Source organism: Dreissena polymorpha, chromosome 3, assembly GCF_020536995.1.
Source record: "Dreissena polymorpha isolate Duluth1 chromosome 3, UMN_Dpol_1.0, whole genome shotgun sequence".
Lineage (NCBI taxonomy): Eukaryota > Metazoa > Mollusca > Bivalvia > Myida > Dreissenidae > Dreissena > Dreissena polymorpha.
Window position 1 is genome coordinate 118,595,271 of NC_068357.1, and position 58,547 is coordinate 118,653,817.

At 35.3% G+C, this 58,547-nt stretch overlaps 2 long non-coding RNA genes across 2 annotated transcripts; one reads left to right on the forward strand and one right to left on the reverse strand.

The window, feature by feature from the left end:
• The first annotated feature begins 1,557 nt into the window (after positions 1-1,557).
• On the forward strand, positions 1,558-5,891 carry LOC127871197 (uncharacterized). The gene is made up of 2 exons (XR_008045202.1): positions 1,558-1,725; positions 3,048-5,891. It is a non-coding gene; the product is annotated as an uncharacterized LOC127871197 (long non-coding RNA).
• A 19,341-nt stretch (positions 5,892-25,232) lies between these two features.
• Positions 25,233-26,248, reverse strand: LOC127874264 (uncharacterized). The gene is made up of 2 exons (XR_008046753.1): positions 25,872-26,248; positions 25,233-25,403 (listed from the first exon to the last, which is right to left on the reverse strand). It is a non-coding gene; the product is annotated as an uncharacterized LOC127874264 (long non-coding RNA).
• Positions 26,249-58,547: the final 32,299 nt, after the last annotated feature.

The window sequence follows — 58,547 nt, forward strand, 5'->3', positions numbered from 1 at the left end:
ATTGCGTATCGTGGTAATGTGACACATTTCGTTAAAACTGTACCCAGTAATCGAAATGTCAATTAATCAAACAATGCCTGTTTTGCAAGCACGGCTAGTAACCGTTTGCGACCGCAAATGTCAATTAAACAATGGACCGTCACTCAAATACAACGAAACCAGTTATCACATTTCGTACATACCCTGGTCCAGCTAGTCCCAGATAGACGATGACCCTACTTTCGACAAAAATGTTGAATGTGATGCATTTGAAATAAAACGCGCGCGTGATATAACCACGTGATGATAACACACTTTTACATGATATTAATACTTCTACCTGTTATACATACACAGGTAAAATTTGCAATGAAAACAAAGTAAACATATAAAACTATGCCATCATTTTGCAATAAATTTAATATGTTATATATATATATATATATATATATATATATATATATATATATATATATAAACAAAAACGCTGTATTTATTTTATGCCGAAGCTTTCGACCTCACAGTCTTCATCCGGTCGAAAGCTTTATATATATATATATATATATATATATATATATATATATATATATATATATATTATTTAGTATTACATAGTAGTACATAGTATTTAATATATTAACATAATAGATTCACATACGATCATAAATGCAAGTTGTATAATGTTCATGTCCCAAAACAGTTCAACTATTTAAACTGGTTTCGGGATATGATGAAGCACATTGGTTTTGTAGCCTGGCAGGCGTTGTGAACATCATAAAAACTGTCATAACTGTCATAAAACATCATAAAAATATATGATATATGATATATTTGAAATGAAATAACCACTTTATTACCACGTTTATTTTAAGTCGATGAGCTTCATTAATCATTACTTAACGAACGGCTTTCGTTTAAATACATCGCCTTAAACTCAACCGCCTACATGAAATGACATAAGTAGGTTAAATGCCTGGTTTTAGTGAATATACCCCCATATTATATTGGAAACATTATTTTCCAAATGGCATGCACATTTTAACTAACATATATATTATATTTATTCTAAAGTATTTTTTTTCAAATAATCAATTAGTGTTAAAAAGAATATTGAATAGAAAAAAAAGTTTACCTCACCTGAAATCGAAGTGGGAACTTTTTTCGTATTATAACAGGCCATTGTAGCTTTTAAAACCGTATATGGCAATAAGTCCGTTTAATATAGCATTTCTCTGGTGAGGCAATTTTCGTTATAAATGAATACTGTGACCAGTCGCACGTTAATGACGTCGGTTTTGAAAAACGCATATGTGCTTACCTTCAACGCTTCATAAATACGGACGATTTCTGAGTAAAGTGCTATAACTTATACCCAATGAATGCATATAAAATATGCTCTCATTTGATTGATTATTAAACACTACACGATGTGTATAGTTTTTGCGAAAAACCCGATAATCGTTTTCAAACATCACTTTGTTGCATGTCCCGTGTAACATTTGACTTCGATTTGGAACAAGATATCGTCTTTATTTTTATGGCGCTAAAACACAAACGCTTATTGTTTGTCATATCAGATCGTGACGTCATTTCCGGTTTAAAATGTTAAATCACAATGGTGATCTGCGACATTAAAAAGCGATATAATTTGCGAAAAGCAAACACTGTTAAATTGTCGCGGTCGACTTAGCGTTTTGGGGTGATATCCCGTGCAATTGAAAATAAAACTGAAGATGATGTTAAAAGGTAAGTACGTTTGATTATAATCTTGTACATTTATGATTAAACAAACATGTTCAATTTGCAATAGTTCCTGTTAATACTGTATATACTGTATAAAATTTGCTCCGTTTGAATATATTTATGAACAATTTCCGTAACATCATTTATTTGTAAATTTTGAGAAAACTTCTCCGATAAAATGGAAATAGGTAAACAAATGTTTCCTTTATTCTCTAAATCAGGCAAATGGTTTGGAACAGTACACATCAGGGAAGAAAATGATGATATATAACCAGAATCGTTAAAGTATATACATTCAAACATGTCATTTTTACTGAAAACAATGGCGATGTCCGCTCGATTTATCAAACTATTTTTATATTCCATGTCAGCGTGTAATGTGTACATATAGCATATACATGTTTCGAAAATTAAAAAGAATATATACATTCTGTAAGTAAATTTTGTTGGAAAAACAATAATAAAGATAATATAATTAGAAGTGTATATTATGTTTGTTTTCTAAGCAATTATAAATGTCACCTAACCTTGAAAAGTATGCGTTTTTTCATATTGGGCATTCTTTCTTGCGTAATGACCGCAGGCCATAATCAGATGTATGTCTTTAATGCGTTTCTGCAAGCTTGATATCAAAAAAGTAAAATATGTAACAAATGACATGTTAAAGTTCGCCGCATTACGAGTTAAAATTCTAAACGTATTCCGCCGTTATAATTGTCGCCTATACAAAACATTAACGCGTGTTTTCATAGACGTCATTTTACGACATTACGCATGTTACGCGATCTTGTTGTTTGAATCAAACGGCACGCCTCTATTCTTTATTCTATATTATGTTACAGTTGTTGTATTTCATTTTGTGTATGAGCATTCGTATTACATGGAGATTTACCTTGGAATAAAAAACTTCTTGAAACGGAAAATAACAAAAAGTTGACAGCGCTGGTCTAGAAATAACTAACGAATTGAGCAGGCTGGGCCGAATATGTGTCGTGTTCTGAAAAAAACGGGCATAATGCTTGTGCGTAAAGTGTCGTCCCATATTAGCCTGTGCAGTCCGCACAGGCTAATCAGGGACGACACTTTCCGCCTAAACTGGATTTTCGCTACGAAGAGACATCATTTAAAAGAAAAATTCCATAAAAGCGGAAATTTTCGTCCCTGATTAGCCTGTGCGAACTGCACAGGCAAATCTGGGATGACAATTTATGCACAAGCATTATGCTCAGTTTTCTCAGAACACGACACATATACTCTTTGCAGTACGAGTATACTTTAACAGCCATGTAAAAAATATTTATGAAAAATTCCATTTTGTTTTTCAGATAAGAGCCGCATCATGAGTAATTCAGAAAAAAACAAAGTGGTATGCAGACGTTAAAAAACGAAAACGGGCAAAACAACAATATGAAAGCAAAGTCCGTCAAAAATATTCAAATACAAGTCAACCATCCAGGGAAAAGGCAACATATGCATCACAAAAACGAAACGAAAGGAGAGAACGGGTGAAGGCGAACAAGCAATATGAACCTGAACGGAAGCCAATGTGGCGTTCCCAGAAGCAATCTATAGCGGTCGGTGTTTTGTCGGAAACGGAAAGTCAGTCACCGAAAATGGTATTTAAGTATAGAACGGAGAAGAAGAGAGCACTAGATAAATTTAAACAGGCATTACCAGTAAAACCGATAAAACGACGATCAGTTTTAAAAAGCTACCTTACTGAATCCAAATCCCCAACTGCCAAACATATCATCAGACAGATGGCTACCCCAACGGACGATGTTGCCGCGTCAGTTTTAAAGAACGTGAAGGAAATGTTAACAGAGATTAAGTTTAAACGTTCAAAAGAAAGGAGAATGGAGACAAATGCAATACTATCCTCTGTTAGTGGTGAGCACTTATCAGTCAAAACATCGAAAACAAAAGTGGCTGAACGGCTTGGACTTTCGGTAAAAGCATTATCTCGGGGACAACGACTAAGGACGAAACTACTTACATTGCCGAAGTCATGTTGGGAGCACACACAACGCAAAGGACGCTCTGATGGAGTAACGAATGAACAGAAATCAACAATATATAGCTTCTGGACTTCTCCCGAAATATTGCGGCCGACAGGAAACAAGAAGGACGTGAAACGTCACAGAATTGGTCCTAAAACGTACCTTAGTAATTGTATTCAAATTCTTGAAATGACACAAACAGAGGCTTACATTTGTTTCAAAACACAACATCCAAACATGAGCATATCCCAAAGAATATTTGAAAAAGCCGTTCTTCGTAAAGCCTGTTAGAGTTAGAGATAAATGTACATGCTGTTGTAGATACCACGTTGAATTCGGTTACGCGTTTAGGCGTTGTATGCAATTACGCACTGCGCTACGAAAGAAATATACCCTGAACGACGACGAATTTCCGGTCTTTGAGCACTCGTCTGACCTGATAGAAAAAAACCTTGTGTGCCCGTGTCGATAGCCGGTTTCGTATGCCCTGCTTAAATCGTGAATGCACAATGTGTGGAGTATCACCAGATTTGTTCATGCCGGAAGAAAGAGAATTGTCCGAAAGTGCCCCAAAAGTTGAGAGCGATATGAATATAGAAATTTCACATACAATGGGACTCAAATGAAACGAAAGCTTGTTCTTGTTAAGAAAACAGCAGCGATTGGTGAACTTAATCAGCATTTAATTTCGTATTTGAGAACGTTCCCAAGCCATATCTTCAGGGCTGATTGGCAACATACACAAGCTAAACGTCTGATGGAATCATTACCAGTTGGCGACGTTTTGATTGTTCACGACTATTCTGAAATTACCGATGCACAAAGAAAAACGAAATACAAAGCAGTTATTTTTAGAAAACAGAGGTGTCGATTCGTGTTTCTATAATTTATAGGCATTCAGTTCTGGAATATGACGGAGTTTATAGTGTACCCCATGATCCACAAATAATACGGGAACAGTTCTTTGTAATTACTCCAGACAAAAAAAAACACGATCACCATTTCACGTTTCACGTGCAGACGCTCTTATATGAATACCTTAAGAGTAGTTCTTATTCATTAGAAACTATTCATGAATACACCGACGGATGTGCTGGTCAATATAAAAGTCGACATTGCATTGGGTCCTTTACGCAGGCTGCTACAAAATTCCACAGCACTATAGTCAGAAACTATTATGAAACCTCACATGCCAAGGGTCCACAAGATGCAACCGGCGGTTATTTAAAACAACAAGCAGATAAGGCAGTTTTAAGAGGAAAGACAATTATCCAATCGCCAAAATATCTTTTTTTAGTTCGTATCACAGGAGCTATCAACCCCGAAAGAACGAGCAGTATGCAAGGCCCGCATATTCCGATATGTACATGAAATTCCTCGAAATGAAGCTGGTTATTTCAAACAAATCACTTCAATTAGAAAGATCCATCAAGTTCGGACCACCTCTTCAAATACGATTACCAGTCGCTTGTTATCATATTACTCTTGCGATGCATGCTTTCACGGTGATTTCAAGAACCGTAGGCATCGGACTTACACTGGGATGCCATAAAATACTAGAGTTGTGAGTGCACCAAGTGGTGAATAAAAAGGGGTTATTGAAACTGAAATATCGGATGTATTACAAACTTAGTAGAAATAGGCCAAGTTATTGCAGTTCGTGCTGAAAATGACGAGTTCTTTTTGCTGGAAGCAAAGTCCACACCATTCATTCTAACGCTGGATACAACAGATGACTTACAAACAACTTATATGGCAGGCACACGTGCTATTGGTGGACTTTAATATGAGCGTATGAAGAAATCAATCTTTGAGTACTGGCTTTTACCAAAACATAGAGCATTCGTACCTGCATTGTCAGTTTTGCGAATTTGTAGTGAGGTTCAGGGCAAACGAATAAATTTATCTGAAGCAGTTCATCAAACTATTGTTGATACATTTTATGAACTTCTGTGTAAATATTAAATCAAAGCAAAATGTCCGTCTAATATGAACCCGAGCGAATTTCACCGACTGATCCGATACGGCTTTTCATTTGTAAATGTATTGAATGTTAAGAACGGCTTTATTCATTTAAGCATTACACCTTATCTGAGCAAACCCGTCTTAATGATCAGTTTTATTTTTATTCAAATAAATCTTCGGAAAAAAAATCAAATTTCAAGTTAATTAACCGTGTTGTGTTATTATTTGTATTCATTTCTATAGGTAATTTCAATATTCGAGGTGTGACTGTGCTTGATATTGTAAATATACGCATTCGTTTTATGAGATTTTTGCCCGTCAAACGAGTGAGCGTATTCAAAACAGTCACGCTTGAAAACTTTAAGTTTATCTTTACTTGTGTAATCAGACGCTCCACGCAGAACGTCATTTCAACCTTACGCCATGTTACGCTAACGGGAACCAATAACGTGCGACTGGTCTGATTATAATAATCTATTATCAGATTGCTGTCTTAAAGGGGCCTTTTCACAGATTTTGGCGTGTTTAAAAGTTTGTCATTAAATGCTTTATATTGATAAATATAAACATTGGATCTAAAAAGCTCCAGTAAAAAATCAATAATTACATTAATAAAGGAAAAAAAGTAGCCCGAAGCAGGGCTTGAACCAGTGACCCCCGGAGTCCTGGAGTAAAAACCAATTAGACCGCTCGGCCATCCTGCCAAGTACATATGAGCGATGTATTTTATACTTTATATAAGCAATCTTCGTAGTTTCACAAAATTTAACGGCAAAAACAGAACTCTCCAAATTATTCAATCGTTTCGCGTTGCAACGTTTTATAATTTTCAGGCTTTTAAATCGTCAAAAGATGCATATAATGGCTATATTAGACCATAGTAAATGTTCAGTATTTCTGTTTCCTCACAAATATCATAACTAAAACGAAAATTTGCGAACCTGAAACAACTTTTTTCAATTTTTGTCAATTTACCAAAACGTGAAAAGATCCCTTTAACAAGAAACTCAAACAGATGTGGCATTTTGTTTAAATTTACGTCGTTTCCACAATTTTGTAATTCAAACTGTTATATTTTGATTTATTGTTTGTGTTTCTGTAACATCTTAGTTATAACGTTGGTATGGTAACCCGTTATGCTATGACACATCACGGCTTGTGACGTACGTACATGGTTATTCAAATGTATTGACACAGATATTTTTAAGTTATTGCCAATGCGCAATTTGACACAGTCATGAGTTAATTCTGACATACAAGTGAAAGATTTTTCACGTAATATAATTGAAAATCAGGTTTAATGACGTCGCGTAGGACGAAACTTTCCGCCTAGACTTTATTATTTGCTATTTAGTGACTTTCTTTTAAAGAAAATTACGATAAAAGCGGAAATTGTCGTCCTTGGTTCGCCTGTGTGGAAAACACAGGCTAAGTTGAGAATACACTTAACGCACATGCATTAAACCCGGTTTTCCCAGAGCGGGACTCAATTTGGAAAAAAATATGCGCGCGATTGATTTGGCGTATAAGGTACATATAAGAAAAACATTTGCTGGTTAATACCTTATTACCAATTTGAAATCATTGTGTACATAGTTATAACTCAACACGACTAATTAAGTCGTTACCACGAATTAGTTATACCGTTAACATTTCTAAATAAGTCGATACAGCGATTCGCTTATCTCGTCATCACGACATAATAAATTGTTTGCACGAGTAAGTTATATATAACCACGACTTGATAAAAGTATAGTGATTTTTTTTGTATTTATCTGTCACTTGAGATCCAGCCTGTTTATTATAGTTTAAACCTTGTCAGTTGAAGGCCAGGCCCCGATTTCTCGAAAATTAAGAAGTCAAATTATTAAAGTTAAGCTGGTAAAAACGAACTTAAGTTGATCGCTTAAATTAATCCGATTTCACGAACAAATTTACGGGATTAACTTAATAGCTTAAGTACGTTATTTTAAACCAAGTACTTAGCAGGCTTAAGTCTGTTATTGCGGCTTAAATATGGCGGAGATACGGCGTCGTATTCGTCAGTTGCGAAGAGTTGTCAGGGTAGAGAGAGTTTTTCAAGATAGGTTGAATCCGCTTGAAGTCCTGTCGGTCGAAGAGATTTTTCGGCGATATCGTTTCCGTAGTAGAACAATAAAGGACATTGTTGAAGTGCTGTTCCCCTTCTTAGAGAAGCCGACGAAGCGCTCGTCACCTCTCCCACCACTTTTGAGCGTTTTGGTAACGCTGTATTTTTTGGCCTCGGGAGCCCACTACGTGGTGATAGGGGACGTGCATGGAGTTTCAGCGCCCTCTATATGCAGATCCGTCAATTGCGTTGTTAAACTGCTGGTGCGAATGGGCGTGCATCGGATAAAATTTCCAAGAGTACTTGGCGACACGAAGGCAAAATTTTATTCCATTGCAGGTATATTATGATAGCTATCGTTCTTTTCCTACTTAAAATTTTCTGCAAAAAATATTGGTGATTTTTAACCTTCATTTTGCTTGTTATTTTCGAGCATTTTGTCACACCGGTCTTACTGACCAGTGTGAATGCGCGCTAAGCATTGTGGGAAACGGACTTTTTTCCATCATGGCGTTGGTAAACATAATAAACACGGAAGTGAAAAATGGTAATTAATTATTATCAAAAACAGGCCCCATCAAACCGGGCCAGCTGTAATATATATTTGGATGCAGTTTGTGCTTCAAAAAGAGCCACTTTTCATGTCAGTCTATTGTTTGTAAGAATCACTAAACACGAAATTAGACTAACTAAACACGTAGCAATACTGTATCTTCGAAATAGTAAATAAATCTAAATCATAAATAAATATTTATAATTAAATACCTGCTGAAATTTGAGAACGTAAACGATTTAAAATAAACGCTGTGAACATTACAAGGAATCGTACATGTAGGCCTACTGTGTGAGAGGATTAATCAGGGATAAAATAAAATGGAGTTTGAAGGATCTAACATTTTGAGGAGGACGTCATGGTATGGGTGGGTGCTGGAGGTTTCGGTAAATGACAAGTTCGGTAAATTGATTTATATAGTAAAAGCCGTGGAGGTTTCGGTAAATTGATTTTAATGAGGAGGTATACCTACAACGAGGTGTTAATGACACCTATTATCGGCTTACAATAACATTAGGGGCATTTATTTGCAAACTGTGGATTAATTTTGAGTTGAGTAATTAATGCTATGCTATGGTATAGAATTAAGGAAATGAATGAGCTACCTCTGAAAAACGAATTCTGTTAGGAAATGTTTGGTTAATTTTACGATTTAAATATCGAAATACTGTTGTTTGTTTTTTAAATTGGTGCTTTTATTTAAATAACATAATAGTAACATAATAGTAAAAAGAAATAATGATTTATGGCGGAATCAATGTAAGCTCTTCAATTAAGTTTAATGCTATTTTAAAAAGTTTCTTGTAAGATATGATTTAATAAAAATGAGTTCATGTTGAATTTTATATTTATTTATATGTTTTATTATTTCTTTCTGGTTGAGAAAAACACAAGAAAAAACGATATATAAAATTTAATACGTGTACGTAATTAATAAAAAGTAATATAATGATACGCGTTATGTTTTATAATTATGTTTAGTGCGCGTGCCATTGAACGTTGAGTTAAGCACACACACACACACAATATCTTTATTTCTGTCACGTTACATGATAATAACAGACATGGCATAAGCATAAACATCGCTATCGCTAAGCGAAGAGATACACATAATTGAAAACTGATAAAAATGACATCTAACACAACGCCAGCCGAATGAATACACTGTGTAACAGCAAGCTGCTGTGATGATCATTATCTTAACAAATTAATACACAGCACCTGGCTACTGTACTGGAACAATGGGTTTTACGGCCAAAATAACTGATATCATTTTTTGCCTAAACAAATCGGTTCAATAAAAAAATAATAACTGATTTACTTTGTAATCCGTTTTATTTACCATATATTATAAATAAGCAACAACTAAACCTTGGATACAATATATATTTGAATATTTCATGTCATTTAAAAAAAAATGAGGGAGTAATCACATATTAATTAGATACATTTTTGACACACTACAATATTAATACGACACATTATTATCATTCAGAATTTCCGCATGCTGATTTAATTTTATTACATTTCTAATACAAATGAGATACATGTACGACACTATTCAATTTAATGTTACATTTCAACCATAAACTCGGCCACCAGTGTTAAAGCATGTTCACGATCTAAACATATATGTCTAGATTATTTTAAGAATAATACCGTATGTGCTGAACTGATTGTAGGAAAAAGAAGCGAGAAATTTATTTATATACGAAACAAACATTATTGATCTTAGTATTTTAAACCACCGAAACTTAATCATTATATAAACCTGAGGTAGTTTGCCAACATAATGAATATGTTGCCCAGCTCTTGCCACGTGGAGGCCACCTCTCGTAAGAGCCACATTATTATATTTTTTTAACTAATACGCTTTAATTAAGGTTTTTATCAACTAATTGTTTAAAAACATATATAAAATACAAAACGATCATGACCTTAATATATAATTTACCTCCATCGATTAGAATATTAATAGGTTGCAAGCCTGGATAATTAATAATAACACTTTGCAAACATCTCTAATTTGATAAAATCAAGTCCGTACATTTAAACAGATAATTTAATTAGTGCCAAACAACTCAATTAATGTACATCAAAATTAATCCACAGTTTGCAAATAAATGCCCCTAATGTTATTGTAAGCCAATAATAGGTGTCATTAACACCTCGTTGTAGGTATACCTCCTCTATAAAATAAATTAACCGAAACCTCCACGGCTTTTACTATATAAATCAATTTACCGAACTTGTCATTTACCGAAACCTCCATAACCCCCCTTTTCAAATCCTAGCTGGAGCACTGAAATTATCCGATAGTTTTACACAATATTAAAAAAGTACAAATACAAACCTGGCAATACATGTAAATGATCGTATGCAATAAAGTTATTGATCCCAATCTGATCTATTTCCGAATTATCTGCGAATCCATCGAGAAGAAACAATAACCATGCAATTCGCTCCGCCATCTTGAAACGTTATACTTACTGAACTGTGTGTGTGATTGTGTTTTATTTGTTACAAAGTTTCTGATTGGTTATTTCGAAGTATCGGATCCAATCAAATTTTTCGGGTAACTAGGGATTGTAACACCTAACAACCCGAGATTTGTACAGTAATTCAATGATTAATTTTCGCGGACGATATTTGAGTTCCGCTCTTTTTGGATCTGGTATTTACTGGATTTTCTATCTTGAACAGACTTCTTAAAATAGCATTCTACAATCTCCGCGCGATTTTAAACACTACTATTTGTACAGAGTAGATAAATAAGTTCCGCGCGATTAATTGAGCCCGCTTTTTCTACAAGGTTGAACAATAATTGCTCCGACGGAAAATATATGAAAGTTCCGCGTTTTGTAGATTTCGATTTGTATGTAGTGTTTTATGGCCATGCTGGCATTGGTTTTTCGCGGAAAGTGAAAGTTCCGCGAAAAATGACAATCCCGATATTTACTATATAAGTATATGTATTTTAGCGGGGGTCCCCTTTGGCTTTCCATAGGAAATGGTTAGAAAGTGTAACTGGCTAGAAATCCTCGCAAATCTTGCGACATGCCTCGCCATAAATGTATTTGCTCAGGTTAATAGCGAATCAGATACATGCATTTTATACAGCTTTTTTTTCTACATCAGTCGACAAGTGACGGTGTTAGTCACCAAAATCATACATAGGGTTCCTTAATATTCAGCGAATAGTGAAAAAATAAATATTTATACGAGTGTAATAATCAATATTAAAACGTGTGTTTGACATTATGCTAAAACGACGACAAATCGCATTTATCCACAGTGCCACCCATATAGGTGTAAATAATTTTGTAAATTAATATGATAAGTAAATAATTTTCCCCATATGCACACTTTTAAAACATTTTGGATGGAGCGTTTCGGCAGGGCTAGTAGTGCGCGCCTGGCGAAATACCATCTCGACCGCGAACTCTGGCTCTGCTGAAACGACCCACCCATCATGACCAAAAACAGAATGGCGACGGTTTTTGTTGTTGTTTTCCCTAATGTAGTGTATATGATGCTTCCCGTAGTGTAGTGTACACAGTGTATGGTGCCCGTTATATGACAGGAGTGTTAAATGAATAAGTTAGGAAATTCTAATTTACCCATTGAATGTAAATCAAACCAAACGCAAACATAAAACGAACGGTGGCGGTTTTTTCTCTTGTCTATCGCATGCTGTCTTATATTCTTTATATTATGTAGTTTATAGTGTATGATGTTTGATATATATGCGACGAGTAAACAGTCTAATTTAGGAAAGAAGCCGTATACCTACTCTGCAATTTGCTAGATCCTCACTCACTGCTCATATATATGGTTATTAGTGTGTGTGTTTAAATTGATTTAACTAATACTGTTAATACTAACCTAACTGACTAACATGTCTTCCGCGAGGGACGTTAAACAGGGCTAAAGTGTATCGGTGCTGTACACCAGGCACTTAAAAGAACCTCTAGAAGCGGGGCATTTCCTGTATCACCCTCGAACACCCACTAACACCTCTCCTGGGGCGGAGAGCTCAATAAAATCACACTTAATTCAGTAAACAAACCATCAACAAAAATTCATAAATGGTTATAATTATAATAATGATAATAATGATGGTGGTGATAATAATGGTTATGATGAGAATGGTGGTTATGATAATGTTGGGGATGATTATGATGCTGGAGTTAATCATGCTGATGATAACAATACTAATTATTGTTATAATAGGTCACACATTTTACACTTAACGAAATATATACCTAATCATTTATCTTTTTATATTATAACGGATCTAATATGATTAACATTGTTATTATTGAAATATAATTCTCCTCATTATTTATTTATTTTTATTTTATTTTTTTCTACCAGTGAACGATAAGGTCTCTTTGGCCACCGTGCACTTGTGTATTTGTATTAAACAAATAATAATAATAATAAAAATAATAATAATAATAATAATAATTCGGTGAAAACCTGAGCAGTTGGGGTAAAGTTGACCTACTTAGGTTCAAAATAAAAATATTTTCCCCTGAAAAGTCACAGGGGCAGGTCAGCACATAAGGTAGTCGTGAAGACGCCGCGATGACCAGTAAATAAGCTCTGACATTCACACACAGAAGCTGGTCAGTTCTCCTATGGATGCGAGCAGAACAAGATCTGAAGAAGAAGGCATAGTAAATCTATCTTTATATACTGCTACTCGTCAACAATTAGCATTACGAGCAGGCGCGTGTCACTGCTAGGAAATTAAGAAAGAAGTGTATAGGAGATAGAAAGTAATACATAATGTATTTGTGAGACATAGAAACAAAGGTGAAATTGTTAGTTAAAAGAAGAAATATACAGATAAAAGGTTGAAAACAGCCAACCTGCTTAGAAAATGTGGCCTAGTTTGGTCGCCCCCTGCCTAAACTGGTCAAGGGTATGTGCCTGTACAATAAAATTGGCTGGTAGGGAGTTCCATAGGATGAAAGTAGCTGGATAGAAGGACAATATATAATAGTTGCTGGGAGTGGGAATTTGTCTGAATGAAAGAGGGTGCAGATGTCTAGTGAGCCGGGTCGGAGGAATGACGTAGGTAGGCATTGGTACAGCAACCAGTCCGTGGACAATTTTGTAGAACATCAGTAGCCGAAAGTCATACCTTCTGTTCTCAAGGAAACGCCATCCCACTTTTTCTAGCATGTGTGTGACGCTGTTGTGATATGAGTAGGCATGTGTGACCCATCGAGCGGCACTGCGTTGGACCATTAGATCTTGTTCATGTTGTATTGTGTGTGTGGGCTGCACACTGAGCTACTATACTCAAGTTGTGTGCGGACCAGGGTTTTGAACGCAAATTCTCTAATGCGTAAGTGTTTTATGGGAATGGTGCGTTTGATGAAGTTAAGTGTTTGACTGGCTGTTGCGGTAACCTGGTTTATGTGTTTATTCCAACTGAGATCAGAAGTATTTAGCATCACTAAAGTGTGGAAGTGGATTTGTAGGGGTGTTTTGACCTGGTGATGTTCATAACCGTACATTTGGAAGGATTAAATTCCATATCCCAAGAGTGTTCCCATTTTTGTAGCCGATCTAGATTTTCTTGCAAGGTGTTTTGTTCAGTGGGATTGTTGACCGTGATATAGACAGCAGTGTCATCAGCAAATCACTTGACCTGTGACACTATGTTTTCTGGCAGATCGTTTTTGTAAAGCAAGAAGACAAGAGGGCCGAGAACAGAGCCCTGAGGGACGCCTGATATGACTGGTACCTCGTCTGAATTGGTACCATTTACCAAGACAGACTGAAGTCGACATATAAGGAAATATTTGACTCATTGTAGTGTGCTATCTTAGGTGACTTGTTGGTGCAGTTTGTAGAGTAACTTCATGTGATTGACCTTGTCGAACGCTTTCGAGAAATTCAGGAGTATTTAATATGTTTGTTGACCATGAATAAGGTTCCTGGATAAGTCCTCTACAAGTCCTATGAGCTGTGTCTCGCATGACAGTTTTGACCTAAAGCTATGCTGAAGATGGAAAAGAATGTCGTTGACCTGGAAGTGTTTGGTGATGTTTTATGCGATAATGTGTTCCATGACTTTACAAAGAACACATGTCAGAGAAGTTGGCCTATAGTTAGCGGGGTTACTTTTGCCGCCTTTTTTAAAAGGGGATGACGTTCGCCTTGATCCAGTCGGAGGGGATAGTGCCTGTGTCAAGAGATTTTTGAAAGATTCTGGTAACCAAGGGAGAAATCTGTACACTTTTTTAAGACAATAGGCTTGATATTGTCAGGGCCGCAAGCTTTGCCAGTCTTCAAGTTGGACAAAAGCTTTTTGACACCACTTACACTTATGGAAATTTCAGGCATTTTGGGGTATTTTGGCTTTGGGGTGTTGCTAAACAGGGTTTGGGCTTTCATTAAACAGAGTTGACCTAATTTTAGAGGATTCATTGGGGTGAAGACGGACTGGAACTGGCTATTGAGGACGTTTGCTTGACCTTGCTATCAGTGTTGAGTTTATCGTTTTCCAGTAGAGGGGAAATCCCTTGGGTATCCTGTTCAGCATTTTTGATGATGGAGAAGAGCTTCTTACGGGAGAAATTTTGACCTTTATGGGGATTGTCTGGATCAGCGGACTGAGTTTCGAGAACATTTTCGAGATAGCTGGAGTGGGCCTGATTTATTGCATTTTGAACCTGATTTCTGAGTTTTCTATACTGTTGTTTGACCTTCGGACTGCCAGTTTTCTGTTTTAGGTACAATTTTTTTTGTCTTTGGATACTTTAGGTGATCCAGGGAAGAGAGGGTTTTGATCCCAGCCTCTCTGAGGGAATAAAGAGGTTTGATCCCTCTCGGAGAAGGTCCTTAAATTCAGTCCATAGCTCTTCGGTGGACTTAGATTGGTAATTTGTGAACATGGTAGGTGACCTAGAAACAATTTATTGTTGAAAAATGACCCAGTTTGCTTTACGGAATGAGTATACAGTACGGGGCTTCTGTCTATTTAGTTGGGGTTTGATATCAGAGGTGATTTGGACGATGTCGTGATCAGAGATACCGGCTGCTGACTTTACAGATTTAATGAGAGATGGGCTTGACGTAAAGAATACATCTAAAGTATTTGTAAATCGTGTTGGGAAACTGACCATTTGTTGGAGAGAGAAGTCGTTTATAAGTGATAAGAGGTCTTCGTAGAGTTTAGTATACAATAATAGGTCTGGAGCATTTGCGTAATAACATTTGATGCATCAAAACGGTGCTGCCCGGGCTGCAGAGTGCCTATCGTAGAGATTCTTCAAAGGGTAAGAGTCGTCAAAAGCGCGGTGGTGAAAGATTACCGAGGGCTTGCAGGACGTGGAGTTACAGCTTCAACGAAGCCGGAAAATATTGAAGACAGAAGCTCCGTTAGAACAAGAGGTCCCTGTACGTCGCATTGTTAATATTTGAGGCGACTCAATTACTGTTCAGTTTCTAATCATTAGGCAGGCAGCCTGAGAAAAATTAGTGAATCTTCATTGTTATTTGTCTATCGGCCTTCCGAGGGCTTCGGAAGGCACATCGCCATTGAGAGGTCGCGCATATAGCGCTCGGTGGCGGCCTCATTAAGTCGGCCGGCTTGCGCTACACTTTATATTTGGTGTTGTAATTTACAGGAAACCGGAACAAAGAAAACATTATTGTAACAAGTTACCTAGTATTTCAAAAATGTGAGAACAGAAAATAAATGTTAAAATATTGTTATTTAATCAGGTTAATTACATTTTAGTTGAAGTGAATGACAATAATCGCTTCATATTATATAACGGAAGTGTATTGTTTTAGTTTGTTTTCATCATTTTATGAATGCGGTCTTGCCTATTAGATCGATAAAAATCATGTTGTTTTTACTGAAATAGCGATTGTTGTCCTTGTCTAACTAACAAATGCATTAAAATTTAGAAATAAACATGTTTTCGATGTTATATTTAATATGGTTCAACGCATAGATTTGGATAGGAACATGGACTAAATGTTGAAATTAATTGACACAAAAATAAAATGTAAATATTTGAAATTTAAAACATGTCTTCAGCATATCTAATAACGTTCATGTTTGCAATTTACTTGGACAAAATATCGTATTTTGGTATTGGTACTGTTAAAATGATAACCTTTGACGTCATCAAAGTGCGGGCAAACTAGTGTTTCACGATTTGGTAAATGGACAAAATTAAGGAAAATTGTTTTCAGATTTGCAATGTTCCTTGCAGTTATTATTTGTGTGAGTAAACAGTAATACTGAACATTAACCAGGCTCTAAAGGATCCATCATATGCCTCTTTAGACGATATAAAAACCTGAAAATCATACATCGTTGCAACGCAAAAAGAAGGAATAATGTTGTAATCGTTCTAGTTTGTAACACTACAAGGATTGATTATAAAAAGTATAAAATAAATCACTCATATAAGCACGAATGGCCGATTGGTTTAAGCGTTAGACTTTTACTCCAGGGGTTAGTGGTTCGAGTCCAGTTGAAGGTTACTTTTTTGTCTTTTTTAATGGTATTCTTGTTTTTTACCGGAGCTGTTTAAATGCAATGTTTACAGTTATCAATATATAAATATAAACAATATAACTATAATATGTGGCTAAAGACAGACATAGATGGACATACACAACCGCTTTGTAGAATCGCCTAAAGTTTAGTTTGAACCTATTTATTTTAGCTTGATTGCAGAGAAAGCTTAAGGCGTATTTGAAACGCTCTCGAGTCCGTTTCCTGGGACTAAAACCAGTACTTGGTGTCTTTGGGGGATATCTAAAGAACGCCCGCACAGTGGGGATTGATCCCGTGACCTCCCGATCGCTAGGCGGACACCATATCCACTACGCCACGGCGACTGTATGTTTGTTTGGCCTTTTACAGCTTTATTAAGGTTTCTTTCTGTATTGTACGTCGATCACGATCATCTGAGTGTTAGTTATATGATGCTTTGTGTTTACAGCTATAGAATAAAGACGATAAGTTGTTGTCTAGTTTGTTGTGTTTTCATTTCATTTCTCAGAAAGTCACGATTCTGCTGCTCTCATCTATGTTTAACCATTAAGTAATTAAATAGTCATAACATTGAAGTCTCTTACCGTTTTATTGCCATTGAATCTGAATCATGTTGCTGTGAGGTTAACTTTAAATTGCCTTTAAATGTTTCGCTAAATATTATGGGCCAAGTGCGAGGTTTGGGTCTCCTGAAAATCGGACAACATAATCTCTCTCCTGATAATATTTCTGGAGTTTCATAATTTGATTATATCTGTATTGAACTCGTTGGTAATCCAAATATAAATAATCCATGTTCATTTCTAATATTTTTGTGATTGCCGCCCACAGGTTTGCTTGCCTGTTGCTCATCTACATAATAGGCGGTGTTCATTCATGAAATTCGTGCGCCGCGCCGAGGGAAAGGAACTCTTGCCGAACTACGGATTTTGGTCCAACCTGCCTGGATACATAAAGGTGAGGAACCTGGAACAATATCATCCGCGATTTGGGAAAACGGGACTTAATGCATATGCGTAAAGTGTCGTCCCAGATTAGCCTGTGAAGTCCGAAGTTAAAGTATTAAACCGCGCTTTGCGAAAACAGGGAATAATGCAGTCCACAAAGGCTAAACACGGACAACACGTTCCGCCTATTGCTAACATTTTCGCTAAGAAGACACTAAATTTGAACGAAAAATATCATAAAAGCATAAAGTGTCGTCTCTCATAAGCACGTGCGGACTGCATTAAGCCCCGTTTTCATAGGCGCGGCTAAATTATTTGAGCCGATTCGTTGCCTCGTGGTAACAAACTGGCACCAGGGGTTCGAATGATTTGAGTCCGCTCTCAAGCATGACCTTCTAGTAGTTTTCGTTTTCATTAGACGTTCGACCAACTAAAAGGTCTTCACGGTGGACACTAACTAAAAGGTTCGTCGCTGGAACCGGAGATGATATGACCTGAGGTCGCATGTATCTATCATTATACATCATGATGCAGACGCCATGTCCTTTAAAGGAGCGGTGGCCGTATAGAGCCTCCTGGCGAATTAGTAAAAAAGTTATAAACCCAATATGAATTTCATCGTCCATGCGTTTAATAGAAATATCAACGGCGCTCTGCTCCACCGATTCCCCTTGCATTTATTAGTCGACTCCTTATGGCTTGAAGTCGCGGGACCGACAAGAAAACTTTGAGGGATATGACCTTCGAGCCAAAAGATTCACAATATTATTATTTGTTTGCTTACAAAAACAACAACACAAACTAAGCTTTAAGTCAAAGCGCCGAAGGCACTGAATTTGTTCGCTGTTTTAGAATCTTAGACGCAATTCAGTTTTCAAAAGTATGTGATAGCTTTTTATATCTCAAGTTTGAAATGACCACAACCAATTCAAATGTATAAAGAGTGTGTCTTAAAGCACATATCGAGATGTGTTTTTTTTAATCAAATAATAGATACAGCTAATCAGTGTGCACAGGCTAATATTATTTGACATGCATTAAGCCCCGTTTTCCCTGAAAGCAGCCAATATGTACAGATTTCAATGATAAACACTAGACTGGCCAACGTTGTCTTACAAGCTGTAAAATACTTTTGAAATACATACACAAAATTTCCTGTACCAGTGGGAACTAAAAACAGGCAGATGCGGTGGTTAGAGTAGACGCTTCTAGCCTAGCATTCGTCGTCTGCTTAATTTTACTGCAGTTATACACACAGGCAGTCACGGGTTACAATTCCTAACGTAGTAAAGCCAATCGTAACACTTCGTCCATCTCCGGATTCTCCGTAAAGAGTAGATTTTTTTAGATCCAATGTTTAAATTGATCAATATAAAGCAAAATGATGAACTTTAATACATGCCAAAATATGTGAAAAGATCCCTTCAAATCTCATTTCAGTTGAGACCGACTCAACTTGCCGTCTCAACTTAAATATTATTACTTGTTAAAGATGTAAGCAACGTTCTTCAAAAGGAGGTTAATTTATAACCTTTTGCGGGAAATCGTCTACCAATCTAACACGCAAATAAACAGTTTCCAGATAAAGGTAACATTTTCTTTCTTTTCTTATTGATAAAGCTACTAGTGGGTTGCTTCGGTACACAAATACGCGTTCAAATGACTGACGGCTTCGTATACGTTCAATTTATGTTTGAGGTTATTTTACACTAAATCAAATGCCAATGGCTCCCATAGAGACCCATAATAAAACCGGCAAATGTTATGGTTGTTACTGGTTGAGTCGTGGGTTCTGTTTGATTCGTGGGTATAGAAATCGCGTGAAATCTCACGATAGAACGTTCGCACATGATGCAGTTCGTTACGGAAAAATGTTTTGACACGGTCACCATTTTTTCCAATCAAAAATGCGTCAAAAACAAGTATAAATAGTGTAATTCATCATAACTTGATAGGTCCTTATGAAGTATTGCCTCATTTATGTATTGTTCATATAGTGTTTCAAAGTAACACAAAATTGTTTCTTTATGAGTATTTACCATGCTACATCGTCTCTTGACATTTTTTCACAAGAAATTAACCTGTCCTGCAAGGTCAGTTTAAAGGCTATTTATAGTATGCAAATCTTGAATTTCTGGCAGCCAATCAGAACCCACGAATCAACCGGAAGCTTATTTTCATGATGGTAGTTTGACACTATCAACACAGTCACTATCACAGTCACAGTCACTATTTTGATGTTTAAAGACAATAAACATTTGGAAAAAAGCAACACATCTTAAAGAAGAAAGGTTAATAATTATTTTCATTATGATTCATGGTCATATATTTATAAAATATTTGTGATGTAACAACTTTATGAAAATTACCCACGACTCAACCAGACTATAGCATATAGCATTTTTCCCGTCTTTGCTTTATTTTAGATTGTGCAAGCCTAGTTTTATTTTAAATATGAACATGGCTTCTTGGACATTAGAATAAAAAATGTATGTCTTGCAACTTCTAAGAAAATCTCATTTACCTGAACGCAAGCACCATCAGGTTTTGCAGTGAGATTTCAACAAAAGCACAGTACTTTAGGGGTGTTGCTGCAGTTTTGCTGATTTTTTTACAACAAATAGATTTTGTTCAAAATTTATATTCAAGTACTATATACAAATAATATGATTTTAGGTGCTACCTATTTTACGGGCAAAAGCTTTTTAAAGCGGGTATATACGATTTTTTATATGTGTTTGATTGTAATATATTGATAAAATATGTTACAATAACACAAAATAGGCAAGAACATTTTTACATTAAAGCCGAATTTCATAAAATGCAGCAAAGACAAATTAGCGCCCCGAGCCGATCACTATTTTCCTACAATAACCAAAGCGTTCGTCTTTGTATTAGGATCGGAGATAGTGTTCGTGTGTTGTATGAATAGATATCGTTGCAGGAATTCAAATAAACCGTTAAACTAAGTTTAGATGCACATCGTACATGTATGGTATACATGCTGGCGAATTCGGCTGTACAGCCGTTTTCAATTTCAGAATTAAATATCTGGCTTATTTCGCATTTTTCAACACATGTTATTCTTAACTTTTATTTTAATTTATATTGATATATATATATAATAAGTTTTTCACATAGTTTATATAAATTCATAAATATTTGACAAAATCGTATACACCCGCTTTAAGTTTTTTTGATAACCATGTATTTTTAATAAATATATGGACATGATTGTGTTCAAAGTTATAATTGTTGCAATAATTAAGTAATGCATCCAAAAAAACAATCTTAAAACGAGTTACATGTTCCAAGCTTAAAGATCTAGCATCTTATTTTTTGTTTGTTTTCTAGCCACAGGAATTTATTGCTGGTTCGGTGTCTGTGGTATAGTGGATGGGGTATCTGCTTACTGGCTTAGTCACTGGGAGGTCTCTGTATTGATCCCTTAAGTGGGAGCATTCTTTAGATAACCCTAAAGACAAACTATAGCGTACCATTTGGGTTGAAAGTCAAGAAGACCTACAAGGTAAAAAGAGAAATGTACGTCGAAGTACAATAATTGTACGTCGACATAAATATAAAATACACTTCGAAGTATATATTTGTACGTCAAAGTACAATTTGTACTTCAACATACATGTTTGTACTTTGACGTACACATTTTCTGAACAGCCAATCAAAACACTGTTCTCTTGAGCCGCCTTGTCTTCAGATTTATTTATAATAAATTTTTAAAATCTTTTTTTTAATTGAGGACAAAATGAATAAAAATATCAGAATGGCAAAAAAAACAACACATAGAAGTTTCAAGTATTTAATGCATTGAAATAGATTATATACAAATTTGAAGAAGATTCAATTGTTACCTTTTTAAAATTAAAATTATTAAGCATATTGTGAGTTATTGATCATGCGGGGCGGAGTATCATGACCATCCAGTGCATTACTGTATAGGAAATTCCCAACGGTAACCTAACAGTTACCAAGCATTAACGGGATAAATAATGTATAATAACCTCCCTGTTTGCCGTATTTTGTGATAACCATAACTTGCATATGTCAGAGGTTAATTCCGCCACGCCAGGTCAATAAATACGCACAATATGTATGAGTAAGCGATCGATAGTCGCATAATTTGGTATAAATAATAATAATGTTCAATGTCAAATATCTCTAAAAGCAACAGATGTAAGGTGTCTTCTGATTGGCTAACACTCAAGGGTCAGTGAAAATTGTACGTCGAAGTACATTTCTCGTTCTACCTAGTAGGTCTTGTAGACTTTCGACGTCATGGTATGTTGTATAGCAGTTGCATTTAACATACAGTTACTGATTTAACATAATCAAAATCATGTCATGAGTCCAATCAATTTTGATTGACAAATTTTACAGGATTTTTTAAAAATCCAATAAGTCTTAGACTGTCAAATAACACACACTACGTATTGAAAGCCATACCTGGAGCTTTCGTCTGTTTACCACTGACTTCATCAGAAGAATGATTTCTACTGTTGGGAAACGTTAACACTGCTAATTGTCTTCTTATTTATTATCAATGTATATGTAATTATGTGTAACAGCATAACAACATACTTGTTTCGCAATTAAAATATTTAATAAATACAGGTATCTTGCAGGTTTCTAATTTTCTTTCGCAAACAATTATTGAATAGTTTAAATTTTGTCGCCACTAAAAAACTAGCCATTTTGTAGCAATTCTTAAATCACAGTCTTAACTGCATACACTTAGCTCTTTAGTAACAATTTGAATGCAAATATTATAATGCATTATGTTATATCATCCATATATTTTTATTTAAACATTCAATAACACATAACACAGTACATACCGTATACTTGTGCTTATAAGACGCACCACGACTTCGGACTTTATAATGGGTGGATTTGAGACTGACCCGCGTGTAAGACGCTGTCAAATTTTGCCGTTTTCATCGGGGGAAAAATGGCAGAATGTTAAAGAAAATCATCAATTAGAAACACATTGAGAATTTTTCAAACTTGCGCAGCATACAATTAGTAATTCACGCAAGTCTGAAAAAATAACAATCAAACAACAAAGTAAATAATATTTGTTTATTTTATGATAAATTAGTGGGTTTTAATTTATTTTCAAGTAATATTCATGCAATAAAAATAATTATCAAATTAACAAAATTTCTAATAATTGCGTATTTAATCATTTGCCCTAACAATTGCAAACAATTGGAAACATATTACGTTCGTAATATCAATGCACAAGCAAAATTGATCGTATCAGTCATCTTAATTGTATGGTTTGACAGGTGTTGAAAATTAATAGGCAGATATTTTGAAAGTGTTTAGTTTTATTACCTAGATTATGCAAATTTTACGCCCATTGTCTATCAACAATAGGTAACGCCTACTTTCATAAAATTAACCAATTGCGTGATAGAGTGATAGACTCCGAAGCACAGATCGAAATCATGTGTCAAGAAGAAAGCCATATGCGGATAATTGCATGCGGTCGCTCTTTGCTCCCGTCGTTGTTGGCCCCTAATAAATAAGGTGTCATCGGCATTAATGGGTCGTCTGAATAAACGTGTTTATTTTACAATTGACAGTTGCAAACTGGCAACTTATTTCAGAGGATACCCTAATTGCCAATTATGTCTTAATTGAAAATTAACGACGTGGAACAAAGACGATCAGGTGATACAAACTTGTCAAGTAGCATTTGTAATCAGCAGCATGTTTATTTAACAATTGACAGTTTCAAACTGAGAATTGATTTTGCTGTTGTTTTAAGCATGTTGGCATCAGGTCGCTGCTTACACACATATACTATAATGGCCAATTTATATGACATTTAACGACGTCGCGCGCAGACAATCAGGTGATACAAACTTTTCAAAAATCAGGGACAATATAACGTCTTACACCCCAAAAATAAAATTCAAATTAAAAATAATAGACAACAAAATCAGTAACAATACATTTTATTACAAATAAATCGGTAACTGAACATAGTGTTCCGATACACAGTACGGGCCAAAACAGACTTTAGAGAAAATGCAAATGGCTGCCGCGTAGTTCTGGCTACCATAACTTTAAATGTCCCTTTTTATGATTTTTGACTGGCGCGACTTTATAGTTATGGACCAACCCCATTAGGAAAGTCAACCAGAAATTCCCGAAAAGTTGACAGTTAACAGAGACCGGTTCAAAACAGCTTTTAAATGCAGTTATTGGCCCAAATCAACCACTTGATCGGAAAGATTGACATTTTTTACATTTAACTGATATATTCTTTCACAAAACACTATCTTAAACATTTAAAAATTAGCTATTCTGCTTTTAAATATCGAGAAAAAACAGCAATGTGACAGACTTACTTGAAATGCGATTCTCTCGAGATTTCACGGTCATATGACGTTATTTCTAATTTTAGTAACATACCATGTGCTCAAGTGTTTTCAAATTCACAATGACATTTCCCGGTATTTTAGATTATTCTGGCTTGTTTTGTAAACAAATTGTAGTGTAAATACAAACTCAAAGTAAATATTATATAAAACTACCAGATTCACACTGAAATCAGTCTTATAATCCACCAGACGTAAGTTGTTTATCACAAATAATAGATTTCAGAAACGAAAGTAATGTTTACAATTTCAGCCAAAAATGTCAAGGTCGATCCGAAAGTATCCAAATGAAAACTCGTCACGTGACAAAGCTACAATGGCATCAAAATTGTGAATTTCAGACTGATGAGAGTTTTTTTCATATACTGTAAGATGCATTTGAAACATTTGAACCTTAAAATATTCCCCGATGCAGTAATTTATATTCATTTTCCAATAAATGTAAAAATGTATCCAAAAAAATTCGCTTTCTTTGATTTATAGCGTGACATAAATATGTTATGACTCTGGTTGACTTTCGATACGGGGTTGGCTTAGGCGTACAGGTCTGTCAATACTATATAAACTGTACGCTGAAGTTTCTTAAGCTAGCTGCTGCGATGATTCAAAACAACTGACAAGTGTCCAACTTGGTTAGCATAACCCAGTAAATTTGATATTTTGAATTTTTTGTTTATTTTCACCAGTATCTCGCTTATAAGACGCGACCCCAACTGTAACTTATTAAGTCTTAAAAAGGCGTCTTACAAGCGAAAGTATACGGTATGTAAAAAGGTATGTGGTATTGTGTTGAGATACATGTACAAAACACTTCACATCATTTATTTGAACATAAAATAATAGTGACAAAATGAGTAATACTAAAACACTGTCATCAACCCAGGGTTCCCTCTGGGCTTTCAAAAGTTGTCGCCACTTACTTTCGCCAAATTAAAAAAGTTGTCGCCACACTGGGGCAACATTTGGGCGATGAAGATCATGTTATTATAATACCAAAAAAATGAGCATTTACAGTATGTTAAAGGAATTGATTTAATAACAGTAGTATTTATAATAACAACACATTTAAAATTGTTCATTAAATAAAGGCACATTCAATCAGTTGTAACTCTTGTTGATTGACACCTTCTTAGCAGCCTGAATATGTTGCCACAGTATTGGTGCTTCATAAGCTCTATGGTATTCTGAAAATACAAAAAGAGAGATATAATATTAATATTATACTAATAATAATCAATTAATGTGTAGTATATGAATAATATAAATGTGCTTAACTATGTTTACCTTTCTTAAAACAGTACATTCGGTAGTGAGTGAATTGATAAGTGATGAGGATATAAAGAGTTCACACAGCATAGATTGTGTGTTGGAAATCATATTGAAGGAAATAAAATTCTGATAAACAACTGTCTTTGTTTGGTTTTTGTTTGTTAGCTGGTGAATGTAAGGGAGTGGAACGTTTGCATTTTGAATGAGTCTCAAAATTAGCAGAATCTAATGTTCACTTTTTAAAAGTCGTATTACACTCTGAAATTGCCATTTTGACGAGTGAAACAGAAATATGTCACTGTTTAAATAGAACCAATACATGTTAAATGTTTTACTATTTTCTATAATTACACCCGATTTTTCTAAAAACAATCGATACTTACCTTTTTGATTGTCATTGTTGTCAATTTAATGGTCTTGAATCTGCTTCGAACACTGTGACAAACACTTCACATTTAAGCGCAAAGTCGGCATATTTCAATATTGCCTTATCTCTGATGCAATAAAACTGCCGACCAATTAAGATAACTTGCAACAACACTCCAGATAATCGCAATTATCACCATAACATGCCACTTTGCGGTAGTATGCAGTCAGCGCCACGCTCCATTGAAAACAGCTGTATCGCTTACATCATGGAAATCTATAGTATTACGACTGCCGTAAAGCGGCTGGTAAACACAGCGTCTTTTGTCATTTTAAGAAAATATAAATGCAGAAAAATGACGATTTGTTTAAAATCGCCATTTACGAAATTTTGTCGCCAGATTTTTTATTTTGTCGCAATTGGCGCCAATGGCGATCGACAGCGGGAACCCTGCAACCTACAGTACAAGAATATTTACGCACTAGTATATGAAATTACAAAGTAGTGTTATTGTATTACCTTTTACAAAATTAACAATGCTGGTTTTCTACTAGCCATAAAACATTTATCATGGATTAACAAGTAACAACCAATTTATTAATTACACAATAGAAAGAAAATCATATGAATTGCATTACGCATTTACTAAACAAGTTATTTGCTACTGTTTAGAATTACACTATCTTACTCAAAATGATCACATCAGGTACTTAGTGCTTTTACATACTTGTGGTAAGTTTTGTATTACTAGTTTGACATTTATTGGCAGACACTTGTCGATATACACACTAAATTTGCATGGGAACTTTCATATTTTTTCAGCATAATTGCCTTCAAATTGTTAATTTAACAACCCTTTGACATTGCACATCTGATCTTATTATACCATAGCTGATTTTTGTTTATAGATAGACAGATAAAGTCTTTTTAAATTTCTATAAAAGTTTACACATGTTCCATCCACGTAAACCAACAGAACCAATAAAGACCACCACAGATAATAACTGTGTATAAAGCTTGGAAATTTTGATAGTTCAGGAATCCCTCCTTTGTTGATTTCTGTATAAACCAAAACTGTCAGTTTTGATGGATAGAATGGCCTCTTGCCTTGGCAAAACAGCTTCTAAAAACGGAAAACCAACAAATATCTTAGAATTTGATCAATTATAATGCAGACAATTTATAAATGTCTTGTTTTTTGTTGATTTTGAATCTGGAAGATTTTTTACGTAAGATTGCGGTACAAAAATCCAACAGTGTCGGATTTTGTGGTATAAGGCCTAAACTTATTATAATGATGTGTAACCCATACATGCCATACGTCCGGGACAGTCCCGGAAATGAAGAACTTGTCCCGCTGTCCCGGAAATCTGTCAAATGTCCCGGAATTTACAAAATCCATATATACATGTACCTTATCTTAGGCTTAACTGCACCTCGAGTCTGTGTATATCTGCAGCGTCTCCATGACAATGCCTACCCAAATAGGCAGACTACGCTACGTGTCAAAATCGATCAATTAACAGGGGTCCTGTTATCAAATCGATTGTCTCACGTTCGCGGTCAAACCGAAAAGGCGGCATTGTTTAATGTGGTTGTTAATTGACTTTAATCTACTACGTCATTATTTCCCACTGCGCAAGGGCAAAGGATAGTTGTTCACACATCTGAAGTCCAACATCGCTGAGTAAAAAAGTAAGCATATAAAAATGTTATTGTGATTGGTTGTATGTATTGTGAATTGATTTGAGTTGACGATCTAACGGTATTGTATTGTTGTATTTTTTATTATATAAATGTCATAAATGAATAAAGGCGTATCAACAACTACGCGTTACACACCGGTCTTAATAACAATAACGCAGTGACGTCACCATCTATGTTTAGAACGCTTACACTGAAAACACGTGGCTTGTAGCTAGTAACGGAAGTAGTAATGTTTAATTTGACGTTAATAGATCAAGTGTATTTCGGATCGACTTTTGAACTTTTGCAATTAATGATGCGAAACAAAAAAACGTACCAAAAATGCATATGTCTATAATTATCGCTACATTTTATGCATGTCCCGGAAAATCGGCAAAAGTCCCGGACAATTTAACTCAATGTCCCGGAATTGGTCTGAACAATTATGGCATGTATGTGTAACCTTTCGGGAAATTGGTAAAGTGCGAGCAGACGAGGTGTAAATACGTTTAAAATTAAAGCTAAAAGACTCAAAAGTTAGATCGGAATATCTTTAAATTTTGTGAATAAATGTGCTTCTGATGGATAACTACGACAACTTACCAGAATTTTGCGTATGATCACACGTAAAACTTCTTTCTGAGAGCGAATGGAAAATGCGTTACAAATTCTGACAAATAAAAAGTAGGGTGTCGTTATTGGACTACCGCAAGAATACTGGAAGAATAGAGATGCCAATCTAATGTTTAAAACAAATAATTTTTTAACAAGCGTTTGTGATTTGTCAGGATAATAATAACAATTAGATATCAAAAAGATCAAAGCAAATAAATTCGACAAAAATATGAGATTTGGCAATATATTTAAGACGGGTAATGTTCACGTAAATTGTGTTTGATAAAGACTGTCACTATATGTTGTGAACCAGTCTTCGGCTTATACCCACTGAAGAGTATTCAGGGGAGATAATTGAGTAATGACTAAATTCTGGAACGGTTGCGAAGAAAAACAAATAATGCGAGAATATTTAGTGTGATTCGCTACACAATTTTGATGTCATTGATATTATTTTTCCTGAGGTATGTATTAACATGTGATTTAGCATATTTCAAAGTGTTTTTGATTTGTTCAAGGTCATAAATAGCAAAGCGAAAATATATGTCGCGTGGATTTTTTTTTTGAGACGCATCCCTATGTGGTATTTTTATGTAATTTTATGTCTAAATTTCCATATGTATGAACGGTCAACGCCCGCTTCACGGGCTTTTGCCCGCACTAGTGTTTGACGCCTTCGTATACGTTTAATTTATGTTTGATGTTATTTGGACATCACTGTTCTGCGGCCACTGCGGCCATATCTCCAGCGCTAAATGCGGCTGTTCTGCGGGCTAAATCGAGTGCATAATCATTGTTTTATTGATTGATAAGATGAGAAGATCTATACCACATACTGTTGATAATTATCATTAATATGTGCAAGTGTTAGAGTATTGTATAAATAAAAATTGGAATGTTAATAGACATGATATTACTCATGAAAGTTTATTTTTGTAATAGATCTACTTAAAATACTTATATCTTAAAAATTATATGTTTTCAAGCTTCTCGGTAAATATAAAAAAATGAACAAGAACACACTAACAAAAAAAGTACAATTTGTTTAAATTACACAATATAATAACTGATGAACATTTTGTTTTAATTTTTTTAATAATTATTATTAATGATAACAAAGTTTCTAATTGAAAATAGCTAGATTAGAGATGGGTATGTTGGAAACTGCTAAAATACGAGCCTAAGTATTATTTCTAATAATGCAACTTTCTTATATTATACACAAACCGCTGAATTACATTAACTAAAAGAAGAAACCAAACGGATAGTGTGATATACTAAGACAGTATCAAAACTTTATTCACATCATAATAATGTACAGACCTTTATACAATGTCAAAAAACACAAACGTGAATCATAAATAATTATATATTTGTTAAAGTATAATTCTACTTAAAAAAGCAATAGCAAACACGCCGTGATCGAAAGAAATCTTGTGTTGTTGAATACGGGGTACATTAACATCTATATATTTGAAGTCAGACTTACCATAAATTTGACACAACTGTATTTTAACATAAGAATTTAATGTCCAGTTTGATTTCAGCCTAAAACATGAATTGCATCATTACTGTCTCGATATATGAAGAAATCCAATGATCATAACCATTGTGATGAATCTGAATGTAAGGCCCTTCAATATTATTCATCTTTTTCGAAATGTTCCAGTGTGCCAAATTGGCATTGTAATATGCAACATTTAAAGTAGTTCATATTCATTCTGTAATTGCCAGTAATAGCCGTTTTACTGAGACAGTGAATTGTTATCATGAATTAACTTTACACATAAGTATATAGCCTCTGTATGAGGGTATTTAAGGTAGAGTCCGACTGGACAGCTTCCTGTACAATTGTGGTTAATAAAGGCAAATATTCCAAGGGCCATAACTTCCTAAATAATTAGGCAATATATAACTTCCCGCATTCATGCACAACTGCATGTCACCCTGTAGAATGGCCATGAGTTTGAATGAAAATCCTTTGAAATTGCAAGAGGAGATGCGTTCACAAGAAATTATTCTGATACTAAGTATATTGAAAAAATAATGCAAGGGTCATTAGTTTAGTTTAATGGTAGGCGATATTAAAATTTCCGAATAAAAGAATTTCAAAAAACAAAATCGACATTATTGAAAACATACATAATATAAATCATTATTTTACATGTGTTCTGATTTATAGTGTGTTTTGGACATGAGTAGGCCATATGAGTTAGTAGATTTATTTTACGCACTTACGCATCATTTGAAATAATAACTCCACGCGTTTTGCTTATGATTGCACTGTACTAGTTTGCATAAAATGCAAACGCCTCTTTTGTCATGTGCGATGAAGGTGAGTCATAATTTAATGATCGGTTCAGAAAATACACAAATTAGGATTAGATTTTAATGAAACGAAATATTTGCCGATACTTATAAATATTAATAAATCATTTGGTAAATACAAATGTTATGGAAATTCCAAGTATTGCAAGATTAAATTAATTTTATAAACTTGCATTAACTACATTTAATCATGAAATAAATGAATTTCACTATTTGGAAACTTCAGGACTCTTTTTTTTTACAACTAGTGAAAGTTCGCGACTCATTATTTTCCGTAAAGCCTCCGGCTTTCACATGTATACTTAGCATATCGGGATGACGATATCGAGTGATCCGCATTTTAAATAACGCGCTTAAAAACACCACGTGACTCACCTACATACCCGGATATTCAACCAGATTTTACCATTCTTCGATTTGGCGTTCTGTCGAGTGGTTCGTTCTCTGGACAGGTAGGTAAATACCTGTTGAAATTGATTGTATCTATTGTTTTTATTGTTTAATACTGCCTTACTAAGGACGTAGTCCTAGTATTTAATTTGTTTGGCAATAATTAGAGCAAAAATATCTTACGAGCTTTGCTCGCGGAAAACACTGTCCGAAATTTCGGATGTGATGATTTTTTATTGCCATTTGTTCCCAGAAGGACATTAAATTATGTAGTAATTAATAAAACGAAAGGCAAGGCAGTTGTTTGCTCAAAGGTTTCTTATAATGCATGTGTAATTTATTCAAAAAGTAAGTTAAAAGACTGACAGAAATATGTTGTCAGCTTCTATGAGCACGTGCATCGGAAAACACTGTCCGAAATTTCGGATTTCGGATGTGATGATTTTTTATTGTCATTTGTTCTCAGAAGGACATTAAAGTTTGTAGTTATTAATAAAACGAAAGGCAAGGCAGTTGTTTGCTAAAAGGTTGCTTATATATATGTGTAATTTATTCAAGAAGTAAGTTACAAGACTGACAGAAATATGTTGTCAGCTTCTATGAGCATGTGCATCAATCCAATAATGAATTCCAATGTGTTTTCTTTTTCTAAATTGTCCAAGCAAGAAATTGACAATTTGAAATTTGCTTTTGGAGTAAATTCCGATGACGTAGTCACGGAAAATGATGACATTACCCACTATTATGGGCATAATTTATACAATTGACCAAACATCCATTTGAAAATGGACCATTATGATAGTGACAATAATGTTCACTTATAGTAAAATAATATTATTATAATTTAAAGGATACTGGGCTGAGTTCTCAGCAGACGTGTTTGATGGTATTGACAATGATCCCACCTCAGAGGTTTTTGGGGATTTGCCTAATTTTAAGGGCACTTGAAAAGGAAGTTGCCATTCCCCAATATTTGGCTTATTAATGTATCTGGGTGCACCTTTGATTAACAATGAAATTTGGGAAGTCCTAGGAAAAAGGGCAAGGTCACAAAATCAGGACATGGTGGAGATTTAGAATTTAGCGCCGTGGCAACAGGGATTGTGCCTATTATTAAGTTGGCCATTATGGTAAAGACACAGATTGCTAATAGTCCTGAGGTTATTAATTTAGTCTCTTATGTGACCATAATGTACTATATAATCTATCTCTTAGGCGCAGGTATATGATAAGACCAAATGTAAACAAAAAGTATTCAAATCTGTGTAATGTTAACACACCAGTTTCATCAATGCAGTTTGGTGATAATATTAGCAAAGAAATTCTAAACTGTGACAATTGTGTTGCTTTGTGAATGATATGAGAATGCGAGCGTTCTATGCAAGACCCTTAAGACGCTCTCTGGGTAGAAGTTTTTTCATCCTGCAACTTTCATTGGTAGTTTTGAACCTCCTACTGCCATTAGGTTCACCATACCCTCAAAGGGGTTCATACATAGGGGCAACTCGATCATGCGGTGCCTTTAGATAAGTAGACTATTCCCAATGCTACTGTTACTATGGCTGACCAGTCATTTAACTGTTGGTATGCACTGAGGGAAAATTTAAGTATCACATGCAAAAATGGGAGAAATTTTTACTAGACTCTTGGATTTTTCTGACTATTCCTGGCTAAACATTATTTCAAATGAAATTCCATTTAGTTTTGATCCAATATTATTTGTTAATAAGGAAGTAAATCTTTTACTTAAAAAAGGAGCGATTGTACAGTCAAGTGATGAAGACAATCAGTTTATTTCTAATATTTTTATAGTGCCTAAAGCAAATGAGAATTAAAGACCATTAATTAATTTGAAATATCTCATGAATTAATTGTTTATGAGCACTGTAAATAAGAAATGTTATAAATGTTTTTGGATCTCATTCAGAAGAATGATTATTTTAGAGTATAGATCTGCAGGATACATATACTTTAAGTACCTTGGAATGAACATGATCAGAGAATTTATTTTCGGATTGAATGGAACTCTATAAGTGTGTTTGTCTGATGCCTAGTTTAGCGCCAGCTCCAAAATTGTTAACATAAAATTTACAGCCAATACATGCTTGGTTTAGATGTATGGAAATCATGTGTTTATATTATATCTAGATGTTTCAATTAATATGCATCAAATTAAAGAGACCTGTTTACAAAATTCAAACCGGATTCTAGACATATTGATATTTTTAGGATTTTTAGGATTAATTACAAATAATTAAATATCTGTATTACAGCCTTCGCAGATAATAGTGATTAGTAGTCATTTTGGTTTTGTCATTGATACCGTCTGGTTTATGGCGTTTTAACAGAGGGCATAGCACAGAGGATTGTGACTGATTAATATAATTTTCAATGTTTGAAATTTATTGAATGAGTCGAAAATTACTTTCCCTTCAGTATGAATTTGCCGCTAGAGGCGCTCTAGAAGCACGAGGTTTTTCGTGCATGGTTAAAACGTGGTCAGTTTTCGTCATTCAGCTTTGGGAACTCGCACAGTATACATGTTATTTTTTAAAATAATGTGTTAATATTTCATATTATGGAAATTATATATGAAATTGAATAATTGATATATGTATTGAACTAAATTTACATAGAATGTCACTGTATGATGACTGTTAGAAAGATTGTATTATGTGATGTATGTTTGACGTTTTGATGATGGTTATTATGTTAAGTATAATAATAAATGGACAGCCGGTATGCGAGTCCCTGCGGCTAGTACCAAAAACAGAGTTTTTGTTTGTTTGCTATATAGGCAAAGGAGAGATGTAAGGGAATGAAACTGTATTGCATACAAGGCATGTGAGAGTACGAGAAATTGCTTCCTTCACAGGCAGATACCATGTAGTTAATGCATTTTTTGCTATTCTAGAGGCGCCTTTGTATTATAGAAGCTAAGAGCGCGATAAGTTTAGAGGTCATGGGGATATTAATGACTTTGATAAAGGTACATATTTGAGTAATGGAAGTAAGGAGGAGTTTAAACTGTGATATTCACATTAAGATACAAAGTGTTAATGTTACTTCTGTGTCTTATATTACAGATATGGGAGCAATGAATTAAGGTCCTATGGATTGCTTGGTATAAGGCATTTGGATTTGGTGTTTTAATATACACAAATATTTTTTATTTCAGCAATTCATATTCCAGGAAATACTAATATTTAAGCAGATTTTTATTCTAAAAAGTTTTCAAACTCCACATAGTGGATATTAAATCTAACATTTTTTCTAGAAGTTGAAAACACCTGTTTTAGTCAGATACAGACCTTTTTGCGTCTAGGCTTAATACATAGATACATTTGTTTAATGGTTCCCAGAACTAGGGTCTTATGGTGTTGATGTATTTTATATGTCTTGTAGTGGTATGTAGCCTTATATTTTCAACCTTTGAATCTGATTGGCAAAATATGCAATATGATTATTTCTGATGAAGTAGAACAGGCATTTTTAGTTTGTCCTGTTTGGAAAAGTTGATCACGGTATCGATTGGTATTGTCTAATATAATCATGGTATCCATTGGTATTGTCTAATATAATTTCTTTGCCAGTCAGGTTACTGAGACATCTGGACCTATTGTTTCATCCGCACAGCAGCATGGTGCATCCTCTCAGTCATTCATTGAAGATGGTCGTGGTGACTATATCCGGCAATCATTGTCGAGTTGGGGAGTTTCACAAAGAACTGCAGAAATTGCCCTGTCAGCCTATATACCATGGACAAGGAATCAATATTATTTGACCTGGAAAAAGTGGTATTTATGGTGTTGTTCAATGGCTTTACAGTCCCTTTCAAATGACTGAAGGTGTAGTGGTGTATGGCCTCCATGAGGATTAGAAATCCTATTTAGTGTTAAATACTCATTATGCAATGCTATTGTAGAAATTGCAATTTTATGGTTATATTTGGTGTTCCAATATATTTTTTATAACTAAATTTATGTAGGAATATTTAATATTTGTCCAGTTCTTCCTAGATATATATATTCACATGGAGTGTGAGTACTGTTCTCAAGTTTTATGGTCTTTGTATCCATTAAATAAACTGACTATGAAAATGATGACACTTTAGGTGTCTGCTTTAATAGCATTATCCTGCGTCCCAGGGCTTAGACTTTAGTGTTACTTAACACACTTAGGCTATATGAAGACAAGTAATAATAATGTGTGTTTTGTGTTTCCTAATCATCTCATAATCACTAATAAGCATAATAATTATCTGTTAGTTTTAGAAAATTTCATTATGAGAAATTGTATGTTATGCATACCGTGTTGTTTTATGTAAAATGTCTTGAAGCCTTTAGAAATGTATATTATTTGTTAGTGTTTTATGTAACCTATAAGACAGTTACCACTTGTACTGCGGCTAGATGGCTAAGGAAAGTCTTACAACTTCTGGTATAGACATTGGTATTGTTAAGGCTTGTGTATTTACATCTGCAGCTACTTCTGCAGCATATAATAAAGGATGATCCTTCGTGGGCATTTTTCAAAACTTCAGACTGGAAATTTAATAAGAATTTTTATAACTGGAGTAGACAAATCAGTGTCAATTAATGACGCTGTGTTAGGTAGTTAATAATTATTATTTTAAACTAGTAATGAAATGTGTTGATGAAGATTGCATATCCAAAATGTTGTGTTGATTTGTTTTAACAGGGTTGAATCTCCTGTGAAAATGTCTGTAGTGTTACATCCATAAACGATTGATAATGATAGTTATGATGGAAGTCTTTAGTAAAAGATACTCACCGTTGTTATTGTTTGTGTTCGGTTTTGTTGCTAGATTTAAAGATGCTAAGTATACATGTGAAAGCCGGAGGCTTTACGGAAAATAATGATCCATCATCCAAGTTTTAGTGAAGGATAAGGGGCATTATTTGAGTAAAGCCGGAGGCTGAGCATGTATACTCCCACCCTTCTTTATGAAATTATATTATGTATTCTGAGAATATAATTTAATATATGGCTTTTCGGTGGATTGAAGTTTGATCAACTCTTTTCCCTTCCCTTTGTGCTTGTGTATGATTTTGAAGCAACAAAACAGTTTTAAAGAATGGTGAAATCTGGTTGAATATCCGGGTATGTAGGTGAGTCACGTGGTGTTTTTAAGCGCGTTATTTAAAATGCGGATCACTCGATATCGTCATCCCGATATGCTAAGTATACATGCTCAGCCTCCGGCTTTACTCAAATAATGCCCATCATCCTTCACTAAAGCTTGGATGATGGATCATTTTGTCAGGTCAGGTATACATGGCCTTCAAATTTGCCAAGTCTAAAAGTTGTATGACCCTAATTGTAATAAGTTTCTAAGTATGGAAAATTTGTTGAACGATGTTGTATTTAAATACAGATGAGAAGGGTTATTGTGTTTTATGTTTGAATGAGCTTACAAACACATTATTGAATATTATTAAATTATTTTGATTATTGATACAAAAATAATATAATCATTGTCTTCGTGTTTATTGTCCTCATGTGCAAGATGATGATGTTAATACTGATGATGATGATGATGATGATGATGATGATGATGATGATGATGATGATGATAATGATGATGAGGATGATGATGATGGTGATGATGATGATGATGATGATGATGATGATGATGATGATGATGATGATGACAATGGTGATGATGATGATGATGATGATGATGATGATGATGATGATGATGATGATGATGTGATGATGATGATGATGATGATGATGATGATGATGATGATGATGATGATGATGATGATGCATAAGATACTCATATTAAAGTGTAGGCAACATTATCGGCTCTACATACTACATTAAGATGTTATTTGAAAAATATTCAGTTTGTATTGCATTAGTATTTAAATTAACAAATCAAGTTACATACTAGTCTATAATTACGGTTATGCAAAACCTTTCTGGCTTACACTAATTTACAACAGAACAAACAACCTATTTGAGTGAATTTTAATTATCAAATGTTTACTCTTGCAATTTTGTTCTACTAACTGTTGCTGTGCAGATTTTTGTTTAATCAATTGACCAGTGTATTAGAAGCACAGTGTAAGGAATACCTGGTTCTTCCTTTGTGTAGTCTTACTGAGAGTATCAGGGCTATGATAATTAAAGTCCACTATTAAATGTATTTTCATAACTTGTTGTCTTTTGTCCCAACTTATTGAACCCTCTCTTACTTAAAAGCAAAGTAAACAATTATATGTGCAAAACAGCATAAAACTAGACCAGCCTGTGAGTTATATAGTCAATTTAACTATCACACAAAATTCAAATGCAAAATAATATCATTTATGGTTTCAATATGCTCAATACAATACAAACACAGACAGCATAATGCAAAAAAGGAGAGAACAAAATAAACTCAATAATTACATGTATACAACAATTTCACAATTAATAACAATTTAAATAACTTGATAATAACTGATTATAGTAATGTACAGGTATTTTTATACATCTATGAGTCTAACTGATACAACCATTAAATCATTGATGACATTGCTTAAAATTCCTTTTTATCCATTACCACATTTGTGAATTTAAGGTTTGAAATTGTGGGTAAATAATAATAATTGTGTATGTGTGCACATGAACCGCCTTAACTGAGGCAATAACAATTATGGGTTTACTACTGACTTATGGATATCTTCTCATTGAACTCATGCAGTATGTGGCTTGGAAAATGGATTCCCATGTTGTTGAAAATCCATTTATATATTATGTCCTGTGTTTTGGAAAGCAGATCCGTGTAGGCATGCAGCTCCTTAACTTATTCTGTAGAATATTTCTTCATTATCATTATGCCCTTTTTATCTCATATTTAAAAAAAAAAAGAGCTATTGTCATCACCTGAGCGTCGGCCTCTGGTCAAGTTTTGTGTTTAGGTTAAGTTTTGTGTTTAGGTCCACGTTTCTCATAAAGTATCAAAGCTATTGCATTCAAACATGGCACACTTACTAACTATCATGAGGGGACTGGGCAGGCAAAGTTAGATAACTCTGACTGGCATTTTAAAAGAATTATGTGTCCTTTTTATACTTAGAAAATTGAGAATTTGGTTAAGTTTTGTGTTTAGGTCCACCTTATTCCTAAAGTATCAAAGCTATTGCTTTCATGCTTGCAACACTTTCTATCATAAGGGGACTCACTGTGCAGGCAATGTTATGTAACTATTACTGGTAATTTTACATAATTATGGTCCCTTTCATACTTAAAAAATTGAACATTTGGTTAAATTTTGTTTTTAGGTCAACTTTATTCCTAAAGTTTCAAAGCTATTGTTTTCATACTTGCAACACTTACTAAATATCATAAGGGCACTGTACGGGACAAGTTGCATACATGTAACTCTGGTAGGTATTTTGATGGAATTATGGCCCTTTTGTTACTAAGTAACTTTGAATATTTTCTAAAAGTTTGTGTTAAGATCCATTTTACTTCTGAAGTATTAAGTCTTTTGCTTTCAAACTTTAAATAATTTCTAACTATCATGAGGGTACTGTACCTGGAAAGTTGAATTTGACCTTGAGGTTTGAATGACATAGACTCTTAATATCAAATTCTTAAATTTTACTAAAATTGCCATAACTTCTTTATTTATGATCAGATTTGATTCATACTTTGACAAAACAACACTTACCTCATGACATACCGCAATGGACACCCCCCAAACCAACCCCAGGCACAACCTCAGACCCCCCCCCTTCCACAAAAAAAGAATTTTTTTTTTTAAACATTGTTAAAAAAAAGTTGAATTTGACCTTGAGGTTTGAATGACATAGACTCTTAATATCAAATTCTTAAATTTTACTAAAATTGCCATAACTTCTTTATTTATGATCAGATTTGATTCATACTTTGACAAAACAACACTTACCTCATGACATACCGCAATGGACACCCCCCAAACCAACCCCAGGCACAACCTCAGACCCCCCCCTTCCACAAAAAAGAAAATCTTTTTTTAAACATTGTTAAAAAAAACACAAATACTTATTTTTATTATTTTATTTTTAAATGACTGTCCAACCATCTCACCCAAGAATCCCCCCCCCCCAATTTTTGTTCTTTTTTGAAAGAAATGACCATACACCCACGCTTTACATCCCTCTTCACCCTCACCCCTCCCCCTTTTGATTGAATTATTGAGATAGGTCCCTTCACCTTTGAAAATAAAAATAGATGAACAGTCTGCTCCCGTAAGACGGTGGTCTTGTTCACATTTGAACTCTTCAACATTGTTAAAGGGGGACTGAATTTCTCATGTCTGATTTTGACACTTTTTTAATGATTATGTTACTGGTGAACAAATGCCTTTCTATTTATGGGGAAATGTTTGTTTTCGATAAATATCCATGCAGTGTATTTCCTGAAAACAGACATAATTTCATATTTATACATGTACAAATGTCAGTCTATACATTAATGATGAAGACATGTTTTCATTATTGATATAATTTGCAGACAAAATATAATACCAACCCTTGTCATTAGAGTTTTTAAATGGCAAGTTGACAGTATACCACTTGACTATTGCCTCATTTTGAAACAAGGCCATATACTTTGATTCTATGTTTATCATCTAAGGTAAGCCCAAGCTTTGTTTTGATCTGAAGCAGAAAATTGTGATTTGAAGTGCATGAAAAATAACTACAGTGACCCATATGACAACGATACCTGCGTTATTTCAGAAAAAACTTGTACCCGTAATCATGTTTGGTGATCTGCAGGTGTTATCCACCATAGGCGGATCCATGGGGGGGGGGGGCGAGCGCTGAGTATGCCCCCCCCCCCCTAAAATCACCAAAGTAAAGTAAATTTATTTGTTGTTTCATATTTAACTAGATATAAATCACCTATTTAAACTCATTTTTCTTCTTTTTCGTACACAACATTTACCACTTTTCACAGACGATTGCTAAATGTTTTAACTTTAGACTGGCTGTGTCCGGGTTTATTCGTATTACATATAAGCTTTGCACTTTTTGGCATTATAAGAAGGTACTTTGATGAAAGTTCATAAGGTGTGACATGCTCGAGAATTGATTATCAAAGCCTTCAAAATCAATAAAATCATGGAGCTTCGCCCCCTGGACCCCTTAGCAGTGCTTCGCCTTGAACCCACCAGGGGCCCCTAAGCACCCCCTGGACTCCCAGTAAATCTTTTAATATCCCGACCCCTAAACAGAAATCCTGGATCTGCCCCTGATCCAGATCCTCTCCTTTGGAAAAACTTATTAACACCTTCAGCACATATAAGGCTGACTGATTGAATCAACCAGTGATAGATTCATTAAAATTAATACGAATTTATATGGTAAGTGATTTTGAAAGCTTTGTACCAACAGATAAGGCCAAACAAAAAAATAGTCTTGGTTCAGGGAACATGGCCAGAAAAATGTAGGAGGGTAGGTAGGTTTTTTCTTTTTTTTTTTTTTTTTTTCTTTTTTTTTACCAGTCGACTGATTTCAGGGTGAAAAAGGGTCAGTTAATGCACCCATGATTGTTTAAACACTGACCAAATGATTAATATTGCACATGTTGTATTTAGTCGTTGTATATTATTCAATATTCCTAGCTCTTTATGCACTTCTTCAGGGCTAGCGATGGCCCAAAATTTCTTTTAGCCAACCATTTTTTCTTTGTCTGTCTGTGATAGTGTGACCTTCATATTCAAAAGTGAACAAGCCATCTTTATCAGTCTCTGGTGTTTGGGGTGTGACCTTCAGAATTTTTTTCATCATGAGACCTGACCTAGTCTCCGACAGGTGCTCAAGAGTCTGAATAGTGGCTGAAAAGGAGGGTAACCTCAGAATAGCACAAGTCTTTCTTCTGTTACATTTTTTGATAAGATGGCAATGGGTTTGAGCGCATCGCACAGGAAGTGAGCAGTGTACATAAATTTGAATGTTGCTATTGGTTTGTACAGGCTAAGGGCGTCACAGTACATTGATTTTGATTCATTATCAAAGCGAAGCCAATTGTTGTCAAGTTTCCATGACTCTTTGAATGTTCTAGTGTTTTGTGTTTTAATTATTTTTTTTTGTTATGACTCTTTTTGCGTCCAACGACGCTTTAAGGTTAAAGACGCCATGTTAGCGACTTTAGAGACAAAGTGGCTACTTCCATTTTTATAGTAGAGTAGATGAATGACTCTTCCTATGTGCTAAAAATTCGAAATTTTAATTAAAATTAAACCGCGCGTGCTTTTCACATTTTTATTTGATTAAAATACGCTGCTGTCAGTTAGCATAGTGTGCGAGTAAAACAAACAAATTAATTAATTATCATCTTTTCATTTCGATCGGAAATTGGCAGAATGTTGTAACATCATCGACATAGAACTAATTATTTAATTATCACTTTTAAATTCAGATCAATAGACAGCTTGGAAATAATTAAAATATTGTCACGCTTCTTTTCATTTTTAATCTTTAATAATACGACATTTGCGACCGGCTGCTATTTTGTTTGCAGACGACAATATTAACTGTGTATTCAAAGTGCACAGTGTCTGCGCATGAATGACCGAAATATTACTCCATAGCCCCACCCATTTTTACATTTCATTTAACAACGTCATTTCATGTGTAAGCGAGCTCTATGTTGATTAACCAGCTAGCATGCGCACTTCAATAACAATAAGGTCAAGCGATGTCTCGTATACACGTGCAGACCGGTTTTTGTTCACTGTTCAAATTGCAAACACTTTCATTGAAACAAAGAAAAAAATATAGAAAACCAATCCAGGTTTAAATGGTGGCTGTTTTCAATGAAATTTTACGAGATTTTGGCATTTTCGCCATCAGATTTTTTTCCATGGACCAAAAAAATCGTTAGGGTCAGGGGCAAACAATAGGGTCGGTCGGGTTCCCTGAACCAAGACTATTATTTTTTTTGGCCTAAGTAGGTTTTGTCTCTTATACTACCTTTTTATATTGTATATATTGCCCTTTTAAGATTTATTCAAATATATGTAGGTATATGCACGGTAATTGTATACATGTATCTTAAATACTCTGAGACACAAAAATGTAGGTTTGTTAACATCAAACAACCATATCCATATTATCATTATGCATAAAGACTGATATAAGATATTATGGTATGAGATGGTATGCTTTTAATGTGAATGTTATGTAACAGTTGTGCAAGAGATTGTTTAGTTTACTATAACCATCATGATGAACACTTGGAATGATCATCACATGAATTAGGCGCTCTCATAAAAATAGTCCGTTCTGAGCCCAACACAGAGGTGAATGTAATGTAACCGTCGTGCAAGAGATTGTAGATACTTTAGTACTCATTACATTAATTAACTATAAGTACCTGTTTTTAGCTCCACTGGCCAAAGGCTAGCGGGGCTAATGTCATGGTCCTGTGTCCGTCGTGTGTGCGTCCGTGCCTGCATGTGTGCGTGCGTTAACTTTTTCTTAAAACATCTTCTTCTCCTAAACTACTGGTCTAATTCTGATGAAATTTTTCAGGAATGTTCCTGTGGTGAACCTCTGTCAAATTGTTCAAATTATGCCCCTGGGGTCAAATTTGACTTTGCCCCTGGGGGTCAAAAAATTGAAAATTTGCTTATATAAGGCCTATTTTGTGCAAACTTTATAAATCTTCTTGTCAAGAACCATTGGGCCTAGGGCTACCAAACTTGGTATGTAGTGACATATTATAGTCCTCTACCAAGTTTGTTCAAATTATACCCCTGGGGTGAAATTTTACCCTGCCCTGGGGGTCAAAAAATTGAAAATGTGCTTATATAAGGCCTTTTTTGTGCAAACTTTAAAAATCTTCTTGTCCATAACCGTATGGCGTAGGGCTACCAAATTTGGTATGTAGTGACATCTTATAGTCCTCTACCAAGTTTGTTCAAATTAAGCCCCTGGGATCAAATTTGACCGTTCCCCAGGGGTCACAAAATTGAACATATGCTTATATAGGGCCCATTTTGTGCAAACTATAAAAATCTTCTTGTCCATAACCATTGGGCCTATTATTATCAAATTTGGTAGGTAGTGACATCTTATAGTTCTCTACTTAGTTTTTTCAAATTATGTCCCTGGGAACAAATTTGACCTTGCCTCAGGGGTCACAAAAATGAACATATGCTTAAATAAGGCCTATTTTGTGCAAACTTCAAAAATCTTGTTCTTAATTATAGAGCCTAGGGCTACTAATTTTGGTATGTAGTGATATCTAATAGTCCTCTACCAAATTTGTTCAAATTATTCCCCTGGGCTCAAATTTGACCCGGCCCTGGGACTTTGTGCAAACTTTAAAAATTTTGGCATTACCATTGGGCCTAGTGTTACCACATTTGCTATGTAGTGACATTGAATAGGTCTCTACTTTGTTTGTTCAAATTATGCCCCTGGGGTCAAATTTGACCCTGCCCCAGGTGTCACAAAAATGAACATATGCTTTTTAAAAGTGCAAACTTTAAAAATCTCCTTGTCCATAACTGTAGGGCCTAGGGCTACCAAATTCGGTATGTAGTGACATCTAATAGTTCTCTTCTAAGGTTGTTCATATTATGCCTTTGTGGTCCAATTTGACCATGCCAAGGGGGTCACAAAATGAACATGTGCTTAAAGAAGGCCTATTTTGTATAAATTTTAAAAATCTTGTTGTTCCTAACTGTGTGGCATAGGGCTATCAAATTGGGTATGTTGTGACATCTTATATATCTCTACCAAGTTTGTTCAAATTAAGCCCCTGGGATCAAATTTGACGGTTCCCAAGGGGTCACAAAATTGAACATATGCGTATATTGGGCCTATTTTGTACAAACTTTAAAAATCTTCTTTTCCATTACCATTGGGGCTATTTGTACCAAACTTGGTATGTATTAAAATCTTAAAGTTGTCTACCAATTTTTTTTCAAATTATGCCCCTGGGGTCAAATTTGACGCTGCCACGGGGTCAAAAGAATGAACATATGCTTAAATAAGGCCTTTTTTGTGCAATCTAAAAATCTTCTTGTTAATAACTATAGAGCCTAGGGCTACTAAATTTGTTATGTAGTGACACAATTCCCAAAATGAATCTTAAATTTTATTTTTTTATTAATGATTAAAAACAAGCACTTCTGGACCTCAGTTCTTTAAGACACACTATTTATAAATTTGGATGGGTTGTTTTCATTTAAAACTTAAAAATAAAAAGCTATAACATAATTTTTAAAACTGAGTTGCGTCTGAAGTACAACAGCGAACACCTTCAGTGCCTTCAGCGCTGTGATTACTCATGCGCATAATCGGTGGTCGTAAGCACGGGAAAGGTTTTGCGGGAAACAACAGCCGACATTTTGTGAAGCGGACGGTTCCAAAATTCAACAAGAAAATGGCAATGAAGAGGAAAGCGGAAGATGTGAATTTAACTGGGTACATTTCAAACGTTAGCCCCGTGAAGCTTTCTTCGAACGAAAAAACAAGGTTAGTGAAATCCATGTTCGTGCAATTATCTACATTAGTCATTGAGTCTGATCTACACACGCGCGAAAAATGGAAAATTTCCTTGAGGATAATTCTTTGTCACTAATTGTAATGTATCCGTGACCATTTGTGTGTGTGTGAACAATTCGAGTCATAATTATGTGTGTAACAATATGCAAACATTTTATGTGGCCGGATAATGTTAAGGCTCCTTTGTGCAAAACGATGTGGGCTTATTCGGCCAAAAACAATAGACCAGTTCACGTGTGACGTCATGCGCACCTGCGTGTTTACATCTGGTTAATTTGGAAGGCAAAAGAAAGACAATCAGTGGGGAGAAATAGAGCGTGTTCGGTTTTTATGTAAACTAATATATTAAGATTTTATTTTTCAACATGCAAACAAGTTGTTCTACGTTACTGTAACAAATGAGATAGAAAACAATCAATAAATAGATCAATTTCAAACATACAACATATAAAAATTAAGCATAATGGTATTTGTCTCGGAAAACAGACACGTTGACACTTAAAATGAACATTTTCAGCCTCGTTCTGAAAGAAGATGAGTCATGTGATTTCTAAAAATAGCAACAGCGGTAGCATTGTGAAACTGGTCTATTAGACACATAGAGCAGAAACATAGCAGTCAGATATAAGTAGGTAAAGGGTTGATTAACCATTAATTGATGGCACATTTCACACTTAAGCTGTAAACTTTTTGATATATACCTAATCAGCAATCACCAATCAAATAAAGATCAAATACTAATAATCTTTATATTCATGATTATTTACCACACATTGATGTTGTCTTGAAAAAAGATGTCGAACATGTTACAGATTTGGTGGCATTATTTTGTTTTGTAAAGAAAAGAGTTGTTCAGTCTGGTAATATGTACAAGTTTACCAGACGACGGTTCTGTAATATATTTGTGACTGTCCTGTAATATATTTGTAACTTTCGGAAAGACTGCAATATCCATAAGCATCCTTATCTGCACATCATTAAAGCAACGATCAACAAAATAAAAAATTGGAGTACCGAAATGGTAATCATTGCTCTTCTGTATTAGAAACAGCAATTTTGATACACACAAATGCCAATCACACACCTTGTGTTGCTGATGTTAAAATAGTCTCTGAGCTATTCTTATAGTTTTTGTATTTTTTAGATTCTTCACTGCACAGTTGCAAACAGAGAAAACGAAAATCCAAAAGGTTGTGTGCTTCTGCCTCGAAAAACATGAGACGTTCAAAGGGGAGAAATTATGGACAAGCCATTTCAGATAATTAATGCGAAAGTCCAACCTGATGGACAAGGAACTACTACTATCAAATGTTTCAAAGAGGCAACTCTGTTGTCGTCAAACTAGGGTTTCAGAAGACCTACAAGAAACATTTAGACTTTGAGGCACGCCAAGAAGTCAGCCGATTGGGAAATATTGAAGAATACCAAATGGTAATATTGCCTTTATATTTTTATTCTCTCCTTAAAAAAAATTGGTGGAGCATATAGTTACCGCTTTGTGCTTACATTTGTGTCTCTGTCTATCTGTGTACAACTCTTGCCCTGGCTATTTTTCTGCAACTTGTGCCTGGAAGTCGATGAAACTTCATGGGAAGCTTTACTACCAAATAGAAATACAAATATTATCATCAGGTTCTTGGTTGACAAAGTTTCAGAATTTTCACATCGCTATGGCCTTTTGAAATTTTCATTAATTGTAGATAGAGTGCAATTTTTGTGCAGGGCTTCCGCTGTCGGTTGCTGAATTCACCAATTGAATTTGTTTAAGAAATGGCAAATAAAAATGAGTTTGGCAAAAGAACAAAGATCTTGGATGTAAACTTGGCTATGTTTTTGTCTTTCTGTCCGTCCGTCCGGAGCCACATGTTGGAAGTGGTTTTGATAGATTTCATTGAAACTTGGTATGAGTATAGATATATATATATATGGAAAACAGGATGATGCAAGCCAAATGGCATTGTACACCATCTGTTAATAACCGAGTTATGGCCCTTTTAACAAACACAATTTAGAACTTGCACAATGCTTAACGTACACACTTTCCTGTTATTCTGCACCCATGAAGAAACGCACTTTCTTCAGCGGGCATATCAAATTGAACAAATTTGCTTGTTTATTCCAGGTGACGGTGCACATCAAAGTTGTTTCCCTTCCAGAAACGCATTCAGAGGTTAATACACAGTATGGGAAGAAAGACATTTATTCTGCGAGAGTAGCAGATTCTTCTGATCACAAAAGCCTCACAATATGGAGCAAAGAAATTTATAGACAGCTTAAAGTTGATGAATTCTACGTTTTGACCAACTTACAGTACAGCCAAAGCGGAACAAATGTATTTCGCGATCCGCGGCGGCAAGGCGAAACGAGTCGATGCCGCGTCAGTCGTTGAAGCCGCGTCAGTATGCGGCGGCAAGTCGCATTTCGCCGCGAAACTTCGCATCTGTCTGCCGAGGCATTCCGCGATCCGCGACATGATGCCGAGTCGATGCGCATCATGAAATAAAAAATCTGTTTAAAAATATTAGTTACGTCTAGTTAACAAATTTTTAAAGAACAATTATAATAATAATTAAAATCATAATATATTTATTGTGCACGGATTGTATTAGCATATACATGTAAGCATAGTTAATGTGTCTGGCCAATTAAGTTTGTTTCCCGCCCGTAGTGTATGTATTTCACACATAAACAATGTCACGTAATTATGTTTTCGCACATACAAGTGGTCAAAGCTCCAGCATATGGTGGATTTATAAATTAATTGCATGTTGATTCTGCTATTATATTTTAGCTGAGAAAATTAGCAGTTTGAAGCCACATCAATAATCAAGACGGTGAGGACGTATTTGTTGTTTTGTTAATTATCAGCTTATTTTAACTATTTTTTGAATATGCATATATAAATACATTTTATTTTGTTCATATTATACAGTTAATATCGCTACTAATTACCCGATAATCCCGTATATTCCAGTTTTAAAGCAAATGCTAGTAAATATTTACGATACACAAACATTCTCGATATTTCCTTAAGTATCAAATACATTTTGGCATTTGTTACTATTTATAGAGATGATAAAATAACGTCTTATCGGGGCGTTTTTTTTTCCACTGAACACGCGATTTATGCCTGACGTGATGTTCATGTATTTATACAACACAAAATACACCCAAACTTTCCAAACGACGTTCTACATGTCTGCATAATTTTCGCGCGCATTTTATGAAACAAAGGATATTTTAGCACAGTTTATTTGACGCTAGAATTTGCCAAAGGACGCGTTAGCATTAAAATTCGGGAGTGTGTTTCGGATTACAAATTTAATAATGATAATCGAACGAAATATAAACAGCTGCGCGTAATTAATTCTACGCTACACATACATGTATGTTCATGTAGGTGGATATCTTTTCACTCGATCCGCCGCGTACGTATGCGGCGGATTTACTCCGCGAAAGTACGCGAGGTAAATACAGACTCTGCGTCGTTGCGCGGATCGATGCCGAGTGCCACGGCGATACGCCGCGTGAACTCACAATTCGGCCGCCGCGGACTAATAATCTGGCCGTGGCGTAGCCGCGGATTATGTTTGTGCCGCTTTGGCTGTACTGTAAGAAGCAAGATGTACGACGGTAATTTGACATTAAATACCACTAGTTCAACGACAGTCACATGTGCTACTCCATTGCCAACAGTGGTTAACATTGAACGGCAAGTTGTCAACAAAAGTTCAGTCCTTGCTGATTTGGAAAATGTCCAAGTGAAAAAAACACTTATTTGCAAAAAGTGTTCCAAAAGTGTACAGGAAGTTAACTTCGCTGATCCAACTTTCCTTTGCCCATCGTGTTTGTATAAGCAAAACACAACCAGCATCTCAGTAGATATCCAAATTACGGCAAATATGGAGGGAAATGAGCAGAAGCTGACCATAAAATCAAAGGTCCTTGAAGAATTTGTCAACATGATTGAAAAGCAGGAGCTGTTGAAAGACATAGATGCACTTGGAGACTTTCTACTCTTGAATGGTCCATTCCTATTTGTCTTTGATGGACATGGAAATGTTTCAAAGATGGAGCATCCAGAAGTTTTATAATGCATTTATACAAGCATAACATTTCCATCAATTTTTGATTAAAAGGGCCATTTACAAAATAATAGAACTTTGGTATGTGAACAGATTGTATGTACTGTCATGGATTGGTTTCAGGTCTCTGTGACCAAAGGAACTTGAAAGTCTGCCAGTGAGAATGTCAGCCTCATGATAAACGACATATTAAAGAACCAATAACTATCGACACAATCTAAATATGCACCCATGCACATCAGATATTTTAGTTTCTGTTAAGAAAATTGCAATTTTGTGTGTTCGATAAGCTGTCTTAAATGCAGAAAGTATGAATGTACAAGATGATAAGGGTTAACATTTAAAATTTAATTTGGAACAAAAATTTGTTTTTGAAACAACGTGGAAAATTTCGTGTTGTTTTTTAGCTCACCTTAGTACAACGTGCTCATTGTGAGCTTTTGTGATTGCCTTTTGTCCGTCGTCCGTTGGCTGTGTCAACATTTTGCCTTGTGAACACTCTAGAGGCCACACTTATTGTCCTATCTTCATGAAGCCATAATGTTAAAGAAAGATAACCTGTACATATTTTCTAATAATTAACTAATCGTTAACTCCCTTGTTTAAACCTGGGACTTCTTTCATCAAATGTGGTGAACATAAAGACAGTAGTTTGCATTCAATTTAATAAACCTATGTCATAAAATAACTGTACCTGTACTTATGCAATGTAGAGCCTTATGTACAGTACAGCCAAAGCGGCACAAACATAATCCGCGGCTACTCCACGGCCAGATTATTAGTCCGCGGCGGCCGAATCGTGTTTTCACGCGGCGTATCGCCGTGGCACTCGGCATCGATCCGCGCAACGACGCAGAGTCTGTATTAACCACGCGTACTTTCGCGGAGTAAATCCGCCGCATACGTACGCGGCGGATCGAGTGAAAAGATATCCACCTACATGTACATACATGTATGTGTAGCGTAGAATTAATTACGCGCAACTGTTTGTTTCGTTTGATTATCATTATTAAATTTGTATTCCAAAACACACTTCCGAATTTTAATGCTAACGCGTCCTTTGGCAAATTCTAGCGTCAAATAAACAGTGCTAAAATATCCTTTGTTTCATAAAAAGCGCGCGAAAATTATGCAGACATGTAGAACGTCGTTTGGAAAGTTTGGGTGTATTTTGTGTTGTATAAATACATGAACATCACGTCAGGTGTAAATCGCGTGTTCAGTGGAGAAAAAAAACGCCCCGATTAGACGTTTTTTCATCATCTCTATAAATAGTAACAAATGCCAAAATGTATTTGATACTTAAGGAAATATCGAGAATGTTTGTGTATCGTAAATATTTACCAGCATTTGCTTTAAAACTGGAATATACGGGATTATCGGGTAATTAGTAGCGATATTAACTGTATAATATGAACAAAATAAAACGTGTTTATATACGCATATTCAAACAATAGTTATAATAAGCTGATAATTAACAAAACTACAAATACGTCGTCACCGTCTTGATTATTGATGTGGCTTTAAACTGCTAATTTTCTCAGCTAAAATATAATAGCGGAATCAACATGCAATTAATTTATAAATCCACCATATGCTGGAGCCTTGACCACTTGTATGTGCGAAAACATAATTACGTGACCTTGTTTATGTGTGAAATACATACGCTACGGGCGGGCAACAAACTTAATAATTGGCCAGACACATTAGCTATGCTTACATGTATATGCTAATACAATCCGCGCACAATAAATTTATTATGATTTTAATTATTATTATAATTGTTCTTTAAAAATTTGTTAACTAGACGTAACTAATAATTAAAAAAAAAAAAATTTCATGATCGCATCGACTCGGCATCATGTCGCGGACCGCGGCATGCCTCGGCGGACAGATGCTAAGTTTCGCGGCGAAATGCGACTTGCCGCCGCATACTGACGCGGCTTCAACGACTGACGCGGCATCGACTCGTTTCGCCTTGCCGCCGCGGATCGCGAAATACGTTTGTTCCGCTTTGGCTGTACTGTATGATCTTTTCTGATAAGCCAAGTTAGCCTAACGTGTTTTGGTGTATTTAGCAGACTACAGTGCTATAAAACTTTTTCCATGGCAACCATGTTATTTGGCATTTTTTAAATTAGAAAGACTCTTGATTAAAATAACTTTTGGAAAATCTTCTTAATTTTTACATTCGAGACACTGGAGTTTTCCACTCTTCATCAATTGTGTTCTTTTGATTAATTGAGACTTATTTTATAAACTAAATTTTAAGCAACTTCTAACAGTAACTAATATTGATATCAGTTTTTTTACAGATTGTGAACTTCTTTTTACATACATTAAGGTATTTGCTGTATTTGTTCATGTTTAACGATGCATAGATTCTTTAGACTAATGTTAGTTATTTTCATTAAAGCTGCTTTGGTTTTCACTTATAGATTAATTCTTTCATTGTATTCAGGCTTATCTGACTGGACGCCTGAAGTAAATTGAATTACAACAAGTAAGAGTGTTAGAAATAAGCAATCTTTAATTACACTCGACACATATTTCCGTATTACATAAGTGACAATCTTTATGAGCATATTTTTTGCTCGTGGTGAACTTTTGTTATCACCTTTTTTCAATTGTCTGTATTCCGTTTGTCATGGATATTTTCCTTTTTAACACTGTAGAGGTTGCATTTATTGTTGTATCTTCATGAAAATTTGTCAGAAGTTTTGTCCCAATAATATCTTGGACGAGTTCAAAAATGGTTCCGTCCGCTTCACAAAATGTCGGCTGTTGTTTCCCGCGAAACCTTTCCCGCGCTAGGCCTAGGATCATGAAACTTCATAGGTACATTGATCATGACTGGCAGATGACCCCTGTTGATTTTGAGGTCACTAGGTCAAAGGTCAAGGTCATGATGACCCGAAATAGTAACATGGTTTCTGGTTGACAACTCAAGAGCGCATACGCCTAGGATCATGAAACTTCATAGGTAGATTGATCATGACTCGCAGATGACCCCTATTGATTTTGAGGTCACTAGGTCAAAGGTCAAGGTCATGGTGACCCGAAAGTAAAATGGTTTTCAGATGATAACTCAAGAACGCATATGCCTACGATCATGAAACTTCATGGGTAGATTGATCATGACTCGCAGATGACCCCTATTGATTTTGAGGTCACTAGGTCAAAGGTCACGATGACCCGAAATAGTTAAATGGTTTCCGGATGATAACTCAAGAACGCTTACGCCTAGGATCATAACTTCATAGGTACATTGATCATGACTCGCAGAAGACCCATATTGATTTTCAGGTCAAAGGGCAAGGTCATGGCGACCTGAAATAGTAAAATTGTTTCCGGATGATAACTCCAGAACTCTTAAGCTTAGGATCATGAACCTTCATAGGTACATTGATCATGACCTTCAGATGACCCCTATTGATTTTGTGGTCAGTAGTTCAAAGGTCAAGGTCACTGTGACCCGAAATAGTAAAATGGTGTCCAGATGATAACTCAAGAACGCTTACGCCTAGGATCATGAAACTTCATTTATTTTTCTGTGGCTTTCAATTGCAGTTAGAGGTACCATGCATAACTAAACTGCAGGTATTGGTACCTTAAAACTCTGATGAAAATATTGTAAGGGTAATGAAAGCCTGTTGTTTATTTTGCTAGTTTCAGTCCGTTGTAGATCAGGCAATCTTTTGTTTGCTTTGTTTTATGAAAAATGTTTATTGTTTTGTTTGACCACATGTTTGTTCTTGTTTTTTAGCTCACCTGAGCGATAGCTCAGGGTGAGCTATTGTGATCACTCACCGTCCGGCGTCCGTCCGGCCGGCTGTCTGTCTGTCTGTAAACAATTTGTAAACATCTTCTTCTACTAAACCATTGAGCCGATTTCAACTATATTTCATGTGGAGCATCCCTAGGTCATGGGACAAAAGAATTGTTAGAAAAAATGTGATCACATAACCAAGATGGCCGCCATGACCATATATGGTAAAAACCTTAAAAAATCTTCTTGTCAGAAACCGCTCATCAGATTTTCAAAAAATTTCACAGGGATGACCTTTGAAGGCTCCCCTGAAAAAGTTGTTCAAAGAAATTTGATTCGTCAAAAAACATGGCCGCAGGAGCTCGTTGAACTTTGCATGTTTATTCGTTTTTGCCTATTTTGTGAAAACTTTCAAAAATCTTCCACATTTTTTGTCCGATCTTCTTCTACTAAACCATCGAGCCAATTTCAACTAAATTTCACGTGGAGAATCCCTAGGTCATGGGACAAAAGAATTGTTAAAAAAAATTTGATCACATAACCAAGATGGCCACCATGACCATATATGGTAAAAACCTTAAAAAATCTTGTCAGAAACCGCTCATCAGATTTTCAAAAAATTTCACAGGGATGACCTTTGAAGGCTCCCCTGAAAAAGTTGTTCAAAGAAATTTGATTCGTCAAAAAACATGGCCGCAGGAGCTCGTTGAACTTTGCATGTTTATTCGTGTTTGCCTATTTTGTGAAAACTTACAAAAATCTTCCACATTTTTTGTCCGATCCTTTCCAAATTTGCACAGTGTCTTTATATCAATAAGGACACAAACCCTACAAAAAATGAGCATTATTGGTCCGTGAAGTACAGAATTACCTCCCCTTGAAAATGGTCTTTATGCAATAAAGTCCAAATTTTTCATCCAATTCTTTCCAAACTTGCACAGTGTCTTCATATCAATGAAAACCCGAGCCCTGTCGAAAATGAGCAACATCGGACCATTAAGTCCAGAATTATCTCCTTGAGATGGCAGATTTAGAAAAAATTATAGTGTACTCTTTTTTTCCAATTGATAGTGCTATTAGAGTAAAGGATTTGCTGGCTACAGGCCAGGTTTCTCTGACACCAGAGGCGTATTTAGGTGGGGGGCAAGGGGGCTAAAGCCCCCCAGCTGGCTGGCTAGACACGATTTTTAATAAAAATGAGCCGCTTACAGTTTCAATCCACTTGTGTATTTCCTGTCATATGTCCCTTATTAAGCCATAAACAGCTGTCGATTTGTGTGATTAGCCCCCAGGCATGTGTACAGACGATCTAACCTTCGTCAGCTAAAGTGTACGCTTCATTGACTGTAAGTAATAAACTGCGCTATTTGATTGGCTGAAGAAGATACATTCAACTAATGAAATTCATCCATACATTTAGCTATAGATAAATGTTTTCAAATGGCTGCCGCATGAGACTTGTGAAAAACAATATTTCAATTTGTAGCAATAAAAGAGTTTAGACGAACACAATGGACAATCATTATAATTTTTTCAGTAATTTCTTTGATGAATTTAGTTGGTATTAGCTCTTTAGAGTGAAAATCCTTTTGAGTAACAAGTGTTTGCCAGTGAAATTCAACTGCACACTTAAAGCAGGTATATACGATTTTGTCAAATATTTATAAATTTATATAAAATGTGTTAAAAACGTATTATGTCAGTGCTTGTGACCTTGAATGGTTCAATGATGATCTCCCTTCCCCTCAGTCCCTTCCTGCGGAGTTGCACTTTATATGGCAGGCTAGGTGGAAAGGTGTACCCAACCCACCTACTTCCCTTCGGGGCTCTGTTGCACATTGTGATTCCCAGCTGTATCCCACCATTTACACTGTTTTGTCCATATCATGTGTGTTCCCTGTCACATCATGCGAGTGTGAAAGGTGTATCAGTGCCCAATGACTTGTTAAGACAAAACTAAGATCATCAATGGGTCAGGACAGGTTGTCCGCTGTGTGCCTGCTTTCCATTCATAGGGACATGGACATAAACATTTTAATGTTGTACCTAAGTTGACCTAGTAGGATATCCAACAAGGTTAAATAGGAGGTCCACCCATCTAACTCCGTTAAAAAAGTTATTGATAAAGATAATGTATCCCACCACTTTAGTGGTTTGAGAGACATTTGATTTACCCTTGTGTGTCTGTCTGTCCGTGTGTCTGTCACACTTGATGTGTGAACTCAAGTTCTTATTTGTTTCACATACACTTTTATCATGCAAAATGCTGATTAGAGAGCAGGAAATCGCATCATTTCAAGGTGCCATTAAAAAAAAAAATCGACGACGCAAGGGGACACCCCTCCCGCACCCTCCCCTGTTGAGCCCCCCCTCTGAAAATTTTCTGGATACGCCTCTGGACACGATTCTGTTCTGATGGCTTTGCTGCAGACCACATAAACCCTTAACCCAGAACAGTTAATTCTTTCTGCAAATGTTTGTGACTGTGGAAATCATTGAAATAAATGGAGAAATTGCTGAAATTAGCATTTTCTCCTTTCATCACAATGCTTCCTACCCTATTAAATCAGTTTCTTCATATTCCATTATAATTTAATTTGTCGTCTGCAACCTCTTTCAATTTGGAAAAGGGTTAACTACCAGAAATCAATTAATGCTGTAGTTTTGTTGATAAGAAATTATTTTTCCTTTAAAATGGGAGGTGATAGGTGAGCGATTCAGGGCCAATGTGGCCCTTGTTTACGTTATTTTTCATAAAATGCTTGTTTTATAATTTTGACCAGGTTTTCCAAAGAAAAGTTTTGGTTATAAAATAGGTGAATGCCAGCAATGTGTGGAAACATTTCTTCCCTGGAGAAACTTTTACATTTCTCTACAGATTTGAATGAATCTTCTACAAACCTATTGTCAACAAGGGCACCGGCACATATTTAAGGATTTTATTATTTGGTCAAGGTCACAAAAGCTAAAAATATATTAATTTTGAAAATAATGTTATAAGTCCAACTTTTTTGTTACAACAGCTTTGGATGATTTCACTAAGATAATAACCATTGTTCATAAAGAACAAGGTTTTGTGTTTAGGTCAAATTTATTTGAGGATGCTTTTCATATTGACCAAAAACCCACCTACTCTCTGAATTTGATAGCGTCTTGTTCCCTTTGATCAAGGTCAAGATTTATTTAGCTTTAAGTAGAACTATCTACTTTTCTTTATAGAACCATTATTATGCCCCTCTTCGAAGAAGAGGGGGTATATTGTTTTGCACATTTCGGTATGTATGTATGTATGTCCCTCCACCAAATGGTTGTCAGATGATAACTCAAGAACGCTTAGGCCTAGGATCATGAAACTTCATAGGTACATTGATCATGACTGGCAGATGAACCCTATTGATTTTCAGGTCACTAGGTCAAAGGTCAAGGTCACGGTGACCCAAAATAGTAAAATGGATTTCGGATGATAACTCAAGAACGCATATGCCTAGAATCATGAAATTTCATAGGTATATTGATCATGATTCGCAGATGACCCCTATTGATTTTGAGGTCAATAAGTCAAAGGTCAAGGTCACACTGACTTGAAATAGTAAAATGGTTTTCGGATGATAACTCGAGGACGCCTACGCCTAGGATCATGAAATTTCATAGGTACGTTGATCATGACTTGCACATGATCCCTATTGATTTTGAGGTCACAAGGTCAAAGGTCAAGGTCACAGTGACCTGAAATAGTAAAATGGTTTTAGGATGATAAATTAAGAACCCTTACGCCTATGTTTATGAAACTTCATAGGTACATTGATCATGACTTGCAGATGACCCCTAGGTCAAGGTCACAGTGACAAAAAACGTATTCACACAATTGCTGCCACTACAACTGACAGCCCAAATGTGGGGCATGCATGTTTTACAAACAGCCCTTAGATTTGGTCAATAGATTCTTCTCATTTCTACACTTCATCAAGTCTATGCAATACTATCCTATGTGGTGGTAATTTCATGGCACCATACTATTGGACTTTCTTGTTGACTTGTTACTTTTAATCGTATATGTGATATGAAATTTAAAACCTGGTTGCTCATGTGACAATTTTGTCCCACTTTGTACATTTATTTGTGACAAGTCGTAGTTTGTGATAACTCATAGAGAGGGTGTCCCAGTTGTTTTGCTCAAGAATTGCATACTTACTAAAGAAAATTCTTAATGTTTATTATAATTAACCAGGTTTTCTAAAGGAAAAACTGGTTATTAGATTGGCGAATGTATGCGGGCGGGCGGAACAAGCGTGTCTGGGCCATAACTTGGTTGTTCATTGTGAGATTTTTTAATCATTTGGCACATATGTTAACCATCATTAGACAATGTGTTGCACAAAAGAATTACGTCAATATCTCCAAGGTCAAAGTCACACTTTGAGTTCAAAGGTCAAAAAATGGAAATGAATGAGCTTGTCCATGCCACAATTATGTCATTCATTGTGAGATTTTAACATCATTTGGCACATTTGTTCACCATCGTAAGACAGTGTGTAGTGCAACATATTCTGTCGATATCTCCAAGGTCAAGGTCACACTTTGAGTTAAAAGGTCAAAATGGCCATAAATGAGCTTTCTGGTCCACAACTGTGTCATTCATTGTGAGATTTTAAAATCATTTGGCACATTTGTGCACCATCATTGGATGGTGTGTTGCTCGAAAGAATTACGTTGATATCTCCAAGGTCAAGGTCGCCACAACTAAAATTAATTTATTTTGAAACAAAGGGAGTTCATTATATACAATCAGTTCAGCTTGAATTGTCTTCCTTTGTCAGGCTTCTTTTTTTTTTACATTGAAAACCTGATTTTGTGACAATTTTGTCCCTTGTTTTAATTGTCATCTGCAACACCTTTCAATGTTGTCACACTGTTAGTGCCAGTAAACTCTAGGTTGCTAAAAACAACAGGGAAATTCATAAACCAGTCTTACATGAATGAGTTTGTAGAAATGACATTTTTTAGCATTTTGAAAGATTTTTTGTGTAATGAGCGATTTCTTTTCTTTTTTTCTCATGCCTTTGTCATGCATAACTTAACTGCATGTACTGGTACCTTAAAGCTGGATTAAAATATTTTAAAAGTTGTAAAAGCACGCTCTTCATTTTGCTAATTTCTGTTTGTTGTATTCAGGCAACATTGTTTATATATAACAGTTTATGAAGGATTTGTATTGTTTTGTTTGTATTCACCAAACGGTTAGTATTATTATTTTATGTTAACATTCTTAGAATCCTTGTTTTATTATATTTATCATAAGGAACGCTCTGGTTATAAAATTTGGAATGACAACAGATATGGAATAATTTATCTTGAGGAAAACTCCTATGTGCATACTTTTGGATTTCATGATTTGCTCAAGGGCACAAAGGCTAAACAATGATTAAATTTAATCATAATTTTTCAAGCTCAACTCCCTACATTTTACAACAGATTAAGATGAAGCTTTCACTTAAAGTATAACCATAGAACAAAAACAATGAGGTTTTTTGTTTGGTCAATGTCAATATTGCTAAAGGTTGCTTTTTATATTGAGCAAAATCTGCTTATTTCTCCACTTTCATGTTGTTGTGTCACTTTCAATAAAATCTAGGTTGCTATTGCTTCAACTAGAACAATCTAGTTTTCTCCATAATAATCTTTATTTATTATGCCCCCATTGAAGAAGAGGAAGTATATTGTTTTGCACATGTTGGTCGGTCCGTCCACCATATGGTTTCTGGATGAAGGTTTAGGCTTAGGATCATGAAACCTAATAAATACATTGATCATGACTGGCAGATGATTCCTATGATTTTCAGGTCATTAGGTCAAAGGTCAAGGTTACAGTGACTTGAAATTGTAAAATGGTTTCTGGATGATAACTCTAGAATGCCTAGGCCTAGGATCATGAAACTTCATAAGTACATTGATCATGACTCGCAGATGACCCCTACTGATTTTCAGGTCACTACAGTCTTCGAAATTCGCACTAGTCTGACAGCAAAAAACTAGTATTTTTTCTTTCGGGCTTGTAGGAAATCCAATATTACAAGCCCGAAGTGCTTGTACAATTCATTAAACAGAAAACGAGTTCCACTTTCATTTTCAATATTTGTAAACAATGTTTTGAGCCGCTTAAATCAACAGCCGCTTATGTTTTAACACATTGCGCACACGTGCTGGGCAATCAGCCGATAATTGGATTACTGCGCATAAAGCGCATGGTTTTGTGGTTCCCGGATTACTATTATGTAAAATAAATGTTTTGCAATGCGTTC